At 34.0% G+C, this 68,584-nt stretch overlaps 8 protein-coding genes and 1 long non-coding RNA gene across 19 annotated transcripts; 6 read left to right on the plus strand and 3 right to left on the minus strand.

Moving 5' to 3' along the window:
- Positions 1-301: 301 nt before the first annotated feature.
- LOC18588937 (Protein phosphatase 2A regulatory B subunit family protein) lies at positions 302-4,480 on the plus strand. The gene is made up of 2 exons (XM_018127679.2): positions 302-2,248; positions 3,768-4,480. The coding sequence occupies exons 1-2, from the start codon at positions 1,094-1,096 to the stop codon at positions 4,122-4,124; spliced, it is 1,512 nt and encodes a 503-aa protein (XP_017983168.1). The 5' UTR covers positions 302-1,093; the 3' UTR covers positions 4,125-4,480.
- An 822-nt stretch (positions 4,481-5,302) lies between these two features.
- Positions 5,303-11,845, minus strand: LOC18588938 (cyclin-A2-2-like). 3 transcript variants are annotated; one of them, XM_088809529.1, is made up of 12 exons: positions 11,633-11,845; positions 10,175-10,535; positions 9,607-9,895; positions 9,054-9,181; positions 8,580-8,630; positions 8,075-8,208; positions 7,693-7,768; positions 6,621-6,697; positions 6,499-6,532; positions 6,244-6,393; positions 5,997-6,131; positions 5,303-5,692 (listed from the first exon to the last, which is right to left on the minus strand). In XM_088809529.1, exons 2-12 carry the CDS (start codon positions 10,502-10,504, stop codon positions 5,633-5,635), a joined length of 1,464 nt encoding a protein of 487 aa, XP_088665655.1. In that variant the 5' UTR covers positions 10,505-10,535; positions 11,633-11,845; the 3' UTR covers positions 5,303-5,632. The 3 variants fall into 3 exon arrangements, with proteins under 3 accessions (XP_088665655.1, XP_007013748.3, XP_088665654.1); XM_007013686.3 differs by having other exon boundaries at positions 8,580-8,672; XM_088809528.1 differs by having other exon boundaries at positions 8,580-8,672; positions 10,175-10,543.
- LOC148760680 (uncharacterized) lies at positions 6,278-10,125 on the plus strand. Its single transcript, XR_016028260.1, has 2 exons — positions 6,278-6,405; positions 9,637-10,125. It is a non-coding gene; the product is annotated as an uncharacterized LOC148760680 (long non-coding RNA).
- A 3,738-nt stretch (positions 11,846-15,583) lies between the features above and the next one.
- Positions 15,584-19,102, plus strand: LOC18588940 (aromatic aminotransferase ISS1-like). 2 transcript variants are annotated; one of them, XM_018128265.2, is made up of 9 exons: positions 15,584-15,840; positions 16,004-16,051; positions 16,170-16,298; positions 16,526-16,588; positions 16,988-17,144; positions 17,356-17,462; positions 17,595-17,653; positions 17,957-18,065; positions 18,369-19,102. In XM_018128265.2, the coding sequence occupies exons 1-9, from the start codon at positions 15,778-15,780 to the stop codon at positions 18,819-18,821; spliced, it is 1,188 nt and encodes a 395-aa protein (XP_017983754.1). In that variant the 5' UTR covers positions 15,584-15,777; the 3' UTR covers positions 18,822-19,102. The 2 variants fall into 2 exon arrangements, with proteins under 2 accessions (XP_017983754.1, XP_007013750.1); XM_007013688.3 differs by having other exon boundaries at positions 15,587-15,840; positions 16,529-16,588.
- Positions 19,103-19,223: 121 nt separating this feature from the next.
- On the minus strand, positions 19,224-21,262 carry LOC18588941 (2Fe-2S ferredoxin-like superfamily protein). The gene is made up of 6 exons (XM_007013690.2): positions 21,002-21,262; positions 20,775-20,888; positions 20,620-20,673; positions 20,384-20,446; positions 20,023-20,085; positions 19,224-19,430 (listed from the first exon to the last, which is right to left on the minus strand). The coding sequence occupies exons 1-6, from the start codon at positions 21,191-21,193 to the stop codon at positions 19,392-19,394; spliced, it is 525 nt and encodes a 174-aa protein (XP_007013752.1). The 5' UTR covers positions 21,194-21,262; the 3' UTR covers positions 19,224-19,391.
- A 192-nt stretch (positions 21,263-21,454) lies between these two features.
- LOC18588942 (Pentatricopeptide repeat (PPR) superfamily protein) lies at positions 21,455-26,423 on the plus strand. 5 transcript variants are annotated; one of them, XM_007013692.3, is made up of 4 exons: positions 21,455-22,003; positions 22,920-24,646; positions 25,205-25,388; positions 25,952-26,423. In XM_007013692.3, exons 1-2 carry the CDS (start codon positions 21,457-21,459, stop codon positions 24,158-24,160), a joined length of 1,788 nt encoding a protein of 595 aa, XP_007013754.3. In that variant the 5' UTR covers positions 21,455-21,456; the 3' UTR covers positions 24,161-24,646; positions 25,205-25,388; positions 25,952-26,423. The 5 variants fall into 5 exon arrangements, with proteins under 5 accessions (XP_007013754.3, XP_017981987.2, XP_007013756.3 ...); XM_018126498.2 differs by having other exon boundaries at positions 26,083-26,423; XM_007013694.3 differs by having other exon boundaries at positions 25,205-26,423.
- Positions 26,424-31,821: 5,398 nt separating this feature from the next.
- Positions 31,822-41,217, plus strand: TIFY8 (TIFY domain protein 8). Of its 2 annotated transcripts, none has more exons than XM_018128440.2 (6): positions 31,822-32,553; positions 33,508-33,668; positions 33,782-34,233; positions 34,362-34,449; positions 40,313-40,535; positions 40,825-41,217. In XM_018128440.2, the coding sequence occupies exons 1-6, from the start codon at positions 32,265-32,267 to the stop codon at positions 40,914-40,916; spliced, it is 1,305 nt and encodes a 434-aa protein (XP_017983929.2). In that variant the 5' UTR covers positions 31,822-32,264; the 3' UTR covers positions 40,917-41,217. The 2 variants fall into 2 exon arrangements, with proteins under 2 accessions (XP_017983929.2, XP_017983928.2); XM_018128439.2 differs by having other exon boundaries at positions 31,823-32,553; positions 33,505-33,668.
- A 3,105-nt stretch (positions 41,218-44,322) lies between these two features.
- LOC18588944 (gibberellin 3-beta-dioxygenase 1-like) lies at positions 44,323-46,873 on the plus strand. The gene is made up of 2 exons (XM_018126687.2): positions 44,323-44,836; positions 46,140-46,873. The coding sequence occupies exons 1-2, from the start codon at positions 44,370-44,372 to the stop codon at positions 46,699-46,701; spliced, it is 1,029 nt and encodes a 342-aa protein (XP_017982176.2). The 5' UTR covers positions 44,323-44,369; the 3' UTR covers positions 46,702-46,873.
- A 9,693-nt stretch (positions 46,874-56,566) lies between these two features.
- On the minus strand, positions 56,567-60,978 carry LOC18588945 (paramyosin-like protein). Of its 3 annotated transcripts, XM_018126426.2 has the most exons (9): positions 60,742-60,973; positions 60,523-60,636; positions 60,164-60,343; positions 59,991-60,070; positions 59,505-59,544; positions 59,284-59,391; positions 58,896-58,976; positions 57,869-57,933; positions 56,567-57,087 (listed from the first exon to the last, which is right to left on the minus strand). In XM_018126426.2, exons 1-9 carry the CDS (start codon positions 60,820-60,822, stop codon positions 57,069-57,071), a joined length of 768 nt encoding a protein of 255 aa, XP_017981915.1. In that variant the 5' UTR covers positions 60,823-60,973; the 3' UTR covers positions 56,567-57,068. The 3 variants fall into 3 exon arrangements, with proteins under 3 accessions (XP_017981915.1, XP_017981914.1, XP_017981913.1); XM_018126425.2 differs by lacking the exon at positions 56,567-57,087 and having other exon boundaries at positions 57,585-57,933; positions 58,896-58,970; positions 60,742-60,978; XM_018126424.2 differs by lacking the exon at positions 56,567-57,087 and having other exon boundaries at positions 57,585-57,933; positions 60,742-60,975.
- Between the last annotated feature and the right edge of the window lie 7,606 nt (positions 60,979-68,584).

Raw genomic sequence — 68,584 nt, forward strand, 5'->3', positions numbered from 1 at the left:
ACAGTCTGATTGTCCTTCACCAGTCAAGAATTGATAATGTGGGAATTGGAATGTTAGGAGGCACTGCAGCTGTCGAGTTTAAACGCAATATCACAATTTAACACTTCAATCCTTTCCTTCGTAAGTTCCGCTACCGTCAGAGAGTAATTACTAACGTCATCAAAGCCAACCAATCATGATCCAACGGTTGACACCACGTGTCACCATCTTATCAACGTGCACCAAACCAGAGCATACATAAGCAAACAAAAACAAAAGTAAGAAAATAATTGTACTTTCTTTTATGTATTTTTATTTTTTTATTTTTTGAAAAAAGGCGCATGCCTGCATTTTCCGAGAAAATCCCACAATTTTCTCATCAACCGAGAAAAATAAATTCTCTTTCCTTCTTTTTCTTTTTCTTCAACAACAACAGAGATTCCAAAAAAAAAAAAAAAAAAACTCGACCTTGATAGTTAGCTAGATTTCCACCATAAAAAATAATCAAGGACGACGACGACGACGACGACAACAATGACAAGCTTTCTCTTTAGCCTTATTTTCTTTTCTCTTTCTCTTTCTCTTTCTCTCTCTCCAAACACACATTTTTCACTCTCTCACTTTTTTCTCTAGAAATCTCTAGGGTGGATCTTTCTCTTTCAGTATCAAAGATTCGTACATAACTTTGCAATCAATTCCCTCTTTTCTCTAGGAATAATGAGATTCTGATTCATCATCTAACATTATTTCTCTCCCTCTTTTTTTTTTCCTTTTTTTTCTTTTTTGCGGTTTTGTGGTTTTGGATTGATATTTGTGAACATTGTTTCTATTAATTTTGGAAGCAAAATGTTTGTTATTGAAAATGGTTTCCCCTTTTCACCACTCTTGAAGAACCTCTTTCTCTGCTTTGGGCTTCGATCTAAACGCGTTCCAGTCTGTCCCAGATCTATCAACAAAATATAGGGTTAGGTTTTCCTTCTTTGTTTCCTGAACCGTTTTATTAATTTATCAAATCATTCTCCGGACAATGTGGCTGTTTTCAATTTAAGACCCCTTGGTCCTCAGTTCAAGGTTTCCTTTTGTTTATTAAATTTTATCCCTCAAAAAATCTACAATGCTAAGGCAATTCCTCAGTAAGCTCCCACGAAAATCCGGGAAATCGGACTCGCCCGAGCTAGCTCGGTCAAACTCATGCACGACAGCTGGGTCAACTCCACAAACTCACCGATCCAACAGTTTGAACTCGGGCTCTGTCCGGCCCTGCGCTGCAAAACGGACATCCTCAGCCGTTTTCCCGGCGAGTGTCGTGGCAGGAATCGAGCCGTTGTTGCCATTCAAAGACGTGCCGAATTCGGAAAAAATGAATCTTTTCGTGAGTAAAGTTAGCCTTTGTTGTGTAACTTTCGATTTCACTGACCCAGCTAAAAGTTCAATTGAAAAAGATGTTAAAAGACAAACCTTGCTTGAGTTGTTGGATTTCGTGGCATCTGGGTCTGTTAGATTTAGCGAACCCGCGATTTTAGCGATGTGTAGGATGTGTGCTGTGAACTTGTTCAGAGTTTTCCCGCCTAATTATCGGTCTAGTGTAAGTAATGGTGCTGAAAATGATGATGATGAGCCAATGTTTGATCCAGCTTGGCCACATTTGCAAATTGTGTATGATTTGCTGCTTAAGTTTATCACTTCTTCGTGTCTTGATGCAAAACTAGCAAAAAAGTATATAGATCATTCCTTTATCTTGAGATTGCTTGACTTGTTTGATTCGGAGGATCCAAGGGAAAGGGAGTGTTTGAAGACTATATTGCACAGGGTTTATGGGAAGTTTATGGTTCATAGGCCGTTTATTCGGAAGGCTATAAGCAATATATTCTATCGGTTTGTATTTGAGACGGAGAGACATAATGGGATCGCGGAGTTGTTGGAGATTTTTGGGAGTATAATCAGTGGGTTTGCTTTGCCTTTGAAGGAGGAGCATAAGATCTTCTTGTGGAGGGTTCTGATTCCTCTGCACAAGCCGAAAACTTTGGGAGTTTACTTTCAACAACTGTCCTATTGTGTTACGCAGTTCATTGAGAAGGAGCCAAAGTTGTCCAGTACTGTGATAAGGGGGTTGCTGAAGTACTGGCCCATAACAAACAGCCAGAAGGAGGTGATGTTTCTTGGTGAGTTGGAAGAGATTTTGGAAGCAATTAATATGGTGGAATTCCAAAGGGTTATGGTCCCATTGTTCTGGCGGATTGGCTGTTGCATCAACAGTTTCCACTTCCAGGTACTTTTTTTTCCATATAGCTTGGTATATTCTTGTTACATCATATTTACTGAAGATAGCCTGTGTGCTTTTCTTCAATTAGTCATGTTATACTTAGTATGTTCTTATCTTCCTTTTCTCCAAGGTGGTGCATTGACTTGGATTCTCTTTTTTCACAAATTTTGAGTCATGCTCTGCACCTTCTATTTCACTCTTTTCCATTTTCAAACTTTCTACCATATCGCATTTAAAAGATGTATCATTTAACTTGCTAAGAAACATAATGAGTAGACTATCTTCAATTGTATGAAATGTTTCCTGTGATTTTTTATTCATGTTAAATTTATTTGCTTTTAATGCTTGCTTGGGTGCATTTCAACTTCTTATGTTGCCTTTTTTCCATCCTTTACCATACCTGATATAATGCCATGGATTGTGCCCAGGGAGAAAATGTTGCTTTCTAGGAATGGAAATTAGAATAAGCTAAGCCCACACACCAGAAGTTAGCATAACTTTGGACAACTTGGGGGTAGGCCCTGATTTGTTGACTTATATAATGTCTAAACTGGGGGTTGACAGCCTCTGGCCTCGGTTTGTGGGGGACTTCCTGATGTCTTAACGAAGGTTGCAAATGTTATGGTTTTGCTGTTAAATCTTCAGCTATTAATGCCAGAGTCTTAGGTTATAAATATTCGACTTGAAAGTTAGTAAACATTGTATCTCACAAGCTGTAAGCTAGTTGTCTTTATTTTGCAACAATAGAGTTGTCTATCTAATGCAACCAACCAAACAATTATTGACTAGAAGTTCTATATCAACTGTGTTAATGGGGGTTGGTAGCCTTCTGGTTGGCTTTAATGACAATACGCAGGGCTTATCTCTTTTGTGGACATGAAGCAAATTGTCAATGTTTCCTTTGCAACCATTTTGTGTTTAAGATTCTGTCACTTCATGGGAACCTTGTCTGAACTGAGATGGTTTTAAACGGTATTCAGTTTCAGTCATGAACTGCAAATTTCTTTGTTTAAAACATAACTTTGATTTTTGCTCTACACTTTTGAGGTGGTGATACCTTTTTACTCGTTTTCAGCCCTTTGTTGTTGACTTGCTGCTTGTATTATTGACTTAAACGAAGTGAAAGAAGTGAAGTGCCAACATGTCTTTGTTTAGTTGAAGTCATGGAGCTAGTTGATATCTCTTAACTCTTGGCTAGAGTAAATTTCCTCATTTTACAATAAGGATGTAAATTTACTGCAAAGAAAGGCTGCCCTCACCTTGGAGGATTTTTGTAGTGGACTAAATGCCACAAGCTTCTTCCCAGGTCCAGTGTTTAACTGTTGTTTTAGTTGGGTGATGCCTTTTTTTTGTTCTCTCTTTGTTTTCTTTTTCTTATTCTAAAAGATGCTTTTCTTGGCCTCCATTCCTTGTATGGTTATTGTATTCATCATGAGATATCAGTGATTTCACTTAATTGATCTAATTAAACTGAGATTTGGAAAGATGATTATAAGTTTTATTTTGATTAATCTGCTTGTTTCAGGTGGCTGAAAGGGCACTTTTCTTTTGGAATAATGATCAAATTGTAAACTTAATTGCGCATAATCGGCATGTGATTTTGCCCGTCATACTTCCATTCTTAGAAAAGAATGCCCAGAACCATTGGAACCAAGCAGTGCTTAACTTAACTCTTAATGTCAGAAAGATTTTCATGGAGATGGATGATGTACTGTTTATGTCCTGCCATACTCACTTTAAGGAGGAAGAGGCAAAGCTAAGCATATTAGCCGAGAAACGAAAGGAAGCATGGGAGCGGCTAGAAAATGCAGCCAGTCTCCAGCCAATAACTGGAAATACTGCTGTTCTGGTAACTCCTTTGGCAACGTCAATCGCCTGTTAAGTGGCTTTCCTGAGTTGTTGTAGTCCCGAGGTTTTGGATTTTTCCTCTTTCCCACCTTTTATAATGATGGGAAAATGTATGCAAATGGCTGCTGTTAGGGGGTGGTGGGATTTTTTTGGATGTTCCATTGGCAGCCGTTTCTTGTAACTTGTTTTCTGTATTCTCCAAATGCTACTGTGTGGGATGTTAATTGCTTCCTGGGAAAGGTTATGGGAAGGGCCATGCAGTGGATTATACAAGTTTCTGTATCAGCTAATTTTGTTTACTCTCTCTCTCTCTCTCTCACGCACAACTCCACCACCTTCTTGTAACAGTATTTTTCTTCAAAGTTTGGCTCATGCGTAGCATTGGCATCAGCTTAATATAGTATCCATAAAGTTGAGAGGCTAAATCAAATGTTGCTGTTTCAAGGAAATAAAACCAAACCCTCACCTGCTTGAATGATTATAACTCATTTGATTCATTCCTCCCTTTGCTTCACCGTCATAGACATCAATCAAGTGGCTGTTGTCGGGTCGCAAAGCCAACAAGACGGGGCCTTGTGGCTATAGTTTCAGACACTGACGGTTCCTGAAAAATCATTTTGTCTTGTTTCTCTTGGTTTTATGTTTTTGGTTGAGGATGATAACACTTGACGTTGAAAACACAGCTGAGGTCCAGCCCATGCCCATCGATTCTTAGATTCCTTTTCTAATCCTGACATACAATAGTATTAGATGGGCTATCATCCACTCTTTACTCCCCAGTACCCTCAGAGCCATTCCCCTGTCTTTTTATCTTTAAACAACAATTTTAGTATGAACCGTAACCCACACGCATCACGAGATGGACCTTTCTAACTCATCATTTAGGTTTTAATTAGCGGTGAGTCTGTATGCGTATTGTAATTAGTTAACATCTAGGAAGGTGAGGGTTAGTTGAAACGTGGAATCCATTTTCTGCTTTTCGATCAAAGAAGGAAACGTGGATTACAATTCAAGATTTGACCCCAAAACAACGGATTACCATTTAGAAGAAACAAGTCAAAAAGCATTGGAGATGGGAAAAGAAACCATTCTTTTTTCTCTTTTTTTCTTGTTTTTTTTTTATTTTTTATTTTTTTTTGGAGTCTTACATACAAAGAGTCACGTTGAAATTAAGTACAAATTTGCAACCTAGCCAATAAAAAAAAATTCTAGTTGTGGTGGTTAGGACTTCCCAATTCCCATCGGAAAAAGGAAGTTCTAAAAGATTATTTTCTGCCTCTGAGGCATGATGTACCATCGACGGTCTAAAATGTGATTACAAGGTTACAGTGAAGTTGGTCTGGGAGCACCAGAACCTGACAACATGTTACAACAATGATAGAAGAAGATTGAATGGGACAATTTAAAAGGAAAAAGAAGAGAAAAAGATTAGAAATAACTAAAAATGTAAAAACCTTTTTAAGATTTGGGAATCAGATTCATTCTCCGAGCAGGGGAATGGACATGGACTGTCATGGTGTAGAAGACAAATCAGCTTTCCCTTCATCTTGAGAAAAGTGATACAACACTTTCTGGGGCTGTCCTCGTTGCTACGCATTTGAACTATGATGGCAACAGAAAGCAAAAGGAAAAATCAGTTTTATCAGAAGCTCCTGTCTTTCAAACATGAATCCATTACCAAGCCTTCTTCTTTTTTTTTAACTCCCAAAAAGAGAGATTCAATCTTTAACTTTTTAAGCAAGAGATATCATTGAGTCATATACTCAAAGACACAAAGGCATGTAGCTGTCTGTCAGATAGGCCCTCGTGTCTTAAGTCTATTTTGTTGGTGTCATGGGAATATGTTGTTTAGTTAAATTGGTCTTAAAATGCTAAGAAGCGACTGTTATATCAATCTATAATTTACCTTCTGTTGTCTGTACTTCTCACGTATAGCATTCAGGGAGCAACCATTAGTGTTGAGCTGCAAGTCTTCCAGTGCAAGTACTGTAGTTTTTAGCTCTGATGCCTTAAAACTAGTATAATGCTCCAGGGTTGGATTCTGCTCAAATCATATGGGAAATGCATCCTTCAGAGATAGTTTCTAATTATAAAAAAAAAAAGAACAGAAAAGAAAATGCGAAATTGAAGGGGGAGGTGCAAGGATTACAGACCCATGGATGGTCTGATTGATTTAGTGTCCATCTGGCAAGGAATACAGCAGATGCAGCAATAAGCGAAGGTAACAACTTTAAGAAATTGTACTCAACAAGAGTCAGCTCTGCTAAATAATTTGCCAAGAACTCCAGTTCCATACAAGGAACCTGTACATCAAGGTAATTGAAGTGCAAATCAGTTTTTTTTTTTTTTTTTTTAATATTGAATTGATTTTATAGAAAAATGTAGACAGTGATTCTGAGATGAAGTACCTTATAAGTTGCTTGTGCTGCTTGAATGAATCTCCTGAGAAACAAAAATTAGGTGTCAAATGATTAGTTACTTGACTATTTGATGGCTTTTAAAGCATAGTTTAGAAGATGGTGTCAATTACCTGAGGAATGATTTTGTGGTTGGAACAGATAACTGAAAGCACAAGAAATTCAGAACTTTGCTCTCCATTTTCAACACCTGTCATGCAACTAGAATCAGGAACCTTGTATAACGGCACATGTTAACGAACATTATTGTCTCATAGGGGATTTCATAATGTTGGCAAATTCCTTATCAAGTACTTTGGAAAAACTCAATCCAAACTATCGACCAGAGTTGGCTTTGATTTTTAACATCATGAATCAATCAAAGTGTTATTGTGACTAACAAATGTGTTGAGAGTTAGGCAGAATTAGCAAGGAGGCCGTATAGAGTGAAACTTACATGAGGAATAGACCTCACAAGTAGTTAGCTTTTCATTAAGGCCAGTTCCTCTGGGAGTATTCATTATTAAGTTTCACCTTGTTATGAAAAAACTTTAGCAAACTAAAATTTTCTATCCCTGTAACTCAGGAACATAATGTACAATGAGGTATTCAAATTGCCTCTGATTCTGCATTGGAAACAAGGATTTTCTTTGTGAATGAGAAGCTACATGTGGTTGCTTAATAAACAAAAATCCTAAGCAATTTGCTTAATTTTGTAGTAAGATTTTATTGTCAGGATAATTGTTATCTCACATGAGGTCAGCTATGCAAAAGTTACTCTTTTAGTTTGGCTTTACTTATGCTGTTTCCTTAGTAAGTCACAAGTTATTCTACTATTTCTTTCAGCTGAAATACAGTGTCAATTTGGCAAATTTCATCCATCATGCAACCCTTATAGTTTGAACTTCAATGCAAATGACCAAAAGTTACAGAACTATAAAGATTTTCATGATATCTATTTAAGAAGATCCAAGCAGCACCCAATAATGAAAGTACTAATTATTTTGATTGTGCACTAAAAAACTAAAGGGCTGAAAAGGGTGTCAAGAGGTTTGATTTAATGGGAGTCAAGGGAAGCCTAGAAGTCTAGAAAGCATATGGATTGAGAAGGTTAGAATGATGGCAAACACACAAGTCAATGACTCTGCTAAAGTCATAACTTTAGCAGAGTCATTGACTGCAATGTATATAGCTAAACTATCATACCTCTCCTCTTGTGTAGGTATTATCAGTGATGAAGCAAAATTCTTCCACTCGAGGTGCACAGATCTCTTCATACTTTCTTCAAACCATAATAAGAAAGCAGTCAGAATCCTTAGTGAAAGAGTAAGATAATAATAACCAATGTTAGAAATATCACCAAATTCAATCAAAAGTTTGGTGCATACATGAACTACAACAAATATAGGTACTTTTTCCATATTTATCAGCATGCATCAGGCATGCATATGCGAGCTATAATTGAGTGCTCATGAAAGAGAGAAAGAGGGATCCCTTATTGTTGTTGACATCATCATGACCAACATTTACTATTGTTTGTGATTATCTACTGATAAGAATAAGTGCAGAAACAAACAAAATAACTTACGAGGCAATTAGCATGCAAGCAACACCAAGTAGCTGGAGTCTTTGTTTTTCGATAAAGTTGTGAGAGAGAAAACGATCAATTAGGCTCACTGTGAGGTAAAGTGTGTCTGGGACTAACTTATATTCTTCAGAAACCTGTAACAGGATGAAAAACTATAAATAGCAAGCACATCAAACAGCCTAAATTTTAGCTCATACTAACAACAGTGAGTGAAAAAGGCTACCCTCTTTATACAATACAAGTACAAACAGAATATCCTTCTATTTAGAACTCGATAAATATATGATTTTTTTTTTGGGGGGGGGGGGGGGGGGAGGAGAGAGAGGGAGAGAGAGAGAATAATAAACAGTAGACTTTGTCCCTGCTTATAGGCAAGAAAATGAGATTGCATAATAATATCTTCTACTAGGGACAAACAAACAGCCTTTGCAATGTCTTGTCCTGCATTCAAGGTGGAGACGCAAGTAACTATTTGGGTTTATATAACTTAACTGCATTGACTTACCTCCACTAGCCAGTCAATCAAGATTCCTCGCATGCTTGGAGTAATATCCCGCTGCAATTGTTCCATATAATTAGTTGAAGGTCTTTGGTTAAGCTGCGGAGAGGACAATCTCATGAAATAAGCATCAATTATGTTGTTGATAGAGCAAAACTTACAAGCTAAGAGACATTCTTCTTTGTAAAAACAGATATAACAGTGTTCTCAAAAATCAAAAAGGAATGAACAAGTATTTCAGTAAAACCAAAAGAACCCTGATATTTCTAACAAGAGAATATTAAATCTGATAATAGTATACTTAACATGTCTTTCATATTCTACTTTTTAAAGATGGAAAAACAAAAAAAGTAGCAGCATCATCAAATTAAAATTTACTGAAAATAATATTGAATAGTGATCAGTATGAAACTAGAGTGCTCTTATGAAAAACTATGACAATGCTATTGGCATTAAGTGAATGAAAATTGCACCACCAACCTCAGTAACACGTATATTATTGTATATGTCTGGAGCATATAAGCCACACAGTTGAGGATCTTTTAGGTTTGAATCAATATCCACAACACCTTCTGAGGCTCCTAGTTTCTTGCAAACCTCATTTTCTTCTGCATTATTCAATCAAACCCAACATTAATTTACAAGCAGTATATTTAAAAGCTAAGTGCCAATCTTCTTCCTGAAACTTTGTCATATTCTACACAGCCAAAACATCAATGACATTATCTACTTCAGTCAATACTAGAATATTATTAATCAGTTAATTTAGTGATTATCTATCTTAAAAATGAAACCCACAAAATGCCCAATTTTCATAATAAGGTTCCCTAAACAGATATGGACTTAAAAGTAACAAAAATTTTTGTCAAAAACCAGAATAGTAATATTGTGCAGTATCTCATTGCCTGTTAACCTTGCAGTAGCGTTCGCAACTTAACCTTCTGAAAGAGGAATGCCATTTCTTAGACAGCTGACTAAAGGATTTTAAACAGAGGCATGTCATTACTTGTATGATTTTAAACATAGCACAAACCTTTTTCTTGATGGCTTTGAAGTCCAACAGGTATTCTTGAAGGCTGTATTGGAGGCATTGGATCTGCTACAGGACATTCTCTTGCACCAGGACACATAGGTTCCGCTTGTTCCCTTTCTTCCAGTATTTTGGGTAAAGTGTTTTCTTGTGTTTCCACCATCCTTATTTTTGATAAGTCTTCGGCTAACTTTGTTTTAACATCCTCTTCGACTAATGGGATTTCCACGGAGATATCTTCAACCATATCTTTCTTATTCTCCCTAGGGTCTCTAATAGTCTGCTTGGTGGTCTGTCAACCAGCAATATGAACCAAAACTCTTAGTTTAGATTATTTAGTAAGAAAGGATATTTTGGTGCTAGCAGAATAACAGAAGCAAATGTCATCCCTGCATTTATGACCTCTATCAGGAAGAACTTCATCTTCTAAGTTGTTTATTTGGGTCATAGTAAATTAAACAAGCATGAAGTTCCTGAACGGATGTTATTAGTATATTATATTTGGTAAACTGGAAATTTTCAGACTGAACTTCATGACAAAAAAAAAAAAAAAAGAAATTGATGTTCTCACCTGAATTTTTTTTGCATTTATGCGGTCCATGTACAAACTTTCTGCGCAGACAATAGTCACATCTTTAAGCACTGCCCTTCTTTTAGGCTGAAGGCCGACAGTGGCAGTCACAGAAGCTTTGTTCTCATCTGATGCTGCTCTTTTTGAGTTCCCTCGAAGAACGCGTTTTTGGTCCTGTTTGAAGGATGGTTTTGAGGAGGAGCATATTCCTCCTGCTGCCCCCAGGGCTTTAGACCGTGCTCGTGTAATTCGTCCTATAGGCTCTTCAACTTTTTCATTTGGTTCATTTTCTTTATTCATACTTGCTTGCCTTTTGTAAGAACAATGCATGATAATTAAATTGAAAACATTTTCATTGAACCTGCATTTCTAACACCAAATCATTGTCAAGTAGTCAGAAGAAAGAACACATTAAACTATAACTTAAAAAAAAAACCCTATGACTTCAATCAATCCTCCAACTGTATAAATATTATCTGATATTTCTAATTTCTACTACATTATGAAAAATTTATTGACCCAAGAAACTTTAGCCTCATGCATAAATTATCCCTTGTAATTGACACTAGAATCTATATTTTGATATATATGATGACCTATTGAGTCTTCAGACATAGCTCACCATCTTCAAAAATTTGAATCTTAGATCTGCAAAGTCCAAATCAAAGTCTAAATTCTAACAGTTGAATGTCTCGTAGGGAACTTTGGCATGGGAATTTTGATTTGTGATATAAGCTACAACCTCTCTCCACATCAATGCACTAACTTCAGCACTAGCAGTAATAAATATATAAATACCCTGATAGAAGAATGAATCACTCCAAATTTTAAATTTAGAAATGGCGGTGCTGTTTAAAAATTCACATTGTCTCAATATATGATAAAAATTCAGAGAGTTGATTTTTCTGTTTTCTGGTTAAGCTATTCTCTGAGTTAGCCAAGGCCAAACAGAGGATTCTATCTGTTGTTCAAGTCCTTCAATATCTTTATGAAAAAAACAGAAACCAAAAAAGAAAAACCTTAATTCCTAAACAGTTTTAATGTATTTTAGACTTAAAGTTCAAAAAATTCTTCTATTCATATCCGAGCTAAAGCAAGCAAAAACAAAAAACAGAAACAGAAAGACCAAGAGTCTATCATATTTGCTAAAAAAAATTGAAAAGAACCTTCAGATTCATAAAAAATACGTAATGCGCTTAAAAATTTGATTGAATTTCAATATATATAATAAAACGAAACATAGCTTGAAAAAAAATTAGCGAAAAAATGTGCAAAAATATTGGAAAGAAAAGGAAAAAAAAGCTCTATCACAGATCTGCAAAATGAAACTCTCGAACTCCACCGATTCGAAAACCAGCATTAACCAAAAATAATCAAATGCAAATACCTAGAGCTGCGATTAAATTTTTTTAAAAATAATAAAAAAAAAAAACAGGACAGAGATGGAGGCTAGCTTACTGTTCTTTGGGGAGCTCCGAGACGGCGAATGGAGAGGTCTGGAGAGCTCTAGAGACAAATTTGTTCTCCGTTCGTTGGCTTTTTTCCTTTTTCGATTCTCTCAGAGAAAGAGAAAAAGCGAGAGAGAGAGCGAGAGTGAGTGAACTGTGGCTTGAAAGAGTGTCGAGTGGTGATATAAGGCAGGAGGGAGGAGCGTGATTGCGTGAGCGGGACGGTGCTACAGTTTGAACTTCTTAAAAATATTTTTTGTTATTTCCACTTCTCGCTTTTCTGTCTCCTTCCACACCCAATGGTTTTTTCGACGCTTTTCCTTTTGACCATGTGTTGTTTATATTTTTGAGTTTTGCTCCTGTCGGGTGGTATAAAATAAAAAATGAAATCTGGTTCGTACTTCCCAATCATATTCCGCCACGCAATTTCGAAAAGGGCATTACCATTTACAAAGATTGATGAAATAGAAAATGTTTTTATTACTGTTTTTTCTATTGAATGAAAAAGGAAACAATTACTGTTCAACTAATGTTTCCAACAAAATCTTTTCAGCAGGAAAAGACTGCGAAAGCTACTAAGCAGAGTATACTTTCGATAAAATTTATATACGAAAGCGATTAAATGAATTTTGGAAGCAAATTCTTTGATAATAATTTGTAGAACGTAAAGCTTTTCAAATTCAAAAATGTCTTACAAAGTAATTTCTTTTTTAGGTAAATACAAAGATACAAAACAAATACTAAAAGCTAAACATGGAAAGGTTATTGGCGCTTGTACTTGTGCATGGAAGTTTCGTTTGTCTCAAGACAAATCCAGAATGTACCAGCCGGCTGGGCAATAAAAATATTACTACCAATTTTATTTAATCAATATAGTATAAAATTAAATATATTTGCAAAAACAAATATAAAATTATTCCCATTTATTAATGTTAACACTACTTTTAAATTGCTCATTTTATTTTTGTTAAACTTTTGTTGATATTATCATAAAAAGTGGAAGATTTTTCTCAATCATTAACTTGTTTAATAATGAAAAGATTTTTTTTTTAATTTAAAAAAAAGAGATATTTTTGGACGTAACTATTGAATAAATGCTCAATTACAAACAATAAAAATAATTATTAATTTGATTATTTAAACTCCTACAATGTAATCAAATTTAGAATAAGTAACAAAGTTAAAACACTTGTAAAAATGTATCGACTTGATAAAATTTAAAATTATCATTGAAACTTTAACATGGTATCCACACACTCACAAGTTTTAAGTGCAATTAACAGGCATAACTAACATTAATATAGGCATATAATTTTAACTTTAAAGCATTACCATGTCTAGATTTGACAATAACATTTAGAAAAGCTTGAGTTTTATGATAATTTTGTGCTATTAGTTTAAATATATGGAAATATTTCAAAGATTTAAACTTGAAAGCTTATTCCTTTTTATCGATCCAAGCAAAGATTATTGCCAAGTAAATAACATATATATATAATATTAATTTTATGATAATTATTGTATATCATAATCGTAATTAGTGATTAGAATGAGCGAGTTCATTGTTGAATGTTGTGCTATACATGAAAGAGGGAAAACACGTGCAGAGTCCAAATGACAATTAAATCCCCATGATCTTGCTTATTACCTGAGGGATTCCTTTGAAAACACAGTAACTTTTCTTTTCTTTAATTCTTTTCATTTGAGGGGAGAAGAGAAAGTTGCATTTACTTCACAATCTTGACAAAGTGGGCAGAAAGGGGTGCGCCTGGGGCCTAGAGGAGCGCCCAGCTGCTTACATAATCCAATCCAAGTTGTTTTACGGGATAATTACATATTTCACCCTAGAGTATACAATATTATTTAATGTAATATTTGTTCTAAAAAATATATACTACAATGTGATACTCGGACTTTTTTTTCTGGACATCTAAACACGATTAAACGAATTTGATGAAACATAATTAAATTTGAATCAATTTCAAATAAGAGGTAGTAATGTATGAAACGCTTTAGATAGATGATATGTTTTGATTGAATATTAGACATAATTGAATTTTGTTAACCAAATTAGACCATGAAGTATTTTAATTTAATTAACAAAATGAAAATTCAAGTATCATGTTGCTTATTTTATAGTACAAATATTATATTAAATATTTTATATATTTTAAGGGTCAAATATGATACTATCCTTTTTTTTGTATTATTAATATTATTAATGCATTGAACCCGAAGTGCAAAATGTTCGGTGAATGAATAGCAGTTGACTATAATAACAACAATGGGATTTTAATTCCAAAAGAGTTAATCATTTGAACTTTAAAACTACTACAGTCGCAACAATGATGAACCTTGGCAGAATTTGGCATGCTGCAAAGTGGAAATCTGAAGTAAGACTTTTTACAGCTAATTTTACCAGGAGGAGAAAACGTAGAGGCAATGGTCCCCGCTCCTACAATTGCCTTCCCCCACCCAACCTCCTGCCATCCATTTCTGTTCGAAAATCATTGCCACTACTGTGTAAACAAAAAGGGTAGCAACAAATTGATGAAAGTTGTGTTCTCCTGTTCTACATTGAAGCTTTTGCTTTCGGTCCATTACTGTGTGCCTGTAGGGCAGGTGGGACTCATAATTAGATCAAAATTGGCTCTCAACAACTTTTGCAATTGGATCTTAATTTTCAATCCAGCTATTGTCACGTATTTTGGAGTCAATATGTATGGACTCATAATTCATTATTTCTACTTATGAAACTCATTTATGACTCATGTGACTAGCAATTCAAAAATTAACAAAGAAACTGTTGTAACGGGAGCCACATAAAAGGCCAAAACATGGGGTGCTTCGGACTGTCACCGATTTCAAGCTCTGGGAAGTTTTTTTTTGGTTATTTAAAGCAATACCTTTTTCCATGGCCACATGTTTTGTAAGTCCAAATCAATTCATTTTTCAAAATCTCAAGATTCCAAGTTCACATATCAATAATTTGGAAGGACAACTACTTTTAGGAAAACCTCTTCTTTTTTTTTTCGTTAGTGAACAACATGGGTTTGGCTTCACCCAAAGCATCAAAACATTGAATTGAGAGATACATACCAAGTAGGCCTCAGGTCACTTCAGTGTTCTGTCCCTTTTGTGACTCAGCTGCAAAAGAAAATAAAGGGTTGTGTAGTCCCTTTTACCTGTATCAGCATTGGCGCTGCCTTTGTACGTGGCAGTCCACAGAGTGGAAAGGCTTGGATTGCGGATGGGGGGGGTCCATTGAGCCTTATCCCTACACTGATTCTAGGCTCCTCTTTGTATCATAAAGTAGTTCAATTCCCATGAATTTTTGAATCTCGTACAGTTGACACTTGACATTGCACCACTATCACCAAAACGAAAAGTTATATGTTTGGTTCACATTAAATGTTTTTATCTCTTACTTTATTGAGGATTGTAAAGTAAAATCTATTGCTTTTCGTGTTACTTTGAGGAAGCTTCCTGTCAAAACTTAGGTAGATTACATGGTTGATATGGTTTAACTGATCTCAAGATTCAAGATATAAAATGGTATGCAGCTCTGGTTAGCCCTAGTTAGTTTATTATTACTACTGCTTGCTTTCAGAATGGGTGTTTCTAAATTTGCAGGAGTTTAGAAACAACAAACTGTATTCTACCTAAGAGCCTGAGCAGCAAATGCTCTACTGTTTTGAAGGCAAACCATGTAAATAATTGGGCTGCAAAGATTTTTTAAATTAAAAGAACATTTGAATAGGAAGAAGGCGCCGAGAGAGCAAAAATAGCCAACTTTTCTAGTGACATGAGCATGTGAACTGTACCCCATTTTTTTGACTAGGGGAAAGCTGAATATTCACCTATACAAGACAATAGCATGCTCTTCTCTTTCCAATAATTAGATAACTACTTCTAGCAAACCAAATATAAAAACAGAGAGTTTAGACCTTTATGGCCTTTGTTTGACAGTTATACCAGTCTCTATCACATGTCAAGCGGCAGAAAACAATAGTACTCAGAAACTGAATTCAGTATGTAGCATATACATGCACCACAGATGCAACTCATCTCAGGACCATCTTCATTTGTTTCTAAAATTTCACTTACTTTCGCTAGAAATAAATACTCTTAGTGACAGGGAAAGACATTTTTCATATGGGATCTTATGGAAAGCTTGCGACTCGTGTTCTTGACACTGATGTTCCAGTCATGGTGGAGGTATTTGACATGTAGAGTTTAAACTGATGAGTTCAACAACTACTGAAGAAAAGAAGATGAACTTAAAAGGATATAAGCCTTTTATATCTGCTTTTTTTTTTTTTTTTTTTTATGATCAGTACATAAAGATTATATACCACAACTAACAAAGTGTTGTTTGCAGATGCCAGAGTTAACTAAAGGAGCTACAGATCCTATTCCGCTAGGGAAGGTATATTTTGCCTCTTGTTCCATTTTCCCTCTGATTAATGTCCGTGAAAAGGACAAGGATTTTTATGCCATTCTCTGGGATCATGATTCATTCATGAATGGAATGTGCAATGCTATAGGGAGCAGTATACTGGCAGCCACCTGAGCAGGCTCTTGAGAAAGTTAAGCAAATAGCATGGGAGCCTTCAACTAGCAATTATGGCACTCATGAAGGTCTTCCAGAGCTTAAGGATGCATTGACAAAGAAGGTACACATTTCTAGATATGCTCATAAAAATTTTTAATGTTCGTAATTTTTCATATTAATCATTTATATATGATGGAAAAGAAGATTCACTCAATATATAGTCCCTGAATATGACATAATAATATTTAATGACTTGATAGTGCAAAGTACTTAATAAGATTGTTGTTTAATGTTGCTTTCAGCGTAGATAAATTTATACTTCCCTTCTATTAAAAAATTTTGTGCCAGCAGCTGTGCCAGGAGAACAAATTATGCAACTCCTCGGTCATGGTTACAGCAGGTTCAAATCAGGTAATTACTTTTTCTATCAACATGGGAAAGCAAAAGAAGAAAAACCCTGTACTATAGCCACATTAATGCACAAAATACTACAGAAGGTCAGAACTGAAGTCTAAATTTTACCATGAAAATAAAATATGAATGAAAGTACAAGGAAAACATGTACTGAACAGTCCAAACAAAACTCTTGATATGCCACTTCAATTTGCATACTATAAGCTCTTTTGACCTAACTTTAACAATATTAATCATGTAATTGTAATGAAAAAATTATTCATGAAGTGCTATTGTTTTTGAAATCATAACAGCATTGTATTATCTTTAGGAATGTCTTAGCATGTTAATTTCAATGTTTGGTTGTTCTCTTCTGGCTCTCACTCTAAACTGCTTCCTGAAATTTCTGAGGATTAGGGATTCTTAAATCTTGTGCTTACACTATGTGACGTTACGGACTCTGTGGTACTATTTGCGCCATACTTCTTCAATGCACACATGTCATTCCGGATGACTGGCATCACTAACATACTAGTTGGTCCCAGTAATCCCAAAACACTTCAGCCAGATGCAGGTTTGTAAGCCTGCACTACTCACATTTAATGCTATTAGTTTTTTAGAGTGCTTTTTCCAATATGAATATCATAAACTTGAGTTCACCTACCCTTTGCATGTCTTTTCATCATAAAACAGAAAGGAAGAAAAATAAAAGGGGGCTGACTTCTGTCAGCAAACATTTCTTGTATAGTAGTACTGAGTAAAAATGTGTTAACAATCTCTTGCAGATTGGTTGGAGAGAATTCTTTCTGAAACTAAACCAACTCCAAAGCTTGTCTCTATTGTAAATCCAGGAAATCCATCAGGAAACTGTATTCCAGAGCCTCTTCTCAAGGTCTCTTTCTCCCTCTCTCTCTCACACACATGTGCACACATCCGCACATAGTCACTGTGTCAATGAGAAGTATTCAATTTTCATTTATCCACTCCCATGAACTTTCTTAATTGCTTTTCTTGTTTCTACTAGAGAATTTCGGACATATGTAAAAAGGCTGGCTCTTGGCTTGTAGTGGATAATGCATACGAGTAAGTGCCTAACTTAATGTTACTAAAATGGTGTACATCCCAAGCCTCATTTTACTAAAATGTTAACAAGCAAGCACCTCATCATACACCCAGTAGATTCTCTAAAGACAAAATAATATGAAGAAAGTACTTGATTTTGAGCTAATTGATATGATGAATATGTTAACTAGTCTGACAAGTTTCCAACTGATTGAACCTGCCATAATTCTGGAATCAATATGAATAGCCTGAACTCCTAATTCCACTCTGTCATTCTGTGATTTGATTTTAATGACTGATTAGTTTTCTCATTTATGTTTTCAGGTACTTTATATATGGAAGTTCAAAGCACTCTTGTGTTGAGGGAAACCATGTTATCAATCTATTTTCTTTCTCAAAAGCATATGGAATGATGGGATGGCGAGTTGGATACGTAAGTAGAGTTTCAACCATCAGTAGCCTATCTATTCATAACAATAAGCGAAGTGATTTTTATTGCAAAAAGAATGAAAACATATGCTACATAGTTACATTATTTCATGGAGTCACAAATTATAAATATTGTCTGATTTAAAGCAGACACCATGGCAGCTATTTTTATTGTGTGATACTAGACTGGGTTACTTTCAAGCATTATTAGAGAAATAAGTTATGGCATAGAAAGTGTATCTGATTCTGATAAGATATTCTGGTTAAATGTTGAGAAAGTAGGCTAACAGTACTTTGTTGCATTCAGATAGCATATCCATTAGAGGCAGAGGATCTTCGTATTCAGTTACTTAAAGTTCAGGATAATGTGGCAATCTGCGCTCCAATGATCTCACAGCATGTTGCTCTCTATTGCTTAGATGCCGGGCATGAGTGGGTCAAAAACAAAGTTAAAACACTTGCCAAAAACAAGGAACTTATCATGAAGGCTCTTTCTCCACTAGGAGAAGATGCAGTTATTGGTGGAGAAGGAGCAATCTACCTATGGGTAAAACTCCCAGAAAGATATCTGAATGACTATGAAGTTGTTAGCTGGCTTGCACGAAAATATGGAGTGGTGGTGCTTCCAGGCAGTGCATGTGGTGTAAATGGGTGCATTCGAATCACATATGGTGCAGTGATAGAAGAAAAATGTGATATTGCTGCAAAGAGACTAAGGAATGGGCTGGAAGAACTTGTGACATATGGCATGGTGGAGTAGCGATTCTATTCAGAAAGCTCTAAACAGAAGGCGAGAAAATCTTTTCAGAATCAGAATGTGTCTTTCATGTTATGACAACATTTGGTTTCTTCTTGTATTATATAACCATTATTAAGTGCTTTCTTCGACTTTCCAATTTTTCTTCTTTATTTTCCTCCGAGAGCAAAGATCAAGAGATTGCTGCTCTCATAAGTGAAAATTGGGTATTTTAGGTATCTTAACATTTTTTTAACATTCATGAAGATAGCGGCTTTCCATTAATAATACATTGCAGTTGTATATCTCGAATCAGCTCATTCCTAAAAATGATATGAGAAAAAATGGAGCAGCTTCATTGGGCATGTTTGAGTTCAAACCTACTAATGAAACAGTCTAGGACAGGTATTGCAAAACTCAAACAGCTTTACAATTCTGATCATGGAGGAGACCAATTCCATTATGTGTATAAATGTACAATCATTGTTCACAAATTAGAACTACTATCTTGGAAATTTCACACAAAAGATATATGAGGGACAAATGTAGAATGTTAAAATTGGTTACCAAGAATCCCTGATGTGAACAGTCACTTCATGCATTCTTCCATTGGGGCAGCCTTTGAACCACAACCTAAAACCAACAATTGCAAAGATAGAGACTCATTAGATATCTTATTTAACACCGTATCACTGAGAAACTTTGCTTGAGTTGCTCAAACCATATGACAGCGAATAATTCTTTAGCAAGAACATTTCTACTATTTTGTTTTAAACAAATGAGAAATTGGTAATTTTACAAACTAATTCCTGTAACTTTTTTAAAGTTTGCATACTAAGCATCCTATTGTTAATACATTTGCCATCCTACAAAACAAAGAGTATGCATGCCATACATGCCTAACTTTTACTTGTTCTAGGGTTAAGCCATGATGCATAGACGTTAACATCAGTGTTGTCAAAGAGGGAATCAAGTTCCAACTCACTCGCTGACTTGGGATAATTTCTTTTCAACTTATTATGAAAGTAAGAGTTATGCTATCTCTTTTTCTCCTTCTTCTATTTTAGAAGGGTATGGAACAAAAGCTACATGCATAATCCCTAACTTCTAACTTAATATGAGGAATCTATCCATAGACTGATTTCAGTATGGTAGCAACATATAGCACACTCCAATCATTTGCAGGGGAAAGACAACAGCAAGTAAAATAGTTTATGCATCATACCTTTCCGGAATTCTCCTTATTTCCCACAATAGTTTGACAAGCAAGCCTCCAAGATTCTGGTTTCTGCACATTAGAATTGTGGTTTTCAAACAATAGACAAATTACATCTTATATTAAGGAGAACACCCCCCCACCCTCAAAAAAAAACCAAAAAAAAAAAAGAAAAAGAAAAAATAATGTCAAAGTAATGCATGCAGAGGGACACATTTATAGACTCTTCTTGTTTTAGCAAGTGTCTTGTGGCATTGTGGTATAATCCAGAGAAAGGTTTCTTAAAAGTGATCATTAACCAATTTTTGAGACTGATATATATGAGTAAGTGTCTTGAAAGAAAATACTATATTGAAAGAAGAAAGCATGCCTTCTTGAGATACCGAAGTTCTGTATTGGTTCTTTCATTCAAAAGATCTTTCCCGTCAACAATCTGCAAAGAGAATCAAAAAGACCACAAATCAATTGTGATAAAAATTTGATGCTTTAATTAAAATGAAACAACCCACATTAAGCTTCTATCATTATTAACAGAAAGAAGGTCAGAAAAAAAACTTATACTAATTGAATAAGAGGATTAACCGTTAGTACTTAATTAATTCATACCTCTACAATGCAAGTTCCACAGCTTCCACCACCTCCACAGTTCATCACTTTCCCCTAATCTCAAATTTCAACTTAGGAACATTAAAAAAGGGATCAAAACCAAAGCGTATGGAAAAAAAAATCAAATAGAGGTTCCATTTCTTAAAGCAACTTACATAAGCAGCATAGAGCTCAATCTTGTTATCCAACATGATGTTTCTGAGCAACTTTTCTCCACTTATTGCTTTAGCTTTATCCACTGGATACGACCCATCACTTCCTGGATTCGGCTGCCACATTTCACCATCATCAAAAGTTAAAATTCCACAACTTAAGACTTCTGTAAAATAAAATAAATAAAAGGGTTTGATTTTTTTGCATGCGATTGCAAACATAGTAGTACCCCAATAAATTCCAGCTCGATTTCAGGCTTTTCTGTTGTAGTTGGTGAATTGGTTTCAGGAGAACTCGTGGCCAATGTAACAGAAAAATGTCTCTTCCTGGGAATAAAGATAGTTGGGTTCCTGTAACTGTTGTTGTTCCATGAAAATCCTGTTGGTTGGGGCGTTATGCTAGTTAAGTTCAGGGAAGCCATTTTTTTTCTGTTACTTTCTGTTACCCAGATGTTCTTTCAAATTCTGCGATTCTTCTCTTCCCTCTGGGACGGTTGACTTGTAACGCTTTGGGCCTCAACTGCAGTGGTAGTATGGTAATTTTAACAGGCTCTTTAGATTGTGGCCAGCATTCACTGGGCTTCAAATTTGTCCAAATTCTTTGGGCCTTTACCCAACAACACAGACAACCGCTAAAACCCACCTTAAACCCCTGAAATTCTTTGAGAAAAAGCCGGAGCAAAAAATGAACGCTCTCTTCTTCCAGCGGCAACGCCGTTTTCTTCTTCTGAATATTTGTCACTTCCAAAAGCTCTTCTTCTCTGATCAATCATGGCTTTCCAAAAAACGCAACCCTCTAATCAAGTGGCCACCGCCTTCTTCCTCTCCCTGCAACCAACCTCACCCAATTCCCAATCGTACTTTCTCGCAAAGCAATTTCTCCATCATCTCCAATCTCCTAAAAAACCCAACCATTACCTCCGGGTCGTCTCTCGAGTCCGCCCTGGACCAAACAGAGGTCGACCCAGATCCCGGCCTGCTCCAAGCAATATTCGAATGCTTTGATTCTTCTCCAAAGTTGTTGCATCATTTGTTTCTCTGGGCTGAAAAGAAACCTGGGTTTAAATCATCTGCCACGCTGTTTGACTCGATGGTCAATGTTCTTGGTAAAGCTAGGGGGTTTGAGGACGCGTGGAGTTTGGTTCTTGATCGGATTGGCGATGGAATGGAGGGTTCCACTTTGGTTTCTGTTAATACTTTTGTGATTTTGATTAGACGCTATGCTCGCGCAGGTAATTTCCTTGACATTTTGCATAAAAAGCTTGGAACTTGTTTGTGCCTGGAAGTTTGATAGAGCAATATTACTTGCCTCCCCATTCTATTTCTGTGTCAACTATCTGCATTACTGACATGCGCTTTAATTTTTCGATGTATTTAAGGGTACGGTGTAGCAATTGGCTGATGACTTTGCAAATCCATAAATAAGATAGTGGATTTGGACTAGTAAATTACGGGTTATTATCCTATTTTGCCAGCACGTATATTTACTGGTCACATGTCCAATTAACCATACATATGAAAATTATTATTGAGCCGGTTCCTTGATTGATATTTTTACTATTTGCTTTTAGATTTCTATTTATTCGTAATTTTTGTTTTTTCATTCCTATTCATTTTGGGCCTAAAGCAATAACAGAAGCATCAACCAAATGGAATATAATTTACTTTTATGGATACGTGGTAACCTAAGCATATAAACACGCTTCTGAAGTTCTTAAACTTCACAATTGGTGTATAGGATAATGATTCATAGATTATTGCCACATCTGGTGGGGGCAAATAGCTCGCATAGAAGTTTTAGGATGAATAACGTTTTCCCTTGTAATATGAGTACAGGACTGGGTTGGCTTCTACTCTCATGAAGATACTTAACATTTTAAAGGCTGACCAATTTGGACATGTATTTTGAAATGCAACACTTGAATTTGGATTAGTTTAGTCTTATTCTCTTTGTTGTAGTTTTTATTGTGGTTTCACTCTTTGTATGTTGTAATGCTTGTAGACGTGTGGTGCTCACCTGCTTATTTTTTAAACCTGTCATACTTGTATGTTGTATGACATTTAATTGGTCAGCAGTTTAAGTGGCAAAGCTTGAATTTTATTGTTCTTTTGGAACTAGTGATGCTTATGCAGTGAAAATTCATGCAGGTATGCCTCAGCCTGCTATTCGTACATTTGAATTTGCAAAGAGTTTAGAACAAATTTGTAATTCTGATGAGGAAACAAACCTATTTGAAATAATGTTGGATTCTCTTTGTAAAGAAGGGCATGTTAGGGTGGTATCGGAATACCTCACTAGAAAAAGGGAAACAGATCTTGGTTGGGTTCCATCAATCAAGGTTTATAACATACTATTAAATGGATGGTTTCGGTCAAGAAAGCTCAAACATGCAGAGAGACTTTGGTTGGATATGAAGAAGGAGGGTGTCTTACCTAGTGTTGTAACATATGGTACCCTTGTAGAAGGATACTGTACAATGCGTCGTGTTGAAAGGGCAATTCAATTGGTGGATGAAATGAAAGGAGCAGGAATTGAGCCAAATGCGAAAGTATATAATCCGATTATTGATGCACTTGGGGAAGCAGGTAGGTTAAAGGAGGCATTGGGGATGATGGAACGGGTTTTTTTGTGTGAATCAGGCCCCAATATTTCTATGTATAATTCTTTAGTGAAAGGTTATTGCAAGGCCAGAGATCTAGTAGGGGCTAGTAAAATACTTAAGATGATGATTAGCAGGGGTTTCATCCCAACCCCTACAACCTACAATTATTTCTTTAGGTACTTTTCGCAATTCAGGAAAATTGAGGAAGCAATGAATCTTTATACAAAGATGATTGAGTCTGGTCACACTCCAGATCGGCTTACTTACCATCTTTTGTTGAAGATGTTGTTTGAGGAGGAGAGGTTGGACTTGGCAGTTCAAATCAGCAAAGAAATGAGAGCAAGGGGATATGATAGGGACTTGGCTACTAGCACCATGCTGATTCATTTGCTTTGTAAAATGCATAGGTTTGAAGATGCTTTTGGAGAGTTTGAGGACATGATACGGAAGGGTATGGCTCCACAATACCTTACTTTCCAGAGAATGAATGATGAGTTAAAGAAAAGGGGAATGACTGACATGGCAAGTAAACTATGTGATATGATGAGTTCTGTCCGTTCTTCCAAAAAATTGCCCAATACATATGTTGGAGATGAGGACTCATCACGAGCAAGGAGGACATCCATCATGCGAAAAGCTGAAGCGATGTCTGATATGCTAAAGACATGTAAGGATCCAAGAGAATTTGTTAAGCATAGAACTTTATCTGAAAATGCTGTGTCAAGTGCAGGCCGGTTGATTGAGATTATCAAGGAAGGAGCTACAGAGACAAGTATGAATAGTTAAGGCCTAAAAGCTCGAGAAAAGGCTTCAAGAAATTTTGATGCAAGTGGTGTTGGATGACTTCTGTTATCTGCCAGGGAACTTATTGGAAATTGATTATGGAGAATTCGGTTTTGTGATTAAGATGGTATGTGATACACTGATATGAAAGCTTGTGTAACTTTAGGTATAAGATCACCAGCCGTCTGATGAAGATGATAGACCATTTGTATACTGCACATATTGGGATGTGGGGGACACAATGATAGAAAAGAGATCTGCAAGCTGGAGGATCCCAATTGAATGTGTTAAACTCTTGCTATTTATTTGAAATTGACTTGGAGGAATTTTTGAGGCGGCAATTACTTAGGACCATCTCTTCTTTTGTCAGTTTTCACTACTTCATTGTCAAAGATGGAATTCCAAATCTATATTTTTGGATTTGGAATTTGCAACACAGAGGACAGGCTGAATAATGATTTGAGAAAGGCTACTGCATGTGGAATGCAGGTAAGATATAAATTATACTTGATTATTCTAAATTGCGTAGTCCTGTTATTTACATATTTGGGTTTTTCCCCTTCCCTCACTCTAAGAAAATGAGAATAAAACAACTTTTCGAATAGTGATGCTTTCTTTTAAGCTTGGCATACATAATCGGTCGATGATGTTTCAATAAACCAAGTAAGCTAACAACACCTTTTCCTTAAGTTTAATTCTCTAGATTTCTTTCCCAAACTTACACGTATTTCTTTATTCCAATGTAACTGTTATACATATTAGATACCAAAATTATTTGCTCTCTTTTGCTTTGTAAAATTTTGGCCCCATTACATGCTCAAAGTAGTGAGGCCTCTTTTAAAATTTTGGCCCTATATAGACAAAACAGTTACCTACATTACATTTTCAACTTGATGGGCCCTATTATCTTGTATATATGAATTATCCTTGCATGATGGACCCTTTGAGGAGGAAAGTTTCCATAATCATAGGAATTGTTCATTCCTTTCTCAAACTTTGGCCCAACAAAAAGAGAACCTGTCCTGACTAAACAAATTTCTTTGACAGGGATTATTTAGTCTCAGGTGGTTTTAGAAAATATATTAAGTAAAGCTGCTAGAAACTGGGCATTGGAAGCTGGTTTTACTTCACTCCTGCATTGTGCCTTTGACAGATTATGTATTCAATGTATCAAGTGTTTTTCTGTTATACAATGTGCAACTGTAGAAAATGGGAGCTATTTAGGCACCTGGTAAGATATGGTTATTAACCTTGGCATTTCAGTAATTACCTTTGCTTACTATGATATCCATTGATGTTCATGTTTCCTGATTTGGTGCTCCGTTGTCAACATTTTGTAAGTTAGCAACTATTTAGCAATCACGCTTTAATTTAGTTGCTCCAAATGGCCAGTCTCAGAAAAGGGGTTTGTAGCAAAACTTGCGTTTTCCTGCTACCTGCTGGGTGCCTGTTGAATGTTGAATCATATTTTGTGCAAGGCATGTGTACCTGTTAGTGTTTTGGATTTAGTATTGAGAGAAAAGTTTACAGAGATGTATCCTGTTTAGGATTTTTTTTTCCTTTTGAAACATTGAATGCAAAAAATATAGGAGTGAGTAAAGTCCAAGGCATGTCAAAAGATCAGAAATACTACCTTTTTGTTTTTATTATTCAGTAAGTGGACTTTGTGTATATACTTCTGAACTTAGTGTATTACGCGGTTTGAACTGATTTCATTGCATCTCGTATTGATTACACTTTGGTTTCTGTTGCGTTTGCTATAGCTCTAATTCTGAGTTCATCAATCTGAATCAGTTGTCGTGTCATCATTAACTTCATGTATCTGCATCACTACCGAGGGTGAAATTTGGAGTATGTGATACACAATGCGCGTGGGGTCTGATGTCCCATTGAAAGACTTTGACAAAAACATATGGTCCATGCAGGAATATTTGAAGGGTGCAAGAATCACCAACTGCGTACACATAGGGTAACTTATTCCTTCAATCCAAGATGTGATGGCTTATTATTGGTGGGGTTTGATTGCCACATGTATTACATCACTGATTCCTCTTGTCATCTAAAAGATTTTCAAGGTTGCCTGCTACAAGCAGCTGTAGACTAATGATATCTTCCCCTAAATAATTTATCATAAGTTGTGGGCAAATGCTGGACTTGTATAAATTATTAGTCTGGGATTTGATTGTCATGGTTTGGATTGTATTAACCTAGCTAACTAATTGTGATGTCGATGTTACATCTGATGTTATTGAGGTTTGGTTTGAAAGGGATCAGATTGTACTACTGTCTACAGGAAAACGATGGAGATCTTTCAGGAATTGACACCCAACAATTTGTATTTGAATTTGGTTGAAGGGTTCTTACCTCTCTTCAAAAAGTTAGTAATCAATATGCTTAGCTTAGATGATATTTAGTGATGATGACTGAAAGATTTAAAGCTGAGGTCTTGCAATGATAATCTTACTTCATAATTAACAAATAACCCAAATAAAGGAATAAATTATTGGAGGGTGGATACCCCTTGTAAAGCTAGATTAGGTGCCTCATCTTATATTTATAACCTTATTTAGAAAGTTAATATAAATATATATAAAACAAAGCCTATAACAGATAAGGAAAAAACAATAGTGAAGGGTCTGTTATTTTGACAAATAGATTATCTAACTTGATGCCATGTCTTATAAGTTGGAAGATCAAAATAATTATATATATATAATACTTTAATTTCCAAACTCAATGAATTTATAAATATGTATTAATTTTGTTAAATAATAATTTACAAAATTAAGAAGAAGAAAAGCAGAATAGCCATTGTCCGCAACCAAACATATCAGAATGTTTAAGTCCTTTATTAGGTTATCTATAGTCCTTGTGATATTGTGGGCCTCCATGTGTTGATGGCAACGTCTAAATTCTAAAAAGGCAAATGTAGAGAGCATACCTCATTTCCAGCCAACAAAATAATCCTTATTATGGCCATTCCAACATGTCATTAATGAAACTAAAAAAATGACAAAGTTTTTAGGTTGGTGAAGAGATGATTACATCCTTGTTTGATCTGAGTTCCTATCTCCATAAATATCAGATGCAACCACAAACCCTGTCCTCTCTTTGCATAAATATCTCAATGTACACCTTCTGAGACCCGCAGCAACAATGTAGCTTGGCTTTTTCTTTTTTCATTTTTATTTCAGGCACATAAATACTTCATTTTATTAAAAAAAAAATAAGAGTCAAAATTTAAAATTCTTAATTTTGAAAATTTGGAATTAAATATTGAGATGATAGGAATGGAATGATTAAATAAAGGTAAAATATTTTAAAAAGTCTTTACATTATTTTAAAAAATTCAAATCAGTTTTTATTTTTTTATTATATTCAATTAAGTCTTATGTTTTTATTTTAAATTAAATAAATGTTTATATTTAATAATTCACTAATTATCGTTAATTAAAATATCACTTATCATTTAATGTCATGTAATACTGACGTAACATATTGACATATTATTAAAAGTGAATATCGATTAATTTTGATTTTAAAAAAAATTAAAATTGACCAAATCAATACTTTAGGATGACTGACCAAAGTCCATTGGTCATCATGACAAACCGATCAAACTGAAATCAACACGATTCAATTGGTTAATGAGGCTCATTTATTGCACAAAGTTTAGCTATTAAGACTCATTTTACCTTATAAATAAATGGGTAAGAAAGGCTGAGGCGGTTGAGGAGGGTAGATGGGGCACGACGATGGCCGGAGGTAGAGCAGTAGACAACAAGTGAAGATGAGAGGGGAGGGTTTTTTATTTTAGGAGCTCTTTATTCTAGGATTTGAACTTTGAAAGAAAGGCACCGATATCAGGGAAGGGGATGCAAATGGGGGGAAAGCCAGGGAATTAATGAAGGCTCAAATAGGAATTCCCCCTCTCCCCATATATTAAAAATAGTTAAAAAAAAAAAATCAATCTTCGATTTTTCAGTCAGTTCGAAGGAGGAGAAGGGAGAACTCCCAGCAACTGAACCAATTAGTCGAGGAACTTGGTTGCCACAACTGGCATCGAATAACCAATTCGTTTAGGGTCGTAACCATTGGTTTCGATCGTCTGTGTGATTACAACTGACAGATGTATAGTCCTGCATGTTATAGTGGATAGTGGTGAAATCAAGATTTGGCGTTTGGAGGTGAAGATAATATCTAAAAAATAATCATATTAGAAGTTAAATGTTTAACAAAAATATGAAACAATTTAGATGGAAAAAGTTTATGTGAAAGTTATACAAACAACTCCAGCTACATGTTAAATACAAAATAAATACATTTTTTTAATAATTATTGCATGCTAAGATTAGAAATATTTAATTGAGTTCGATGGTCTTTCATAGAGTTGAAGACATTTATTGTTGAATTAATGTCAAAATCTCGAATGATTTCTTTTTCAATGAGAATGGTCAACGAATTTATAAAAAAATCATCTAATACTATATTACGAGTCTCGTTCTTAATAAGTTTTATAGTAAAAAATGCATGCTTTGATGTTGTAGTGGAAATTGGAAGCGTCAAAATAAGCCGAATTAATCTGTTAATAAAAAAGTAAACTTTTGATATTCTCATCTTATTCAACACTTGATATAGCTCAAAAAGTGTAAATACATTTTTCAAATGCTGATTGTGAAAAATATCAAGTTTGAGTAGATCCAATTGATAATTTAAGTGCATTTTATTATACTTACTAAAATCATTAGGGTAATAGTTATTTACAATGATACAAATACTTTTAATATCAAACAATTTGAAATCGTTCTAAAAGTTCACAGATATGCCAAGAGTGAGCAACTCTCCTACATTCTCATTAAATTTGGAATCCAATTATTGCAAAAGAAAGTCTATAGCAACAAAAAATAAGTCAACTCGACCATGGTGCTTAATTGTCACATGATCCTTTTGAAAATGACATTTACTAATTTGTAACTAATTATCATGTTAGGAATTTCAATTTTATATTTCTTACAAAACTATAAATTAGTCCTATTAAAATTAGTTGTTGACTAATTGTTGTGAGGCATCTCATTAAATAAAAAATTATTACAGGAGTAAAATTATAAAAAAATTTTTAAAAAAATATGTTAGAAAAATTTTAAAATTTTTGTGGAGGGGAAATTATAAAATTTCAAAAAAATAAAAATAAGTTATAAAAGTTTGAAAATTGTTGGAGGATGAGGGCCTCCATTAGCTCTGGTCTTTTCGTCTCAATAGTTGATAATGTCACATAATAATATAATCATGACATATTTTTCAATTTTCATGACAGTATCATATCAATGTCATATAATATAAAATGATAAATGATATTTTAAATTAATAATAATTAGTCAACAATTAACTATAAAAAAATTTATTTAAATAGTTCAAGAATTTTTGTAAAACATTATATCTTAAATAAAAAAAGAATTATGTATAACCCAAAATCCAATGAAATTCTATATGTAAAAGAATTATAATTAGGTAAAGAAAACGAAGTTGGGCACTTGGGCATAGAGCAATGATACTAGACCAGATGATATTGAACTTAAACTCCTAAAGTGCCGAAGAATCACCATACAAAATAAAGCAACTTTTCATGTATGATTTGAGTGGCTCTGCCATTTCAGCATCTGGCAAGCTGGTGTTTCAAACGTGGAAAAACTGAAAGTAACACTTGTGTGGCTCAAATGGTAAAATAGATGGGATAGAAACAGAGCTGTCACTTTCCGTTTTCCATGTCTGAAAATCTTGAAGAGGAAATTTCAGGAAAGCATCTTTGAGCATTAGCAACAAGTTATTCACATGCCCAAACCGTACATCTGGAAGACATAAGCTCATTGCCTTAGGGATTAATGGAAATTAATCATTTTTTTCCAATCAATCAAACAAAACAAAATAAAATAATAATAATAATAATAATAAATAAATAATCTTCTATTGATGATGATTCTGAAGGCACTATCTGATGAAGATATGATGCTTAAGCTGAGTGATTTATGTACTGGTGAAGAAGAGTGAAGTGGTTGACACGAATGCCGAAGTGGGGAAAAGGACGGCGAGAGGGTAATGGCAAATGGTAAGAGGCAAAGGTGGTGGGAGCAGTCAACAAATGTACTTGAAAGAGAATCAATGCCCCAATATTCCTCCTATTGGACGCACCTTATTGCCCACAAAATCCTGCTTTGCACGTGTTTTGCTCTTTAACCCTGCATTTCCCTGCTTACTTTTTACTCCTCCCCCAAAAATTTGGTTTCACTTTTGGGTTTTTTTGAGCTTTTTGCCTTCCCATCCCTTCATTTCTAAGCATTTTCACCTTCCATTCACGATTAATGTTGTCTGAGTCAATTTTCCCTCTCGAACTAATCTGATTTCAATTGGTAATAGGGCATCATTAGTTGAGGTTTTGCCGTGTTAAGTCAAGTTTAAGACTTTATTAAAAAATATAAATTTTCTTAAGTGACTAATTATATTTAAAAATATAAATTAACGCCGATTCATCTTTTACGATTTAACATATTGGATTGAAACTCTGTTTTTACTTTTAAAAAATTTATTGAAATGAGACATTATAGTTTTGAAATTTTTGAGAAAATAAATACCTTGCTTCCTATTTTACCATTAAAGATTATTTCTATCTTTAGTTCGTTACCAATTTCTTATTATAGAAGTTTATGAAATTTAAAGCATTAATTTTTATCGTTAGTAGCACACTCTAAACATTACTACAACTTAATTGAACTATAGGCAAGTGGAAGATAATGTTCCTGTGTTAGCGAATCTCTCTATGAGCCTGGAGATTTTTAAAAGGGAGACAAGAAACAAAGTATTTCATTGAAAAATAAATAAATAAAGAAGGAAAGAAGACAACTAGTAATGATTAAGGTTCGTAGGATTGACAATTAAAGTAGAGAAAATTAAGGTTGTTATTTATTTTTCATCCTATCTATTTTAATTTATATCACATGTAATTATTTTTTATAATTAAGTTACCATGATTTAACATTTTTAATACAATGTTTGTCACGCACACAACTTTCAAGAAATGAATGAAAGAGACATTCCTTAAGTTCTTTCATATTAATCATGCATATAAGTTGGTTTAGTTATGACATTTCCCAAGAACAAAGGACTAAAATCCCCGTTAATTCTATAATATCTACAAAGAGAGATTTGGAAACATTAAACACGCGTTGACCAATAACATTATTAGCTTTTGCACAAAATCTTAATCATTCCGATTAATTTTTTTAATTAATAATTATTGATTTTGTTGCTTGAAAAACATTCTCCATTCATTCCAAAACAATTAATTTATTACTAAAATACAAACACTATCAAATAATATCTTCTTCATGTAGCGTACGAAATTTGATTAAAGATTTTAGAATTTCAAAAGTAATATTATAAAAAGGTAAAAATACGTAAAATATTGATGAAAATTGAAAGCCGTGTGTTGAATAATTATTTTGATAATGGGAAAGGAGTAGGAAATTGCAAGAAGCAGCCCATATCCTTGCCCACCATTCAATAAAAGGCAAAATCTTTGTTGGGGGATGATTGCACAATTCACAAGAAGTATAGATCCCAACCGAACAAAAAATAAAAAAAAAAAGAAAAGAAAAAGAGAACCAAGACCAAAGTTACCAAAGTCCCCTCCTCGTAGTTCAGCTTACACACACACACACACACTCTCTCTCTCTCTCTTTTGTTTTGTAAGAAAAAGATCACAAATTTATTTATGCTGGAGAACAAAACAACCCAACATTCAGACACTGGAAACAGAGAGAGTGGAAACCTCCCCTTCCAATAAAACTGAGAGCATAACAAAAAAGAAAAAAAAAAAGGGTAACCTTTTGCTTTTAAATGCTCCCTTTCTCTCTCTTTCTCTTAAAAAGGACTTTGATTCTGAAATTTCTCGCCCCTCTCTCTTCTTCCTCTTTTATCTTTTTTAAAAAATCGTGCTGTCTTTTCTGAGTTCTTCTCTCTTTTCAACAAAGGAGCTGAGATAAGTGAGAAGCTAAGCTATGGTGGTGCAGCGACAGCGGAAGAATGATGATGATGATGTGGAGATGGTGATGAAATGGCCGTACTAAAAATGGCTCAACAAAGCAAAACTACCAACACCAACAATGCCAACACTAACAACACCTCGACTCATTTGCAACACCAACAGCAAGTAAAGCCAACGATGTTTCACGATTTCCTGGGCATGAAAGCTACAGATTCCCCTGTCGTTTTAGCCCATAAGGCCACTGACGCAAGGTTTTCAGAGGCTTCCCCTTCTGCTTCGGCCTCTGTTGGTGCTTCTTCTGGTGGTGGTGGTGGTGCTGGCCGTGGGCCCATCTCTTCCACCTCTGATCTGGGTTCTGGTTAGTTTCTCTCTCTTTTGCTTAAAGCTTCGTTTGTTTTTCTTTTTTCCTTGTTTCATTTTTCAAAGCTGTAATGTAAATGGGGAAGTTTATGATTTTAGTTTTTGTGTTCTTTTACTTGGGTTTTTGGTTTCTTTCTTTTTTTTTTTTAATTTTTTTCTTCTCTTTTCCTTGTTGTTTTTGATAGGTGGTTTTCATGTGGAAAAACTCTCAGTATAATAGCTCATTAGGGAATGATGGAGTGTGGAAAGTATGATTCTTGTCGTATATTTGATAAGTAGTTTTGATTTTGGATTTTGGTCTCTGCTTGAGGCTTAAAATGGTTGATTTAGCTGCTGAAGTAGCAAGTCTTTTCTCTTATGGTTGGAGTTGGTGTCTTTATGATGGATTAGTTTTGTGAGGTCAGCAATGGGGTTGGTAGCTCCTCTCCTAGGTCATCCCTTCTCTCTTCTTATTTTAGTTTCTTTGATTTTTTTTTTTCATTATTTTACTTTGGGCTAGATAGCTATGTAAATAAGGGGGTATGGTTTCAAATTCAGTGGAAAATTTTAAAGTTCTCTAACTTATGTCTGCTTTTTTAAGGTAGGTGTAGCCGTTATGGTGTGTGATGACTTTATCTACTCAATGCTGCTGTGCGATGTCGTAGTTCTTTACTTAATGTTGCCATCTCCTGTGGGTAAAAGGCATTGATGCGTCTATGCTACGAGTTTTTATAATTCGTCTGAAACAGCAATATTTAATTAGGCATTACGTGTTGCTAGTTAGCTGTTGTACATTTGCTCATAATAACCTGCTTTTGACCTTAGCATGTTGACATTCCAATCTTCAAGCTTGTTTCTTGTAATTGAACTGCTCAGATGGCAAGATGTTTGAACTTTGAAAGTACTTATATGTTCTGAATTGGGATTCTACCTGTCACAATTAAAGTTGATTTATTTTCTCATCAATTAGTAGAAAGACAGGTTGGGAATCATCTTGAGGGCATTCCATACTATGGCCCAAGGAGTGAAATATCTGGGCCCGAGATAAGCAACAGATTGGTAGGAAGTAAGAGAGGTAATTCAGATTCAGCCTTTATGGGTCATGAATCTCTTGAGAGCTTGCATTTGATGAAGGTATCCGTCATGATCTTATCATGTTTCACCCTTCCCTTCTCAAAATGAACGAGAAGCTCCATATGTTGTTAGTCATTTATATTTACTTAATATTTCTTTATATTTGTACTCAGATGCTTCGTAATGGGGCTGGGGGAGAGCGTTCTAGAAGGTCCAATGAGGATGAAGTGTTTCTTGGTATGCAGTCGATGAGGCCTTCTTCTGCATCTCTTATATTACAGCCTCCCACTGGTAGCAGACTTGAAGGAAATGCTTCCAAATGGGAGCGGTCTGTCCCCATGATAGGCTCTGCAGTTCAGTATGGTCCACGTGGTGGTCACTTTGTGCCTTTTGTGCATCAAGCATCTTCAAATAGGTTCAAGGATACAAATGTTGGTCCTTCTGTTATCTCTCAGTCAGCTGCTGATGAAGGTTCTAGAACTGGAATTAAAGGCCCTGGAATTTTGAGTTCTATTAATACTAGTGGTATTCCCACTGAAAAAAACTCATCTGGGGTAGTGCCAAGTGGGGCCAGACCAAAGTCAGGGGCACATATTTCAGATCCAGAGTCTTCAGTTCCTCCAAGGTTATTTTAATATATTCTTTGTATCTTGTTTCTGACTGTTTTGCTCTTGAAAGAGAATATATATATATATATATATATTTATTTATTTATTTATTTACTGAATGCGGTATTTTCTGTTGTGGTGACAGTCGACAAGGATTAACATCAGCCAGCCGACAAATGACTATATTTTATGCTGGTCAGGCTCATGTCTTTGATGATGTGCATCCAAACAAGGTTGGTTTTCTTGTTGTTTGCCAGTGGACCTCAAGTTTTTTTAATTTCAATTTTTTTCTACAAGGCTTGTGTTGCATGCTTTACAAATACTTCTATCTGATTCAAGTATTTCATCTAATTGAATTTTTAGGTCTAGATCATGTAGGGTAGGTTGCAGTTACATGATATAATCCATAGAATAGCAAAAGCAACTAGGTTTCAGATTTCTCTGTTGCTCATTGAGTCAGTGTACAAGAGGACCATCAAGCTTAACATCATAATAATGTAAGATTTGCATCGTCCAACTAAACTATGTGTAATGGAGCTTTGAATTTCTCACGAAGTTTGATACATCATCTTGTCATCAGAAACATGCGATGAGATTGATTCTTTTGATATCCACAACGGCTTGGAGAATAGGAGGAATGAACCTGTGATTTGCTCTTTCTCCAGAATATGTTGTTGATTCATGTAGTTGGTTTAGGCTGACATAAATTGACAAACTTGTTCAAAATATCAAATGATAGAATGTTGTTTTTTTGCCAATATAGGATGATTAACAAAATACAATTTCCAAATTTAGAAGCTTGACATTTATATTCAGGAGTTCTTTTACTTAAGCATGATAATTCAAGAAGTGGAATAAAGCTCCTGTTCCTGTTGCTCTTGTCATAAACCTGAGTTTATGCAATCCATACTCTAGCAAATGGAACTGCTGATGTTCCTTGGACACATCACATATGGTTACCATAAAGGCCAGAGATGGAGGGTGGCTGCCTAAGTTTTAAGCATGTAGAGTGAGTTCTTGTGATACGGAGAGGTTGCAAATAAGTAAAAAGGATGTGTTGGAGATGACAAAGAGGAAGATTGGAACAGTCCTTGAAGTATAAGTGCTGTGATAGAGAGAAAGCGTAGTGTTGGCACAAGATGGAGAATAAGGCGAAGAAAAGCTAAGTAAAAGAAGATTTGAGAGGGAATATTTAGAGAGATATGGAGAGCAAAGAGTGAAAGTTTGTCTGTCTTTACCCAAGAAATCTTGTTTTGCCAAAATAGATTGTCAAAGCATCTATGTATAAAGCAAGAAGAAATAGTTACTCAAGAACATGGTTTAATGCACATGATGAGTAACAATATTGAAAGGAGTTTTAATGTACATATTCAGTAATAATTATTGGTGTGATGAAACTTATTTTTGAGTAAAAGGTAAGAGAGAAAAATACTTTTACTTTAGAAAAAGGTTAAGAGGAATACCTCTTAACTATCTTCATATTTGAGCCATTAAGCTGAGCTCTTTGGAACATATCAAGGTTGAAACAAACTTGCGAGCTGTGCAACTTGTATCGAATTACATTGATTGCTGTCCAAGTGATGTAGTTGTTCTACTTGATCTGATTGTTCTCATTGCTCTCTATATATAGTCAGGGGTGGAGCCTCCTTATGTGATGGGCCTCCTAAAACTTTTAAAAATATTTTCATAACATATAAAAATTTTTAAATTTTTTTATATATTCTATTAATGACCTTTTTAAAAAAAATTTTATTTAATAATTAATATAAATAAAAAATAATAAAATAGTTTCACATATCTCACCCAATTTTAATTTTTTTTCAATTTATATTATTATTTTTATTTATATTTATTTATTTTTTTCGTTTCTATTCTATTTGTTCATATGTTATAAGTTTTTATAATTTTTTTTTAAATTTCTACAAACCATTAACCATATTCCTTTTTTTTTTCTTTTTTGTTATATAATATGTGGTACCTACCTTCTACTTGTCATGTTATTCTTTTTTATGTTACGTAAATTTTATTTTATATGATTTTAATATTTAAAAATTAATAAATTATTATATAGGTCTCAAATATAAGTTGTAGTATTACATTGTTACTTAAAATTTCATCAATGTGTCATTTTTTTATTAATCCTGATTATATGAGAAAAATTTAACTTGAGTATATTTTTTTATATGTTTTACGTTTTATATTTAATTGAAATGATATTAATTTGAATCTATAGTATTTAAATAATTCTGATTATATACGAAGAAACTATTAATCTTATATATCGTTGTTAACTATTTATATTTTACAAATTATAGTTTTATATTTAGTTTTATATTTCTATTATCAATATTTTTATTGTTGATCGAATTTAACATATTAGTTTTTAAAATTTTTAACTTTTTTTCAACCGTGTTTGGCCCTCTCAATAAAATTTGACTAGCTCCGCCCCTGTATATAGTGTTATGCTTGTTGTAAAACAACTCTTAGAGAAATAAGAAGTTAGTAGTCAAAATCAAGCATCTACATTTTGTCCCCTACATTAGAATTCTTGACATGAAAGGTTCTTATGCATTGTTTGTTCTATAGAAGTGAATTATAAAGTGACTTACAAAAAATAAATTTAATGCTTGACTTAAGGAAAAGTTATATATATTGTGCTGTAATGTCTTGTGCGTGGTAATATACCGATGCGACATGTATGCCTTGCATGATGGCATGCTAATACCTTTTGTATGGCTTCAAACCTATTTCTTGCACACTGCATCGATTCTTTTTGTGTACATCTCTAATGCTTATTTCTTGTCTCTATGGCAATGCTTTTTTTTATGTATTTCTAGCTTGGTTGCCCTTGCTTGGAAATTAGTTTATTTAAAATAATACATTTTCCATGCATGAGGAAAGCAATAGAAAAACAGGAATTTCAAGGTTAATCTTAAAAGGAAAGAAAATCTTTTCCATCTATGCTGTATAACCACAAGACTCTTGTAAATTTTTTTTTCTAATTCAAATTAAAGCATTCTTTTTGTAAATCTCTCTGAGCAAGTAAGTTTTCTTCATCTTCTCTTCTCTCTCTTTTTTTTTTCCTATTATTATTTGATTAAAACGTAAAAAAAAAATTTGAAATTACTTTCTTTGATCCAAAATCATTAAGATCTTTTTTTTTGTGTTGGATTTTTTTTTCTAAATTTTGAATCATTAGCCTTTTTTAGCTTGCCCTATAGGGTACTTTTTGTTTGCAAAAGTTTTTGCATGTAGGTGTGCAATGGTTCTTATGATAAGGAAAGGTAGAGTTGCAAATAAGTAAAAAAAATGTGTTAGAGACGACAGAGAGGAAGAATAGAGTAGCCCTTGAAGTATTGTGTGTCATAGCGATTTTAGGAAAATATAGATAGATAAAGTGTAGTGGTGGCACAAGATAGAGAATAAAGTGAAGAAAAGTTAAGTAGAAAAGGATTTAAAAGGAAATATTTAGAGAGAGTTAGGAGTGAGTCTATTTGCCTCTTCTTGATAAATCTTGTTTTGCCAAAATGAGTTGTCAAAGCTCTAGATATAGAGCAGCAAGTAACAACTACTCAAGAACACGCTCTAATGCATATGATAGAGTAACAATACTGAAAAGAGCGTTAATGTATATAATGGGCAACCGCTAATGTACATAATGAGTAACAGATACTGAAATCCCATTATGTGACCGAGAGTGAGTAGTGGACTTTTTTAAAGGATGACTATTAATGATGTAATGAGACTTTTCTTGAGTAAAAGGAAAGAGGTAAAAGGTAAGAGCGAAAAACACTTGTACTTTAAGAAAAGTTAAAAATAAAATCTCCTAACTATTTCCATATCTCAGTTACCAAGTCAAACTTTCCAGAACGATGAAACTAACTAGCAAACCTTGCCACTTGTTCTAGGTAAAAAGTAAGAGCAAAAAACACTTGTACCTTAAGAAAGGTTAAAAATAAAATCTCCTAACTATTTCCATATTTGAGTCACCAAGCTGAACTTTCCAAAACATTTTAAGGATGAAACTAAACCACAAACCTTGCCACTTGTTCCAGGTTACTTTCACTCTGTCCATGTGATATATTTGTTTTACTTGTTCTAGTTGTTCTCATTGCTTTCTGCATTATGCCTGCTGTAAAAGAACTCTTGGAAAAATAATAAATTAGTAGTCAAATCAAGCATTTACACAAACCTTTCTTTTGGTGGAAATTTAGAAAATAGGGCTTTGTTATTTGGGCTTTGTATATGCAGATTTTGCTATCTATTTGGGATAGATTAATGTTGGCCTTGAACTAAGGAATATATGAGCTCATATATATAGTTCTTTTGAGGACCTGTTAGTTACTTTGATTATTGAGAAATTGAGATTTTGATTTGAGAACTGAAGATTGTCACAGACTTAAGAATTTGAATGCAACTGGGATTTTCCATAGTTTCTTCCACTGAAGTTTCCTTTTCACTCAATTTTCTGTCTTTGAGATATTGGTGCCAAGTCAGTGGACTTGCCTTTAAAAGAATACATGGTTGAACCAGTGTGAAGTTGTCTTGACTTGTATTAATCCCTTCCCTTCTCTTTTGGGGTGATATAGAAGAGGATTGCATTTCTGTTTTTTTTGGGAGTCATATATGTTCTAATATGAAAAAGCTTACTTTGTCTTGAAAGCCTGGTATCATTTGCTACTGTAGAAGATTTTAATTAAGATTGTAATTGCTGTAACTTTTGATCTGCTCATTTGAGTTACTTTGCTGTGGTTATGTTGTCAGTTATACTTTGTTGTTACTCACTGGCTTATGCTATGGGTGGGTCATCACTGCTAATCACTGTGATGAGCTCCACTTGGAGCAATATTTCTCTGGTATTTGAGCTACGGGAAGTCAACAAAGTTTTTATGATTTTAGTTTTTGACATTTGAAAAGGGTTGGTTTTCAGCTACATTGCTGTTCACTGCTTCAAATGTGATGTTTGCTGACCATACATAATCATAAGGAATGTGATTTGATGGGAAATACACTAATGATTCTCCAACTTTCTTCATAGAGGAGGAATGCATGTTGTTATAGGGGACTGAAAGTCCATTCTTACGGTTGGTCTATATTTGTTGGGGAAGTTTGTTTTTTTTGCATAGTGTACTGATTTAAAATTATTTACTGTTGCGTTGCTTCAGGAACAATTAGCTTTTGGTATAATAATAAACTGCTGTCCGCTATTTTTTTCCTGCGTATCAATTAATACCTGTTTTGTAAATTTGCTGTTTTACGTTGTTGTTTGGTCTCACTCTAATCTTCCTATCCCTCTTTGATAATTAATTTTGTTTAATTGTATTAGATGTTTCTTGTCCACTATTTTATTTAACATTCTCTTAATTTGACTTGTTCTGGTCAGAGGCTCTGGATTTATTTCTTATTCAACAGTGGAAAAGGCTTCGCTGCATATTAATCATGAGCTCTTCCCTATATTCCAAAATCTGTCACCAACTTGTGATGCTAACAAAATTTAGCTTAGTTTTGCTGTCACACCTCTTCATATCCCCCCCCCTGCGTTCTTTCCTCTACCAGTTTTCTGCACCATTCCTTGTGGTTGCAACTTGCCTATTGAGTTATTTAAAATCTACATGTAATTAGGTGGTAAAGCTGCAAATATTGTGGGGCAGTTGTTTTTGTAAGCCTTGTTCAATTACTCCTGTTCATCATAATGTTAGTTATTTTGGTGAGTGATTATAGATACTTTCCTTTTCAAATTTAAATTGTCATAGGACATATTACTGTTTTATTTCTAAAATTACTTGGTGGTTTTATAAAAGTGGAGTGGCTCTTTCTGATAAAACATGGTTGAGCATCTATCTTCAGGTATAATGTCAGAACAAAATGAGTTTCTGAGAATGAGGAAGTGATGTTTCTAATCCACTTCTAATGTTGTTATTGTATGCTACCGCATTGAAGGATCGTAGCTAAACACGTCCATACTCTGGTTCTTGTCACTTTTCTGGTTTTCACTGGGTTCTTTGTATGTCGTATTTCATGTCAAGCATCCTGTAGCTTGAATTTCTTAATATACATTTGTGGTCTTGACCACTGTTTTCTGCATGGTCATTTCAGGCAGATGTCATAATGGCATTGGCGGGATCAAATGGAGGATCTTGGTCAACAACCTACTCCCCTAAATCTGCTGTGAGGCCAGTTAGTGAAAATTATGCACCCGGTGAGGAGCCTGAAGCAGTGGGTAGCATGGTGTTCTCACGGGAATTTAGAGGGAGGATAGCTGTCGCTGGTAACACTAGTCAAGGAACTGGTTCTGGTGAACGAATCTCAATACAAACAGGTGATCCTTCAACTTCCTTGCTGCTATGTAGTTTATTGGTTTCCATGTTACTTGCAATAGTATGTTTTAGTGGTTTCTCAAGCATGACATAAAATACATGTTCTGTTGTCTCTCCAACTCCAAATGAGTTGGCCTTTTTTTGCATTAAATAGTTGATCATGTACGCATAAAGGCAATCAGCACAGGATTCAAATATGATTCTGCAATCGATAAAAGTTGTTCTTTTTCTGTAAGGGGAATTGATAGGAAATGCTCAACTTTAGTATGCTTATTACTTTATAAAATGTAGGGGTTCCTCAGGGCACCATTGTTATTGCGAAAGATGCAAGAAACCCAGTTCAAGCAGCAGAACCTAGTGCTGAAGATAAAAGAGAGGTATGAAGGTAAGGGAGTTGGGAATAGCTTCAAATCTATGAGCAGACTTGTTAGGAAGAGTGAGATGTTTCTTCTCTAATGTCATCAATGCTTCAACTTCTTTTTTCTGATTTTCTTGCATTATTATCATTTTTAGAAGTAAAGAGAAGATGGGTGGTTTGGGGGAGATGGGGTACTACTGTTTTGTTTATAGAGGAGACAATTGGATCATCAATTAACCATCAGGTGAAGATATTTTTAAGCTTCCCATGCTCTTAATTTGCCTTTTGTTAGTCTGAAATTCAAAATGCTATAGGTGATTTCGTCCCTTCTAACTCACATTTTAATTTTTGATGTTCACAAGTTCTAAAACGCTGAATGATTAACATGATGTTAACCGTTTCATTTCGTGTATATCTATGTATGGATTTCATTTCGCCACTTAAACCCTTCTCTAAATCAAAGGATATGGATAACAAAAAGAAACCATATATCCAACATGTCGATTAACCTAATGTGTGTAGATCAGTTGTAATAAAAAAAGGTATGGATCCCATTTTTCTTTGGTATAATACTACTTGGAAAAGGACCTTGAATTATTTTTTAAAAAAATTAAATTAAATTTTTATTTTTTATTACATTGAATTAAATTTTTATATTTTTATTCTTGTCAATCAAGTTTTTATGATTAATAATTGATTAATTAATTAATTAATTAATTAGAATATTAGTTTTTATTTTATATTTATCCGTATTTATATTAATAATTTATAAACTTAGGAGCGAGGTGTCAAGTTATGTAATACAAAAACTATAGGTAAAAAAAAACAAAAAAAACAAAAGTAAACAAAGGATGGATTCTTCCAATTTCAAACTGGACATGTACAAAATTCTATCCCAACAACTAAAGATGAAGAGCAGTTTTGAATATGGGTTGGGAGGGGAGGAATGATGAGGATGTGATGGGATGACTTTGACCCGTTGACAGCTTCATACCGTATGCAACCTGACATGCTTTTTTCTGATGTTGACGGAGTATCGTTTGGAATGGGGCTGACTGCCCTTCCTCCTGAGGGAGTGTAAGGTTACTCTGCTTTTCTGCGAGGTTATTGCTTGAATGATATGCTGCTTAGTGCCTTGGAACAATTGTAACACTGGGGAAATGGCTTTTACCTGTTCTATCTAAATTTGTTGATTTGTACACAGCTCAAATCATGTGGAGAACATGTCCCGTATCAACGGGGCTGCACTAGCACCACACTGAGGGAGTTTTTTATGCATATTTAAAGCAAGGAAATCATTTCAAATGCCTTTAAAAAAACACATGAGGGCACTTATGCCATGAAAATTTTAAATAAAGAAAGGTCAATGTGTAAAGTTCCTTAATTCCATCATTGCCAAGCTAGGAGTAGGATGAAGGCCTAGTATTCCGTAACTAGGTGAAATTGTCTGCTTCAAATTTCTTCAACCATTCTAACCTTCCACGGCACTTTCATCTCTAGGCCCACAAAAATTCCAAGCTGAAAAAATTGGTTAACCTCGAAATTTTTCTGAGAAAATTGGTCAATCTCTGCTTTTGAAAATGAAGTTGGGTTTTGTCTATCTTCATAATTTGTGTACTTGACTCTCAATTTCTTTTTTGGACCATTATATTTTTGGCAATTAAACCCACCAGTCAGACACATGGTTTTCTTTGTTTTTGGAGCCTAGTGAGCCTTCATTAATCAAAGGTCGAATTCCGACACTGTACAAGTCGTTCAAAATGAACAAGTGAGCCAAATAGGCTCCCTTCGGTATGACCACAAGATTTCCCCCACCTTCACCACAACCCCTCCCCTTGATTTCCACGTGATTGCCCATGTTTAGGGGTCGGGGGATGGAGTGCAGCAAGTGACTTAGGTCAGTGCTTCTGTAGCCAGTGTCACCCTGGAATTGGAGATCCAGCCAATATGTCCACCAAGCGAATTCCTTGGTCTTATTCCATTGCGAAATGCCCACCCAAAGAAGCCAAAGATGATCAGGTTGGGAAATGCAACGTGAATTTGTACATCCCCCCACCCCATGTGCCAATTAATCAGTGAACATTTATGGGATTCATTTATTTATTGTGACTGGATTATAATTATCATTACATATTGTAGCTTTTAGATCATTGTCTCATTCAAGCTTCATGTAAATCATGCAGACATATGCATCTTGATTCAATGCGTTTTCTTATTCAATGATTCTGAATGTGAAAATAAGAGATCCACTAGAAAACCAACATCTCATTTTCAACATTAATTAAGCAGTTGTTGGAGTTAATAACGATGGTCAGAAACACGAGTCTCGTGCTTGGACACCAAACATGATTACTTCCAAAACTCTAGCGTGTGTTTTGCTAAGATTATTTAATGCTAAACTTAGTTACGAGTTCACATATAATCACTATTTTAAATTTATTATTCATACCCATCCTCAGTTTGAGAATTTCAAATGATCAATATTTAACTGATAATTATATTATTCATACCCATCCTCAGTTTGAAAATTTCAAATGATCAATATTTAACTGATAATTATAAAATGATTTTGTTCATTTCATTACTTTAATATAAAAATTAAAATTTCAATTTTTGTACGATAAATATGAAGAGATACAAGAGAGAGAGAGATTTTTTTTTTTTAAGAGAAGAGGATTCAAACTCATACTTTTTACGTAGGGAGACCATATACTAATTGACGAGTCAAATACTCAAATATAAAAAGAAAGAGAATTCAAACTTTGAAACTAAAACGTTTTATATAAGAAGAGATTGTAACAAGCATTAAGTCAAATTTAGATTGTTGATAGAGTTTTCAATGCTGTCATCTCCTAAACATCCATAATAGTATAGAGTTGTGATCTGATAATGAACTCCTGATTAACTAGCTGGATAGGTAGGGATCAATTATCAATTTGGGTGGCTTGATCTCTTCTCCTTGACAAAAGAAACAAAAGGAAATACAAACTAGTCTGGCCAGATTAATTTTTCCTGCAACTGTAGTTATTTGGAGTACTTGAGAGTTTTATTAAACTTAAATTAGGCAGTCCTTTTCCAAATTGCCAAAATGTCACACTTGTGGACAAGGCATGCCTATTGTCCACAAAAGCGAAAGGAAGAAAGAGAGTCCCTCCTTATCATGGAACATGAAAACTGTTTTCAGTCTTTGAGATGCCCCAACTTTCTGCATCTTTTGTTCCTTCTTTTGTCTTATTCAACCAATCCCCCGCCGAGTCCTTCCAATTTCACATCCGGACAACATTCTGTCCAAACAGCCACTCTCACCCACCTGCAGTATCAGATCATCTAAACCTAATTCCCTATATTTTTATCTTATTTATATTAATTAAAACATCTTATATTATATATACATGTACTCTGGTAATCAACACCACAAACAAACCCTAGCCTTGTTTATTAATTTATTGGTTTATTTTTTTCTCTTTTTGAACTTATCATGACCACTCTCTCTGAAGTCTACAGAGAACATGCTATCCACCTCCGGCATATCGTTCCCCTGGACTTCCACTCCGTCCGGACCGTGCCCGACTCGCACGTGTGGCCTAAATCCGATGACTTCTCATCCGATGACCAGTTATCGATCCCAATCATTGACCTCAAAGATCCCCTCGCTGTAAAACTTGCAGGTCATGCATGTGAGACATGGGGTGCGTTCCAAGTTATTAACCATGGCATTCCTTCGAATCTTGTCGAAGAGGTGGAGTCTGAGGCTCGGCGGCTGTTCTCTCTCCCGGCTCAGCAGAAGATGAAGGCGTTACGTGAACCGGCAGGCGCCACAGGATATGGTCTAGCTCGGATATCCCCGTTTTTCCCAAAGTATATGTGGCATGAAGGGTTTACAGTCATGGGTTCACCGGTTGACCATGCTAGGGCACTTTGGCCTAATGACAATGCACGTTTTTGGTAAGTCCATGCACTCTTCATGCATGCACGTGTGCAAAATTTGACAAAAAAAAAAAAAAAACAAATAAAGATACGGCTAGCTTCTTCCTGATACATTGAACCTTAATTTGTTTCTTTCATTTTTTGAGGAAGCAACCATCCTTATTAACAAGTCTCGATATGGGTTGGTTTCTTCATTTAAAGCGATTTATCTTTGTTCAAGAAAAATTTTCTCATTAAGTGGGGACCTTTAATTTAGGCCCCTATGATCTAGCTATTTCAAGGAACTTTAAGTAAAGTTACAGGTAATACTTAATTAGCTACGTCTGATATCATAAGCTTATTCATTCCTTCAAAATCATGTAAATCCCTTCTAACAATACCTGCCCACGTGCCAAACATCATTTGTTTTAACTTATGATTATTTGTTAATATTAGAAATTAAAAGACAAAATAAGGGCAAGTTAAGCTTGACAGACATGATGCACAGGCATAATTTAGTACAAATGTTTATATATACATACTTTAAAATGTTATATCAGTCATTATCAATTTTATATTCAATTACAAGTTAATTTTGGCTCGTGAGTCATGTACCCTGTCCCTTCTAAGAGTAGAGAAGCCTCTAGCATCTAGGATCGAGTTAATAGTGTTTTATGTACCATTCAAGTACCGGAGTGCACCTATATTATTGCCACGGTATAAAGTAAGGAAAAGTTAATTATATGTATACACTTATTTTTTTCTACCACATACATGTATATATTCGAAAAATATTATAAAAATATTTTGTATTCAAGGTATTGGTTTTTTTGGTCAAAAGACATTGTTCTTTGTAAATTACGAATTTGATAAGAACGATGCATTAATTAAATTGATAAAAAAAAATGTTACTTAAGACAACACCTGTATAAATTGTGTTATATATACTATAAAGATATAAGCTTGCCCTAGCTCCGAATTGCAATGGGTACTAATCGAGGAGTCTAGCTCTCATAAACTGTTAGCAACATTGCAAATTAATCCTAGAAATCCAGCCAAAAGTATTGTATTTTTTGTACTAGATGGACCACATCCTAAATCAAAACCTCATTTAGAAATTAGGTTTTGTATTTAACGAAAACCCTGGTAGAGTTCTAAGGTCATTTAAAAATTAGGTTTAGCACATCAAATAGTTTCGACGGAATTTCTCGAAGATATCACTTTTGTTTTGATAAACAAGGTTAAAATGCAAAGTTCCAATTCTCTTTAATATTTACCTTAAGCTGTACAACAATTTACACCAGTTTGTTCATGCATTTATTGCTTGTCAACATATAAACAGTGACGTAATAGAGAGGTATCAGAAGAAGATGAAAGTCCTAGCAGAGCAACTCACACATCTCATCCTCGAGTCATTGGACGTTTCCCTAGAAGACCTAAGCTGGGACGTCGGTTCTCCCTCTACCGCTCTTCAGCTGAACTCTTACCCTTCGTGTCCAGACCCGAATCGAACCATGGGTCTAGCCCCACACACAGACACATCCTTCTTAACACTTCTACACCAAAGTTCCATAAGCGGTCTCCAAATCTTCAAAGAAGGAGTTGGTTGGCTCTCAGTGCGACCCATTGCCGGTGCCCTGGTTGTAAATGTTGGCGATCTTCTGCATATTCTGTCCAACGCTCGATTCCCTAGTGTCCTTCACCGGGCCGTCGTAAACCGAGATGGGTGTCACAGGTTGTCAGTGGCTTATTTCTATGGAATACCCACAGATTGTAATGTATCCCCGTTGGCAAAGCTCTTAAATTCAGGCCATACTCCTAGATACCGGTCTGTGACAGTGAAAGAATATGTGATCCTTAAGGCTAAGAATTTCGAGGAAGCACTTTCTTTGATTAGAATTTAAGTTTGTAGGTTTTTAACATTAGTGGGACAAGCCAGTGTTTGGATTTTGTGCTTTTAGCTTGGCACGTTGCTAGTTGGCATTGCTAGTTGTAATTAAATAAAATTATCCTCCTTTAAACTTTGGCATATTCTATGTAAAATTGAAACGTATATTGTGATGGTTTTTTTTTATACATGTTACTTTTCTTTTCAATAGAGTTTATTTTTTTTAAGAAGAAGGTGAATTTTATTAATTTTCAAGTCCAAGTTACATATAGAGAATATTACATACTCGCTTTTCAAAAAAATAAAAAAACGTTGCATACTCATAAGACCTCTCAACAGATCCTCCCATTACAAAGATCCCTACTATATGATTTTAAAATCTCATTAAAAACCTTATCATGGAAAAACCCACTAACATAAAAACATATTAAAAAAAAGAATTCTTTAAAAATCATGTATTGCGTAAATTACGATACCTCTAATCACCCTTCATTGAGCTCACACATTTCTTGTCTAACAATATATTGTTGTTGGCTAAAGCAAAAAAGCAGACTTGAAGTTAATTGCTGTTTTGTACATTGTTGAGTCCGAAACCTAGTTTTAGCAATGAACAGTGAAGTGCTGGAATGACTTATAACACAATAGACAAGCTTACCCATATATATGTATAGAAATAGAGAAATTACCATAATATGCATTTAGTATACTTTTCAACGACCATAATGTTCAAAATAATTATTGATATATAGAATATGATTAGGAATAGGAAATTTGACTGGGTGATTTTTCTTTAAACGAGAGATGTGTAATTTTGTGTAGCATTTTTTTTGGCACATGTTTTAAAAAGTGTTCACAGGGCATGGACCAATTATTTTGTCAACTCAAAAATTTTAAATATAATTTTATCTTTATTTTATTGGAGAAGCTGAAGGAAAGAACGTAAGGAGTGTACTTTTGTTTTTTTTTACTGCTGTTAAAAAATTTGACTATCTATTCGTCTATAATTATAAAATTACATAATTCTAATTACAGTCTAAGATTTAATTATGTGGTACCAACTACTTTTTATTAAGTCTAAAAGAAAGAAGATTCGAAATTGAACTTTATATATATACTAAGGAATTAAATTTTCTAAGTGCCGGACCAACTATTTTCTTCAAGCCAAATTTGTTGGCAAAGCTGTGGCTTATTTTTGTTTTTTAAAAAACTGTTTAGGCTTAATATCTAAAGAAAAAAGAAGGGGGTCAAACAAAAACCTAAGCAAATAACTCCTTTGCATGTTTTGGCTGAAAGTTCATAGCATTCACAGTGGCAACAAGGAAAGCCAAATTTCAAAAATGGATCTGCTTTCTTTTCACTCCAATTCCCATGCAATTCATGATCTTTTGCTGGCTTTGCAATTTGTCGTCAATGTAATAGTAATCCATTATCGCGTGGAACACCTTTTTATGTAAATTATATTTCTTAGTTATCCATGTCTGCAAACATACGACAGATAGAATATCATGCAAATGGTCGCACCGAATATTTGTCTTATCCTCACCTCTGTATCATTTCAGAATAGGAGATCGTTCGTCTGGAAAAATACGTTCCTCAGGTTTTTTATATGCAGGAATACAGAGGAATAAATCTTGTCCTATCATGTCATTGATCTCTGGTTTTTTCTGCTTCAATTAATGGTTGCATCAAATCAATGCACAGTCCGAAAACCCCAAAGTCCAAAACCAAAATCTTTCTTCCACTTAAAGACAAAAGAATCTTAAGAAATCGGGCTTTGTCTGCATTCCGACCCAAATCATGCATTTTTCACAATTATTACCAGCAATTATTGTTTCTTTTTTTACTCCAATCATCATCAACTTTATAAGTGTTTCTTTTGTCTCGTTGGGATATAATAACCAAAACTTTGTTAAAATCAGACTCTTTAATGATTTGAAAGAATAATTACAAAAAATATATATTTAAAAACAATGAAAGAACAATTATAAAGAAAATTTTTAAAAAAAAGTAAGAAAGAGAAAAAATATTTAAAAAGAATAAAAAGATCTTATTTAAGTGTGTATTTATAAATAAAATGAGAGAGTTTATTTATAGACTAATAATCCTTAGTTTAGATAGAATTTATAAGATGAAGATGATACTAAAAGGTTAGATGAATGGATTAAATTTTAATTTTCATCTAATCTAATGTACATCAAAATGTAGATATACATAACATAAATAGATATTCACAAAAATTTCATAACACTCTTCTTGAATATCTATTGTATTAAGAATATACCTTATTAGAAAAAAATTTGATGAAAAAAAAATTCGAGTGAAAGAAAAAGAGTACATAATTCTTTTCAAGAATACGCTTTTGAAATATATAATTCTTTTCAAGAATACGCTTTTGAAATACTATCTCATTTAAAGCCTTATCAACAAAAACTAAGTAGGAAAATTCTTGATGAAGGAAAAAAATACAGTGTATATTTTATTCCTTTTGATGACTGCATTTTTTAAATCTTTAAAATGATGTATTTTAATTTTTTGCACCAACTTTTCAAATGTTGCAGTAGGAAGGACTTTGGTGAATAAAACTACTAGATTGTTACTTGAACAAATTTGTTAAACACTAATATGACATCTTTCTTGGAGATCATGTGTGAAAAAGAATTTTGACGAAATATATTTTGTCCTATTGCTTTTAATGTATCATTCCTTTAACTAGGCTATGCAAGCAGCATTATCTTCATATAATGTTGTTAACATTTCTTTCTTAGTTGACAATCCACACGATTATATAATATTTTCAATGACATATTTTAACTAGATACATTCACGACTTACCTCATGAATTGTCAAAATTTCTGTAAGGTTAGAGGAAATCGTAAATATAGTTTGTTTTATAGAATATTATAAAATAGTTGTATCTTTGCATGTAAATAAGTAACTTGTTTGGGCTAGTTTTGTGTAGATCAAATAAATATTATGCATCTGCATAACCAATTAATTTTAATTTTGATACATTTGAGTAATATAAACCCATGTCCATTGTTCCTTGGAGATATCAAAGTATATACTTAATTCCATTCTAATGTCTTTGAGTTGGAGAAGAGCTACATCTTGCTAATATGTATAGCAAATGATACATTAGGTTGTGAATTGCTAACAAGATACATTAGTGCTCCAATGGCATTAAGATATCGTACTTCAGAATAAAGAAAATTTTTATGATCTCCACGAGGTTAGAAAGGGTTTTGTCACATTTAGTGACTTTATAACTATTGGTGAACTCAATGGATGTGCTTTAGTCATATAAAATCGTTTTAATACTTTTACTATATAATTTGATTGATAGACAAAAATTTCATTTGTCAAGTACTCAATCTTAAGACTTAATCAAAAATTTGTTTTTTCAAGGTTTTTCATTTTAAATTCTTTTTTTATATAATCCACGGCTATTGATAACTTTTCAGAAGTTCCAATAATATTCAAGTTATCAACAATTATAATAAATTCATATTCAAATCTCTTTATAACGACACATGGGTATGTAGGATCATTTTATAATATTCTTTTAACGAATATTCACTAAGACGATTATACCACATGCATCCGGATTATTTTAATCCATATACATATTAATTTAATTTAATTTAATAAATTTTTTGAAAATTGTGTACGTGTTTCAAGTAATTGAAATCCTTAAAGAATTTTTATATAGATATCGATATCAAATGAGTCATATAAATAGGTTGTAGCTACATTTATTAAACGCATTTCAATCTTCTCATATATTGTAAGAGTAGTTAATATGGAATTGTAATTGCATTCACCATAAGATAATATGTTTTTTCATAATCAATACTAGGTCTTTGGGTAAAATCTAGTGCAATAAGCCGTGCTTAATATCTCATGATCTCATTTTTCTAATTTTATTTTTACGCAAATATCCATTTATACTTCACTGATTTCACACCATTTGGTATATGAACTATACGTCCAAAAACTTCACGTTTTACAAGTGAATTCAATTCCACCTTGATTGCATATTTATATATTGGTCAATTATTTCTATTTCTACATTTTTCAATATATCAAGATCTTCATTTTCTTCATATATTGAGCGCAACATTATATACCAAAATCTTGTCGACGTTTATTTCATTACAGTTCCATCTTTTCCCATCATGAAATAATTTATTGAGATATCTTTATTTTCACTAATTTCAAGTACTTGAATTTTTAGAATTTTATTAATTATGTTAAAGGTCTCATCTAGAGTTTCAATTTCCTTTTTTTGACAATTTTGAATATTTGTTCATTTTCTTTTTCGATGATGTTATCTTTGAAACCGATTGCTCTCCCTCACTTTTGATGTGCTTTGTCCTACAGAGACATCAATTCTGATAGAAGCTATTGTAGTTGATATATGAGATGTTGTTATTCTTTTTAGGCTAGTAAATACATTTGGCTACTGATTTACTATATTTTGTAAATGAATTATATTTTTTGAACTTCAAGTTCACATTAATTTATGTGAGGATAAAAACTAAATAATAATAATAATACATTCCAAGATATTTACTTTTCTAACTACTTATTTTCTCCCTTTAATGTTGGAAAAAAATTATTTGATCAAAATGACAATTAGCTAACATTTTCGTGAATAAATCTTGTGATAAAGGTTTTAAGTATTTAATGATAGATGAAGATTCATATCCAACATATATTTCTAACTTCTTTTGAGAACTCATCTTTGTGTATTGTGGTGGAGCAATTGGAATATATACTGCACATTCAAAAATTTTAAGGTGGAAAATATATGGTTTAGGATCATAAACCAATTGTATAAAGGGGAATTTATAATAACTTGTTGGCCTGATGCATACAAGTGCTACTGTATCCAAAATGTTATGCCCCAAGTAGAAATTGAGAGTTTAGATTTAATAAACAATGACTTTACAATCAGTTGAAAGTATTTACTAAACGATTCTACTAGATTGTTTTGCATATGAACACGAGCAATAGGCTGTTCAACTAATATACGGTATTCATTAAAAGCTTGAAATATAAATTCATCAACATTGTAAAGATGAAAAGTCTTAATTACATAATCACGAAAATGTGCTTATAAACAAATGATTGCAAATGCCAAATTGCAAGTTGATAATAAGCACACATGTAACCATCTAGTCAATGCATTGATTATAACTGTAAAATATCTAAATAGTTCATATGGTGGATGTATGAATTCACATGTATCACCCTGAATATGTTTCAAAAAATATAGGAGATTTAGTTCTAATTTAAGCTAGTGATGACCTTATAATTAATTTGTCTTAAAAGCAAGCAACAAATGAGAATTCATTAGATTGAAAAATCTTTTAGTTTTTCAATAAAGGAACACACGTATTTTCAATAATTTTTCACATCATTATTGATCGGGATAGTCCAACCGGTCATGCCAAATATTAAAATAATTAGTAAAGTTCTGATTTATTATAGCATAAGTCAATCATGTTAATTTTTGTGTGGTACATTCTAGAAGACAAAATAGGTAATTTTTTTCAACACACACTTCTTACTTGAGATAATACATATAATATAAAGGTATTAAGTATTTATTTTATTCATTGTTTCAATATGATATCCATTTAAACAAATATCTTTAAAACTTAATAAATTTCTTTGTGATTAATTAGTAAAAAATAATGCATCCTTCATTATGGACTTTATTCTTTTAGGTAGTAAAATATTAGCTCTTCCAGAATCTTCATTTAATCTTGTACTACCAAATATTGTATTGATATTGATTTCTTTTAGTGTTAAGTGGGAAGAATACTTCTTATCTTGAAGTATAGTGTGCGCTATAACACTGTCTGCTAGACATATATTTGCATCATTAATCTTGAATCTAACTAGATCAATATCCATATTCAGATGAATATCCATATTTTTCTTCAATAAGAAACGATATATACATTATAAGTTAACATAAAAGAATATTAAATATATAATTAAAACACATAATAAGAACATATCATTTAAATATAATGAGAACATAACTAAAATTTAACAAAAAACTATTAAGAAATTTCATTTTTGGATATTTTCATTACCATTCAAATGATTAATTCTTCTTTTAGGATTGACAAAAAAGTCTGCAGTATCTTGATGTGTTATATCAACTTGACCATGATTAAAATCATCTTAAATAAAATTTACTTTAATATTTTTTTTCTTTTTGCATTCAATGATACTTGATAAAGTTCAATAAAATATTTTAATATATAACAAGTATGTGACCAATAAAGACATTTTCTATATATTTTTTTATTTTGTACATTTTTTATTTTTTTCTTATATCTCTTCACTATTCACCCATCAGAAGCATTTATCAATTTTTAGTAGCTTAAAAACATTCATCCACTCCGGGTGGATAAAGTTATACATATACTTTTGGTGGGTAAAGTTATTCTTAGAATTAAAATAGTGATTAATGTAAATTATTATGATAACTTCTTTCATGTCTATGACCATAATTGTTAAATGATATTGTATTTACATCAAGGAATGAACAGATTCATGATTTTTCATTAGTAGCTATATGATATCAAATTTGCTTTCCAATCAAAAATCAAAATAAAATATATACTATATGATAGCAAAATTCATATTAAGGTGGATTTTTAAGAAATGAAAATACTAAAAAGATATCAAGTTACTTACTTGATTTTAATCAAAGACCAACTATTGAAATCTTTTTGAAACGAGGGAATGAAAACAAAATAATAGCAACACTTACCTGATTTGCTAATATAAGAAATCAAAACCCAATTATTGAAATTTTTTAGAGAATCGTGCTGATAACGTGTTATAAAATATAACTTAAATGAACAATTATAAAGCAAGTATTTAAAGGGAGTAAGAAGGAGAGAGAGTAAAAAGATCTTATTTAAGTGTGCATTTATAAATAAAATAAGGGGACTAAAAACCTTTTATATAGATAGAATTTACAAGTTGAAGATAATACTAAAAGATTAGATGGATAGATTAAATCTTAATTTTCATCCAATCTAATTTACATCTAAATCTAGATATATATATATATATATAATATAATATAAATAGATATTTATAAAAAATTCATAATTGCTTTTTCCTATTAAATTATTTGAAAATTTTAATTTTATCACTTTTTTGTTATAAAAAAACAAAAGAGCTCATTTTCAGATTTTACAAAAGTTAAAAAGTGTTTTGAAATTTACGTTGAACTTTTATAGAATAAAACAAATATTCTAACAGCTAAGGCTAGCGCAAATGATGAAACCAAGTAGACTTGTCCACGGGACAACTCACCAGGCCCATGGGCGGGTCAGGTTGATTTCGATAGGATTTTCCAAACCAAACTTGACTTTCTTCAACTCACGAGATTATTTTATTATTAAATATTTATTTTTATTTCATTTGATTATAATAAATATTTAAAAATATTAAAATAATAATTATATATAATAAAGATTTTTAAAATATTTTAATGATAAACAAATTTCAAAATGAGCAATCAGACTTAACTTGAAGTCTAAATTTTATAAATGGCAATTCGGCTTCTTCAGTTGATGAACATTTTTAGAATCAAGTACTATTTGGTAGTACATTAATTATATTTACTACAAATAATATATGGACACCGAATAAATTTCTTAAAAAATTAGGGTATGAAAAATAGTTTCTAGAAAAAAAAAAAACAGAATATAATGTCACAAAGTTAATTTTCTTGTCATGAAAAAAAACCAGAGGATCCGAAGAAGGCATTTATTGTTTATTTTCTTAATTTTTATTTGCCTTATGCAAAATGACAGCCCCAATATTTTATTTGGTGAAGAAAGAAAATAATTTGGATTTTGAAAACGAATGAAAGTGAAAGGCGGCTCTTGCAGTTTGAGGGGGGGAAAGGGTACAAGATTACATTCTGTTCATTTTCAATCCTAATAATTTTTTCTTTGCAGTCAGTCGGTGGAATTAATCAGCACAACTTTTCATGCATGCCGACCGATGAATTCATTAAGAGACCATATTTCATTCAAAAGAAAAAAAAATGGGCAACAGTTTTACTTGGTTTCTTGGGCAGCGATTTGTGGGTAAGAAGTGCAAATGCGCAAGCAATTTAGATTGCAAACCTTGGTTTAACATTGATTCGTATAAAAAATCTAAAACATCAAATGCATTTATTTATTTTCGTTAATTAAATTCCTAGCTTCATGTGGAGAATTTGTTTGGACTGGATTTCATATTAATCCTCCATTTTCGTATCATCGGTAGTGGGACAATAAAGCAAGTTAAAGAATTAATGGCAATGGACATGAGTAACAAGTAATGGAGGAAAAAGTTGGACGTATCCAATTTTAGTCACTCATCGTTGCTAAGCGATGATGAAGAGGCAGACAAGGGAGAAGATCATGTCCCTTTGTTTTTTTTTTTTTTTAGCAACATTTTAAATAAGGTGCAATGGAGATGGCTTAGAAGAATCCGTCAACAACTTGGGAAGGGGGTCGATGTTTACATTGTTCGAAAAAGAACCAGATAAGCAACCAAATTTGGCTTTGTAAGATCTGCGACATTTGCAGATGCACAGAGAGCAATCCTCAGAATGAATGGAGCATAGATTCTCAACCAGAGTTCGGGAGTCAGTATTGCCAGATTTAGGGAGTTGGGGGGCGGGGGGAGAGAGAGAGAGAGAGAGTCTTGATGGAAACAAAAACGTGCAACCTATCAACAAGGCTCGACAAAAGTTATAACAGGAAGGATTAATAATAGGCTAGAAAATTCTGCCAGGTGTAAAGATATCGTATGCACCAGCTCTGACTGGCGGCAATACAAAACAGAGCAAGAGTCTGAAATAAAAGATGAAAAGGTATGTGGCATAAGAGAAGACTCAAAAAGGTATTGGCTCGAAAAATATGTTGTGGCAATCGCTGATGACCAGGCTGATGCCGTGACATTAACGGAAAATGTTCAAAATGGATGGTTTCTCTGGTTTGCTTGTAAGAAAATTGGCCCCCTACTATTTTCTGATTTCCATGTCAGATGATGAACTCTTTGAGAAACTCAAGAAGAAGCACCGGGGTTGGCCCAATAATGGGTTCATCTTAGTTAATATTTGGTTAGAAGATTTTGTTACTAAGAAGAGTCATAGATGGGTGTCTGTTCAAGGTGTCCTTGTTCATGCATGGTGTCATAACACCCTCTCAAACATTGCATGTGTCTGGGGCGGAATCGTGTTTCTGGATGAAAAAAATCAATGAATTATGAAGAACTAAGTTTTGAAGGTCTGGGATAGTTTTGAATGCATTGATGAAATAACGGGAGTGGAAGTTGCAGGTAAAGCTTTCCATGTCAGGGTTAAGGAGATCCACTCTGAATTAGAAGAGGTGGTTGCAGCTAACATTTTTCTCAATCCACCCTGAATGAGGATCTAGGGTTTGTTTTCTGGATTTGGGGGTTTGTATGTGTTTCCTTCTTCCTGTTGGTTGCTTTAAGAGTGATTTTCTAGTTTTTCAAAAAAAAAAAAAAAAAAAACCCATGTCCATTGGCTTTTTTTATTGATTTGAAATTCGAGGAGTTTTTTTTTTTTTTTTGTCTCTGAATGCTTAGGGGTGTTTTCCATCATAAACATTAATCACAAAGTGGCCCCAACGATTTAAAGATGACAACTTTTGATTTAACAGGAATTGCATTGCTTGCATTAGATTATTGAAACGTGACTTGGAAAAACTTCCAGGGAAGGTCAGGTCAAATCAAGCTTCCTTTGCTTTTAATATTAGTATGACGATGGCGATGGCGATGACGATGAGGATGATGCATTAAGCTAATGACTCACAACTTGTCAGATGTAAACAAAACAAATTACAAGGGTTGATGTTAAGATTGTCATTCTAACTCTTACATTAACATTATCCGAGAGAAAGAAAAATGAAAAAACCCTCGTATTAACAGTTCAAACATATAGATGTGCCACCCCAAATAATAATTCTAATAATTCTAAACAGCAACATCAGCAAACTATTCTATAATGAGAATTAGTATATAAATCTCAGTCAAAGTGCCGTTGCGTGTTCATAATGTTTGTTTAGAACTTTTGGTAAGATGATGCAGCACCGATGTGGATCATCAGCTGCATATGAAAAAGGCAAGAGGATACCATACGAATGGTAGGCTTGAAAATTTGTTTTCGATTGAGGAAGAAAATCTGATCTCCGCCTAACTATTTCCAAAGTTAATCACTTAATCCGTCCCGTTTAGACATGTTGCAGGTATGCATTGCAGTTTTGAATGCACAAAGGATACTTACACACGCCAATTTGAAGTTAGGCAGGAGTCTGGCTTGGTAGTCTTTCATTCCTTGCACATCCTCCTGAAAAATTGAAAGCTCCATGTTAAGATTCCAAGTTAAGCAGCAAAGGAGGACCGTGACGACACTCAACAAAGAATTTAACAAGCTCATCACTGCCCCAACTACCTCTTCTGGCATAGTGATGAAAATTGTATTGATCCATCACCCACCATCCCACTAGGGAAATGCAATATTCACCAAAGTCACTACACTGATATTTAAAATTGGGACTAGGCATCATGCTGTTTGTGAAATGAAGTCTTCTGCTTAAATCTCAAAAAGCACAACCCAGTGCAATTGTGGACTTAATCAGATCCTTTTATTTTGCCAAATGGTGTTCAAGGCTCTTAGAGCATATGGGAGCCTAGGCTAGATCAGATTCTGTTGAATTCAAACAATGACGTGGGCATAAAATTCATCATGAACAAGTTATCTCTTCAATACTAACTCATGTACAATGTAGCTGAGGCTGACATCCAGTAGCAACAATGAGGTCATTAGCATGCAGGTTGCTCAAGTTTCAAATCCAAATCGAATTGTTCTACTAGATCATGGAAACTAGCGCAGATAGCTCATTTTCATATTTTAAAGAATGCTTCTCCCCGTTCTTGCACTATTTCTGTCCAAACGCTACTCCAGAAACAATCAAACACATTTATTCTCTGGAATGAGTGAAATTTTTCATAACTATTAAAACCACAATACTACAACATCACATTACTGACAATGTAATTGACATTGCCTACGTGAATAGTTTTTAAGAGAATAGCAGCGTCTTTGCTCTGCTACTTCAGCACCATACCTCTCTTTGAGAGAATCACAAACCTTCTGCTCTTCTTGAAGCCCAAGTTGCAACTTTTCTAGCTTCTGCAAAATAAATGCTTCATGAGTGCACCTCCAAATAATTTAAAACATCCATAACATCAAATTAGGTTAAACTCCTTTATTAGTTTCTGTGGGTCATGGAACTGTTCGCTTTAACTCCTCTTCTATCATTTCAGTCAATCAAGTACAAGTTCCATGTTTGATATGATTTTACTGAGCAGTTATAAATTACTAGAGATTAAATAATTACCATGTTTATTTCTAATTTCTCAAAGTAAAAGATAATACTATGAAAAAGAAAAACAAAACTAATAAGCTTTCTCATAATTAATTATAGGCCCAACTGATTACACTGTGCAAAAGGCCCCATTGATTGTGTTGATGCCAGTGAAGTGATTGTTTTCTTGAAATTGAGGCAGTCTAAGCAATATGAACTTTAATTGCTAGAGATATGGTTCGGGGATTTTGTGGAAGTTGGTTTTGGGATTGGGTTGTTAGGCACATATTTGGATTTTCGTACAAGATCTTTTCTGTCAAGTTCTTGCCGATGGAAGAATTATGAGATGCTTGGTTGATGGGAAAAGTGGAGGAAAATGAAAAGGGCTTTGATTCTCTTTCATTCTCTCAAAGCTTCCTTTTTTTCCTCTCCCTCTATGATTTCGACAAAACAAAAGGTTATCACTACCTTGGTTATATATTAATCAAGAGATGGTCAGCCAGATGGAGGATGCCAAGTTTACCATGTATTGGAAGTATTACATCTCACTACCATTTCAACTTCCAATGGCATCCATGTCTGAATGTTAGTTAATTTATTTGATCAGATTAAATTTCAGAGTACATGGGCCTGATTAATCCATATCAAAGTAAATTTTGAAGTGAACATTTTGCACTAGTACAAGGGCCAAATGGGTAGCTCAACCAACCAAAAGATGAAACAAAAGGAGAATGAGCAGTATATCCTTGCTATTTTCCAACTTGCTAGCAAGGAACGTGACAATTACCTGTTGGCTGCCCTTTACAATTCCCTCCATGGACTCCAGTAATTTCATGCGACCAGCAGGGCTAGCAATGGCATCCTGAAACTGTAGGGAAGGTGAGAAACTATCTACTAATAGACAACAGCAAAGTATCAGAGAAAAACTGCATTCAATAGAAGAATCTCCATCTAATTAGTAGCAAATTAGCTGAAGCAGAAATTAACACTAAGAACAGCACTGCATTTTTATTTGCTAGCAAAGCAGTGTGAAGGAAATAAAAGCAGGTGCAATTTATTAAGACTCAGAAAAAAAAAAAAAGGAAAAATGAAACCCATAGATTTTAGAGTTGCAAGGCAGAAGCATAACAGACGTAATGAACAAATGCAGAAATTTCACTCATTTGAGTTAATACCTGTGAGCTTATGGAATTCAGCAAAGAAGTTTCCTTTAGCATCAACTCTTTAATCTCCAAAAGAGCATTATAGGTAGCATAGAATTTTCGAGTCTGTTGAAGTTTTTCCTTTAAAATAGCAAAGAGCAATATCCAGTTTTAGCAGAAACAGAGTTAATAAGAGCTGAACATAAGAACAGAATAATAGGTCAAGCAAGGGTTTGCAGATCAAAATCACACACCTGAATATGAGCATTCAGCTCTGAAAACCGGCGTTCATACCTGCAAAGGATGGCAGAATCAACATTGAGTATTACACTTATTACAAAAATGCAAAAAGATGAAAGTCTGAATTGTTTTCTTGTTCTTATTGTCAATTTTCCCAGAGGAATGAGACATTGATAAGGAATCATCTACAGAACTAGAACTAGATTGATTTTATGTATAATCTCACTGGTAGTGCTGAATGATAAAATATATATAACCAATAGAAAGAAAAGTTTCATACAGCTATTGGTTGAATTGGTTTCTGAATGTTAACTATAGTCTTCTGTCCTTAACACTAAATGCTCTAATAGTCACAAGTTATAAACATCAAATTACGTAGCATTGAGTACAACAACTCACGAATAATCACCAAACTCCATTGTGTACAAACAACCTAAGGAATATCAAAGACTTGAAGGCCTAAAACTTGACGAGCAATATGAAAAGAAAAGTGAGCATACTGGATTAGCTCCGATTGGGAGGGCACATCATCCAGCTGCCGCTTTACCGATACTATTGCCCTTAGTCTAGCTGCAAGTTCCTATGACCCAAATATATGAATATTGTTAATAACTATTTAATTATTTACATACTTAAAAGGAATTAAGAATCTTTGAAAATTGAGATGTTTTACCTTCTTCGCTGAATTAAGCTTGTGCAATGATTCATTTAAAGAATCATCTAAACCATGAGAGAGCTTCTCGTCATCACACCCTGTTGCTATCTTTTCCTCCAAATCACTAACCTCAGCTTCCAATGAAGAACGTTTTGCATCAAAATCAGACCTAATTTGGGATTCTTGTCTTTCCAGTGTCTGGAAAAAAGTTTTAATAATCATAACTGGTAATTGCCAACCAATAAAAACAAATGCAAAAGATAAATGGACTATTGAAAATCACATTGTTAGAAAAATAAATTTTCGTTTTTTGTTTTGAAATTGCATATTAATAAGAAAAAAAAACAAAAATATAAATGAGAGGAAATAGTTTAAACCTTCGATGTCTCCAAAAGGGGTACAAATTTCAGCACTTTGGCATCAGCACCTTGCTTTCTAATCCTCTCTTGTAAATTTTGTAATTCATTGAGAAGGCTAACCTTTCTTTGGTTCTGTGTTATTAAATACGCCAAAAGGGGAGGGGAATTAATCGATTCATCCATAAAAATAAGGAAAAAAACGAACAACAAAGTTCACAGCTTTGGAAAATGAGTAACCTGTTGATCTAAATTTGAGTTCAATATCTCAATTGAAGCTCTTGCACTGTTCAATTCCTGCTCCTTGCTGCCTTTTTGCATTGTTTAGGATCCGCTATGGATGATGACTCTTGACTCGGACTCAGCCTTTGAGTCGGGCGTAGCTTGACTCGGTCGTCAAGCGAGTTTTCTTTCTTCTTGTTGGATCGGAACTATGATCTGTTACTGTTGGACCGTTATTTCGCGAGAGAAGACGATGATCTTAGTGGGCTCTGGTTTAGAGATTTTGAGTCTTTTATGGGCCCAGTCAATGCAGTTTGGCCCCAAACTGCTACTTGATATATAATTTTATTATTATTATTATTAACAGCTTGTCTAGTTTAGTTTTTTTTTAACTTAAAAACTATTATAAATTTTTTATGAAAATAATAACTTTTAAAATTAAGCTAAAGTTATTTGGTAAGTAGTTTGGTATAATAAATTATATAAGCTCTAATTTTAATTAAAATTACCACAAAATGTATTCAAGCCATTTTTAATCACCTAATAAATCAAAACGGAACAAATCTGCTTTGAACTTATATACAATCTAAGATGTTGAAATTAAAGAAATTCATATAGAGATGGAACAACTCTCAAATTTTGTATAGTAGTAATAATATTAGATTTTTATTGATCTAGTAAGTAATTAGATTATGATACTTCCATTTTCCAAAAAAAAAGAGAAAAGAAAAAACGATGTATTTGACATTAAAATTTTTTTTGTGAAGAAGAGAGAAAATCTTTAATTAATATTTGAATGCAGTTTTGAATTTTGAGTTTTCTTTCTCTTAATATTTGTAAAAACAAAAAAAAAATCAAATTTTACTATTCTATTGTTGGATGTTCTGTTTTTTTTTTTTGTTTTTTGTTTTGTAATTTTTGTAGAGAGAAAGGTATAGGATAAGGAGATCCTGAGTTGCGTTGAAAAAAATAAGGTGATTTGTAGAAGAAGAGAGAGGAGAGGGAGATCAATCGAGAGAAAGGATATTTATAAAAAACTAGCATGCTTTTAAAAGAAGAGAAGAGAAAGTTCATCTCTGTAACTTTTTTTTAAACTTTTTTTTTTTAAATTTTGTTCATTAAAAAACAACTATTTATTTTTTTAAAAAAAACTTCCTAAAATCTTGTTTGTATTATAACTTACTACATTATATCAAGATTAATACTATATATTACAAATATTTTTCTCATACATGCAAAAACTCATTAACTCTTGAATTACACCATTGGTGTAACCTTGTAGCTCTTATCTTAATTAACCACACTCTTATCTTTCATGGCTTAAAGTTGATTTCTTTAAATTCAAATCTTATAAACCAACCCTACAAATATTTGTTACAAACAAATAAACTTAAAGTAAAGTAATAAAGAGGGGTAAATTGGTTATCAAATATATATATTTTTAAATTTTCAATACAACTGAAGTATAAAGAGTAAAGTTATATATATCGAGTATAAGATAAACAAGTAAAGTGTAGAAAAGTAAAGAGTATTCAACCAAGTTTTTATAGAAATTTGGCCTATGATGCCTATGTCCTCTCCAGTGATAGCACAAGAAGTTTGAATCCATTATCAACTTGTCTTTTAACACAAGATCACGCTTAATCTTTACAATTGAGTGCCTTTTTAAGGATCAAGCACAACCTCAACCAAAGTCACTACCTTTTTAGGATCAGGCACAATTTTTACAACCAAAATGAACCTCAAATATATGCCTTTTAAAGATCAAGCATAACCTCTTTAGCTTTTGCTCAAAGGTATAACCTTAACACCACCTTTTCAAGGAAGAATAACTTATATAATAGTGAATTTTTAAAAGAATCTTTAGCTCAAAACCTTTAATAAAGCTGGTAATGAATTTGAGTGCAAAAAGGTGAAAGCTATCTCAAGAATGATAAATGATGAAGTGAAGTTTAGGCTCAAGAAACTATAGTTGGAGACAAAGATAAGATCTTAGTTTTTTGCTTTTGCTCAAAGAAAAGATTTGCTCTCTTTCATGTTTTTCCTTTTTTCTCTACTCTTTAAAATATTTAAATTGTTTTTATCTTTTCACTTGTTCAAATTGTTGCTTTCAGAATCATAAAAAAAAAAGAAAAGGAAAACGCTCTCAACTCCCACGCGTTTCCCCCACTCCTTACCATTCACGGCTTGGCCACTGGCCGACCGTCGAACCCTCCCAAACACTCACTGTTGGTCACCACACGTCCCCCAAGGCAGTCGGCATTAGGCCCAAGCGCGGTTGTGGAGAAAACCTTCCAGGCGTGTGACTTTTATGGCTTCCTGCAAGCCATACAAGAAAAAAACCAGCAGCCACTCTCACCCCATGCTCTCAAAAAGTCATTTCTCTCAATAGTTTCAAGAGAAAAGTCGTTTGTGATCCCTTCATCACATGATCCAATCATCTACAAGGACTATTCGGCTGCAGCGTTCTTTAAGGACGAGATCCAGAAGCTTGCCTAGCTTTTCCTCACTCCATCATTGGGAAATTTAGCCGCATGCCAAAACTGCAGGAGATTCACCAAGCGTTCAAGGGAATTGGTCTCACGGGTGCCTATGCAATACCTTGGTTAGATTACAAGCACGTATTGGTTCATTTATCAAATGAACAAGATTTTAATAGGATCTGGATTAAGCAGCAGTGGTTCATTGTGAATAAGAAAATGCGGGTGTTCAAGTGGTCTCCAGATTTTGAGGCAGAAAAAGAATCAGCGATTGTTCCTGTTTGGATCTTTTTTCCCAACCTAAAAGCCCATCTATATGAAAAATTGGCATTATTGTTAATTGCCAAAACTATGGGAAAACCACTATTTATTGATAAGGCCACCACTAATGGTTCTAGACCTAGTGTGGCTCGGGTTTACGTGGAATATGATTGCAAGAAGGCTTCGGTTAATCAGGTTTGGATTGTGGTTAAAGATTGGGTCATTGGGGCTGTCATTAGAGGCTACACACAGTGGGTTGAGTTTTCAAAAATGCTGAAATATTGCGATCATTGTTGTCATGTGGGACATTCAGTTTCAAATTATTTGGTGTTAGGAAATAGGCCAGCAAAGCAAGGGAAGCCTATAGGGAATAAGCCTTTGAAAGATGATGGAAGAGAGTCATAAAAAAGAGATGCAGATTTACTGTAAAAAGAAGAAAAAAGAAAAGATCAAATGCCAACGATTCAACCAAAACAAAACATGAAATGGCAACTGGTTGGCAAGCTGGGAAAAAACGGAGTAAAGGATGCCACAGGTTAGGAACTTGATGTAGAGGATCAGGGAAAGGAACCGGTGCCATTGTCGAATAGATTTGGAATGATTGAATTGTGTGAAGAGGCAGATCTAGAGAAATATGTAGAACAGGGCGAATAGAGCATGTGAACAGTACCATGCTTGCCAAAAAAATTATAGCAGCAACTGAACATGCCGTAGTCGACCACTAGCAACTAGGAATCTGAGACACGTTGAAGGAGGAGATCTCAGTGGTTTGAAGGGCAATAAAATAGGTGATAGTAAGGAGCAGGGGAGGATTAGCACAGATCAATATCGGCGATCAACGGATGGTAGAGTGGTGGATAGCTCACAAACGACGGAGGATCTCTCTACAAGTATTCAACACTCTGGTGATTTTGACTACATTCAATGGGCAATAGATCATGCTCAAAATGTCACAACCAGAAAATGTAGAAAGAAAAAAAAGGTAACAACACTAGTGCAGACAATAAAATCAAAGGTTGGGTAGCATTCGGAGAGTCAAAAATAGTATTTCGAGCAAACACCATAAGCAGTTCGATCAATTCGATAATGAATGCTAAGGATGTTGATGACTTAGAGATACGACTTTTGTAGAAGCCACATGAGCCTGTTGAAACGAGCTAGGAAGTAAAAATGGATGAACACTAGATGCCGGCTGTAGAAGTAGTGGATGCCGAGGAAAGCAGTGCTGAATGTTCGAATATTCCATGATTCGAGCCAAAGAAGGATAAGGGACTGGCCGTCTACGTGCAATCTCCCATGCAAACATTGAAGTTCATTCTTTGGTGAGGTGCAAGCAAAAATCTGATAGTGCATTCTTGGTTGGGCGCAATGTAAGTTCTGCCTTTGATGAATATATGAACGATGAGAGGATAGATGGAATGCAGGAAAATGTTTCCATCTCTGCATGCTTTCCTGCCAGTACTTACCCATGATTCATGCTTTAATTTGGAACATCCAAGGCATTGCAAGTAAAGTGATTCAAAGAATGATGAAAAAATTAAAAATGATGCATAATATTAAACTGCTAGTTGCATTGGAAACTATGGTGCATGCTAGTAAAATGGAGGATGTTAAAAGGAAACTTGGTTTTGATATGGTTATCATTAACTATTCTCATAAAATATCGCTATTTTGCTTTAATGAAATCTGTTGTGAAGTGGTGAAGGACTAGTTTCAATGTCTACATGTAAAATTATCTTTCCATTGGTTTCCCCAACCGGTATATGCTTCCTTTGTTTATGCCAAATGTACCCAGCTTGAACGAATAAAGCTTTGGAATAGTTTTCGATCCTTTTCGACTGAAATGCAAGCTCCCTGGATAATGGGTGGAGATTTAACTCCATTGTCAGTGGTGATGAACGATTGTACGGTGCAGTTCCCCATGATGGATCTGTTGCTGGCTAAAAATAATAATAATTCTGGCTATGCAATATGTAAATATGCTCAAATTGAATGTAAATTACTAGCAAAGACTTCGTGCAAGTGTACACGGTCATGACAAGTAATAAGTGATGAGTGGGATGTCGAACCTTAAGGAGTTGATCTAATGATTGCTGCTAATTACCAAAATTGACACAAGCTAACCTTATCCAAGAAATAAATTTTTGGACTATGATTAAATAGAAAATGTAAACTAATTAACAAAAATCTACTCTAAGTAATGCCATTAATAAATGGAAATGGTATCAATGATCTAATAACCTAGGATTATGGTGTTCTCTATTACTTCATTTGGAATTGGTCTTGGTTAGTTATTTAAACTCAATGGAATTCAATATCAGTCTAGGATCTTAAGTTGTGTGTAACCCTCTGTCAAGGTATTACACACTTGCCTAATCTATTTGTCTCCTTATATGTCTATAGGATACAAATAATTTAAGCTCTTGAAGTTAAGGAATTCTTAATTAACTAAGTGTGGCAATTAGTTGTATTTCTACCCTAACTACACATCAAAACATTAACATTCATTCTTTTTTTAGTGTTATGAACACACTTTACTCAAGCCTAAGTTTAATTTAGATTAACCTTTTCAAGTGTCATCCAATTACTCAAACTCAATTAATTGGTGATCAATCAATTAAATGAACAATAGATTCCAGCTTGAATAAACATCAAGATTTGCATTAAGAATAAACACCCAACCAACCAATTTCCAAACTAATTAATAAAGTTAACCATAATCCTAGATAAATGAGCTTAGCTCAACATTTCAAAGAAATAGAGTACACAATACAACAGTAAGAGTATAGTTTTACAAAATGAGAGAGAGAAAGATTCAAATCTAGAGAGAGAGAGAGAGAGCAAAAATAATCTGTTGTAGCTTTTAAAATCTCTTCCTTTTGAATCTTCCTTCTTTTCCCGTTTTGTTGCAACTCCTCTTGCCAAAAGTGTCTCCGTCGAATCTCCTCATTTTTTGTGCCGAAAATTCTATTTATAGTCCCTCTCATTTAGCCTTGACCTAGGATAGCGAGCTCAGAATATTCTTCTTCTCTGACATGTTCTCACTACAGCGAGATTGAAAGTTCGCTGCAGTGATCTAAAGCTGATCTAGCATGGTGTTGCAATTTCCTCATTTTCGCTGTAGCTAGATTGGATTCTCGCTGCAGCGAAAATCCTTCTGTTTGTTTGTGCTCTGTTCTAGCAGCAGGGAGATTGGGTTCTCGCTGCAGCGAGAAACTCTCTGCTTGGACAATTTGTTGCTGCAACTTTGATCCTTCTGCCACCATGCTCTCCTCTTTTGAGCCACCAAATGCAGAGTTGATGAGGTCCATTCTTCAGCTTCACTTTCAGCCACCATTCCTTCAAAATCAAAGAAAAGTTGAATGATCAAAGGTTACATTGAAGGGAGTTTTGATAACACAAATGAAGATTAAATTGCCTTCATGACGCTAAACATCCTAAAAATTAACTCCTATTAAAAAGTATGAAAATTTGATAAGAACTATGCTGAAAATTAAAAGAATAAGTACAATTCATGCTCTACAAAATTGTATGATAACTCTATGTAATAGAGTTATCACACCCCCAAACTTACTCTTTTGCTAGTCCTCGAGCAAAACTTAAATTAATCCGAGAAACTTAAAAGTAAAATCCTAGACGATGAATTCATTGCACCAACACAAAGATCACTTTTAACTCCTCATAAGTTACCTAATGTTCCAAGCACACAACAAATCACAATTATTGTTCAAGTGCATGCATCAACAAAATTGTAAGCTCATTTTCAGTTGGTTTCCCGTGAGTGTGTGTAAAATTTCTTGCAATACATATCATGTCACTCATATTAGTTTATACTCATGCAAGAATTTAAATTATCAAGAGTTTCATAAGTTTGCTCTTCGTTTCTCTCTCCACTAATGTAAGCTAACACGCAGTCAAAGATCCTTAGGACTTTTCTAGCTTGTAATGAGTGGCTCGGGTTAAGGTATGATAAAGGATCAATTGTAGCTCAACTCACCCTAAGCACATGACTATTTTGAGATTTCTAACAAGCCTTACCTCTCACTTTTCCCAGTCACTACTTTTTTCTTCAATTCATCATCCTCTAAATTCATTAAGCACACACTTTTTTTTTTTTTTTGTATTTGAGTATGCACCCCGACACTTATGTCATTTAGTGGTAAGTAATGGGGTTTTTTTTTTTATTTAGATAAATGAGTTGGCGACCCCACTTATTTACCCTTTTTTCATTATGTCTACCCTCACAACATCTTCTAGAATTGATCTATGTGCTTAAGAGTGATGGGTGTTAAGAGTGGGGATTTTATTTACAAGTTAAGGCTTTTTACTGAGTGTGATGAAAGAAAGGAAAAATTTTGGCTCAAACAAAGGTGACTAGGGATATAATTGTAATTGGTAGGCTTGAAAAGCTCAATCAGTCCAACAACGGCCTAAGTCATCTCCTTAACTAGGTTTAGCCTAGGATTTCGCCTCGAGAGAAACTAAAACAAATTCTAAAACTCATGATTTATGGACACCCTCACATTCGCATAAACGTTCTCTAAGTGATCACGATTAGTTAAAGCAAGAAACTAGTGCACCAGAAGATGAGAAAACACAACCTACAATGATGCTTAGCATTCAAGCTCAACAAAACACTCAAACCATATTCATAATCACTATGAGCAATAGACTAAAAGGTAACTAATTTTCTTCATCGGATGAGTAAATCTAAGTTATTGATGCAATGAACCATTAAATCCACATTTGCAGAATTTTGAAAAACTGACTTGAACTTAAAAAGAAACCAACAATTTAAAAACGAAGTTTTAAAATTCTAAAAATAAAGACCTCTAAAATAAAGAAATTTTAAAACTCTCCCCCTAACTTAAATCTAACATTGTCCCCAATGTTAAATAAAGTATAAGAAAGAGTATTCCCCTTCAAAATGAGTCACTATCTTCCTCCTCGTTCTCCTCATCGATTGTCTCCTCTATTGGTTGAGGGAAATTAGACATCTCCATGCCCATGTGCTCTGCCATAGCTCGTAACATCTGCTCCATATTTCCCACTATTCGCTCCAAGCGATTGATTCGTTGAGGCAGTGTCACTGGTTTACTATGCGATGCAGGCCTTGACGG

The sequence above is a fragment of the Theobroma cacao genome, chromosome 9 (genome assembly GCF_053813885.1).
Source record: "Theobroma cacao isolate CCN51 chromosome 9, ASM5381388v1, whole genome shotgun sequence".
NCBI lineage: Eukaryota > Viridiplantae > Streptophyta > Magnoliopsida > Malvales > Malvaceae > Theobroma > Theobroma cacao.

What these genes read in the sequence shown, in the direction of transcription:
- LOC18588942 (XM_007013694.3), top strand. Translation starts at nt 21,457, where the DNA reads ATGAACGCTCTCTTCTTCCAGCGGCAACGCCGTTTTCTTCTTCTGAAT. An exon ending in TAGACGCTATGCTCGCGCAG is followed by an intron (nt 22,004 to 22,919) that starts GTAATTTCCTTG and finishes AAATTCATGCAG; the next exon opens with GTATGCCTCAGCCTGCTATT.
- LOC18588944 (XM_018126687.2), top strand. Translation starts at nt 44,370, where the DNA reads ATGACCACTCTCTCTGAAGTCTACAGAGAACATGCTATCCACCTCCGG. An exon ending in AATGACAATGCACGTTTTTG is followed by an intron (nt 44,837 to 46,139) that starts GTAAGTCCATGC and finishes ACATATAAACAG; the next exon opens with TGACGTAATAGAGAGGTATC.
- LOC18588937 (XM_018127679.2), top strand. Translation starts at nt 1,094, where the DNA reads ATGCTAAGGCAATTCCTCAGTAAGCTCCCACGAAAATCCGGGAAATCG. An exon ending in TCAACAGTTTCCACTTCCAG is followed by an intron (nt 2,249 to 3,767) that starts GTACTTTTTTTT and finishes TGCTTGTTTCAG; the next exon opens with GTGGCTGAAAGGGCACTTTT.
- LOC18588938 (XM_007013686.3), bottom strand. Translation starts at nt 10,504, where the DNA reads ATGCATTGTTCTTACAAAAGGCAAGCAAGTATGAATAAAGAAAATGAA. An exon ending in ATAATATACGTGTTACTGAG is followed by an intron (nt 8,673 to 9,053) that starts GTTGGTGGTGCA and finishes TCCTCTCCGCAG; the next exon opens with CTTAACCAAAGACCTTCAAC. An exon ending in CAGCACAAGCAACTTATAAG is followed by an intron (nt 6,394 to 6,498) that starts GTACTTCATCTC and finishes CTTGATGTACAG; the next exon opens with GTTCCTTGTATGGAACTGGA.
- LOC18588940 (XM_018128265.2), top strand. Translation starts at nt 15,778, where the DNA reads ATGGGATCTTATGGAAAGCTTGCGACTCGTGTTCTTGACACTGATGTT. An exon ending in GTAGTGGATAATGCATACGA is followed by an intron (nt 17,654 to 17,956) that starts GTAAGTGCCTAA and finishes TTATGTTTTCAG; the next exon opens with GTACTTTATATATGGAAGTT. An exon ending in TGGGATGGCGAGTTGGATAC is followed by an intron (nt 18,066 to 18,368) that starts GTAAGTAGAGTT and finishes TGTTGCATTCAG; the next exon opens with ATAGCATATCCATTAGAGGC.
- LOC18588941 (XM_007013690.2), bottom strand. Translation starts at nt 21,193, where the DNA reads ATGGCTTCCCTGAACTTAACTAGCATAACGCCCCAACCAACAGGATTT. An exon ending in AACTTCGGTATCTCAAGAAG is followed by an intron (nt 20,086 to 20,383) that starts GCATGCTTTCTT and finishes TCTAATGTGCAG; the next exon opens with AAACCAGAATCTTGGAGGCT. An exon ending in ATAAGGAGAATTCCGGAAAG is followed by an intron (nt 19,431 to 20,022) that starts GTATGATGCATA and finishes TGTTGGTTTTAG; the next exon opens with GTTGTGGTTCAAAGGCTGCC.
- TIFY8 (XM_018128439.2), top strand. Translation starts at nt 32,265, where the DNA reads ATGGCCGTACTAAAAATGGCTCAACAAAGCAAAACTACCAACACCAAC. An exon ending in AGAGCTTGCATTTGATGAAG is followed by an intron (nt 33,669 to 33,781) that starts GTATCCGTCATG and finishes ATTTGTACTCAG; the next exon opens with ATGCTTCGTAATGGGGCTGG. An exon ending in ACGAATCTCAATACAAACAG is followed by an intron (nt 40,536 to 40,824) that starts GTGATCCTTCAA and finishes TATAAAATGTAG; the next exon opens with GGGTTCCTCAGGGCACCATT.
- LOC18588945 (XM_018126424.2), bottom strand. Translation starts at nt 60,822, where the DNA reads ATGCAAAAAGGCAGCAAGGAGCAGGAATTGAACAGTGCAAGAGCTTCA. An exon ending in AGCTTAATTCAGCGAAGAAG is followed by an intron (nt 60,071 to 60,163) that starts GTAAAACATCTC and finishes TTTGGGTCATAG; the next exon opens with GAACTTGCAGCTAGACTAAG. An exon ending in AGCTGAATGCTCATATTCAG is followed by an intron (nt 59,392 to 59,504) that starts GTGTGTGATTTT and finishes GCTATTTTAAAG; the next exon opens with GAAAAACTTCAACAGACTCG.